Consider the following 72,089-nt stretch of genomic DNA (forward strand, 5'->3'; position numbering starts at 1 on the left):
CTGGCCTAACCATCGTTTCAAAGAATAGTACAACGGCGAGCGCGTCGAGTATAAACGCCTCGTCCGTTTGGGGAGGTGCGCGCGCAGTCTGCGGAGACTCGCGCTGCGGAGCCAGGCGAAAGTATAAACAAGGCTTGAAACGTCAGGTAAAGCGCACAGGCTCGCAACTTAAGGAATACATATGCCTACAAATCAAATGCTTTGGTAAAATCACACAAATTAAACATTGAAGTCCATGTTGCACAAAAATAAACACTGAAGTTTATAATTCTATGTTGTTGTTTTTTTACAGTGGGTCATAATATATCATATCTTTTAGTTTGTCAGTGCGTTTTGTGGTGTTAGGAATTGTTTTTCTGCGCATTCCCGCACTCAGAACGTGCGTACACCACCTCCTGAGCTGGCGTAGGATTTGAGCGTGCCGTACGCCAACGTCCATATTGATAAATCTCAAAGTCACCGTGGTTTTGGGTGTACGCCAGGTGTACGCTGGAAATTTGGTGTACGCACTTTTGATAAATGAGGGCCAATGGGTTAACACTTTAAGACCGTGACAATGGCCTTTAATTAAAGAGACACTTTCTTTAAATAATAAAATGGTTTTGGTTGATGCAATATGACACTGGAGGGTGTGGCTACATCTCAAGGAAGAACACCCTTATTGTTGAAGGTAGACATAACCTCTGACATAAGATTTTATTTTCTAAATGATAAGGTTTCTCACTAAATGTCAACATATGGGTACTGAGAGTATACTTCAAACTTGTAACAAGTATTAAAATAGTAAAATACTAGTACACCCATAAGTTCACTTGCAGTAGAAATGTAATTATGAACTAGTTGTGCACTTAGTTTACTACTGTTACACTTATAGTACACTTAAACATACTTTTATATACTAAAAGTGGGCCAATTTAGTCCCAAGCGGTATTAAAATAGTACACTTACAAGTTTACTACTAGTACATATTGACATTAGTATACTTACTACATAATGTATACTTAATCTACTTGAACATTACTTAAGTATACTTCATAAAATTAATTTGGTACACTTCTTTTTCATAAGGGTGAGAATGTTTAAATCCAGAGAAATAAGCAGTTTTAACCAGGACATGGGCCATGTCCGTGCGTCGCCAATTAATGACATTGAAAGATTGTGTATTTTCAGTTAACTTTAGTAAGATGCATTTACATGGTTACTGTGCATTAGATTTAATCAACTCTGTCTGTGTCTGCAAAGGTGTGTGCCAAATGGCCCATACAGATGAATGGCCCATAGAAACTGATTGGTGTGAATGAATAAAAAGAATCAGCATTGCTCAGAGTGGGTTAGCATGTTAGATCGATCTCCTGTGGGAGGTCCTAACAGTTTTCCTTTGTTTGTAGCCCTTTTGTCTTCATGTATAAAGTTCAGTCTCAAGACACAGAACTTTGGGTTAAGATTGTTGAAGGGCGACATGCTAGCATCGCTGCTGAAGGACTGCTACACTACAAACCTTCAATAAATTCTTCTCCCCACAAGAACTCTGGTCAAGCTTACTTATTTTATGTATTGAAGAAATCTAATACATTGGCGAGCCACCCAAACCACTGCTCTGCCAAATACACCAAAATCTAACAACATCATACGTCCATGTTACCCTCTATTTCTGGTTTTACTTTGTAGAAACCATGGAAACACCAAAGACGCTTTAATATATTTTGTGTTTTTGTACCATATTTAATATCGATCTAGCTCACTGCAGTGTGCAACAAGTGTCGCATATAGTAGCCGCACCTCTAGTGGCGAAAAATTATACAGTGTGCCTTTAAAGAGTTGTTTCAAGCCACCCTCAAATGTTGGTTGATGAAGTTCAGGCATTTTAAGGCATAAGCATGTTGTATAGTCTTAACAATACAACCGGCAAAACACGTAAATGCATCAAATTGCAATCACAGAAATACAATAACAGACACAAACTGACAATGTTACATAATTTTTACTATTTGTAATCTAATTCAGTTTCGAAGTACAACCATCAGCACTATTAACAGCAATTTCACATCTTTAAACATTTTCTGTGCATTGGGATGAATCTGTTGCAAAGCTAACTTCCCTTTGTAAGCCCAGAAGTGAAAGTGTGACTTAAAATAGCACACTGATAAAGTGAGACCTTCAGAAATGTACAGGATACACACAATGACCATGACGTTCTGAACTAGTTGGGTTTGGAGTCGAAAATCAATTCCGTTGTGTTCTCTTTCATGAGATGGTGTCAGAAGAATAAGTTTCACCCACGACCAAGTTCGTCTCGTCTTGAGTGGTATAATGTCCAAGTTCAATGCACCTGAGGCTTTCAACTTCGCACAGCCTGCGACCTGGCCTGCGTGCATCCAGCGGTTCTCCCGGTTTCGCATCGCAACGAAGCTGAACAAGGAAAATGGTGAAGTACAAGTCAGTTCCCTGCTTTATGCAATGGGTAAAGATGCCAAAGCAATATTCGGATCGTTCACATTTGCCGAAGCTTCGCATAATCAACTAAAGATGTAACAAATCTGCCTGGAAGAGGATGTATGTCTACAGGAGGAAAGATTGAGTGGCCAAAAACTCTCCCAAAGATCACAGATGGAGAATTGCAGAGATTAGTTGAGTGGTCAGAAAGCCTAAGAAAATCATAGCATCTATATCTCCACATCTTGTTTGGGAGGGTTTCAAGAAAACCCTTGCTCATCCAAAAACCAACTCTAGCATATTCAGTTGGACTTCAGTTCAGACTGAAACTTGTAAAGGGACTGGATTCTTGGGTCAGCTGAAACAAAAACAAAAAAAGAGCTTTTTGAAAAAACCCACTAGATGAGTTTAGTGGACACGGGGATAAAAAGTACTGTATGCCATGCCCACGGTTAAATAAACTGCATGATCTTTAATGCTGTGGGACTATTTTTTGCTGGAGGTCCTGGACATCTTGTTCAGATACATGGTATCATGGATTTTAGCAAATACCAACAGATAAAAAAACAAAAGCTGACAGCCTCTAATAGAAATCTTATAATGGGCTGTGGTTGGAAGATCCAAATGGAAGATTAGGACAACGATCCAAAACAAACATCAAAATTAACACAAAAATGAGTCACTGAGCACAAAATGGAGATTCTGCTATGGCCAACCCAGTCCCCTGACCTGAACCCTATAGAAAATGAGTGGGGTGAACTAAAGAGAAGAAGCACCAACATGAACTTGTGAATCTGAAGGATCTGGAGAGATTCTGTATGGAGGAATGGTCTATGATCTCTTGTCAGGTGTTCTCTAAACTCATCAGGCATTAAAGGAGAAAACTCTGAATCTTGGCAAAAGGAGGTTGCAAAAAGTATTTAATAAAAGGATGCCAATAATTATGGCCCATGTGTTTTGGAGAAAAGCATTTATTTCATAATGTGATTTTCCCCCCACTTTCAATTCTTTTACTTCAAAGAAAGGATCGATTTTTGCTGTTTTTTTAATGAAAGATCAAAGGGATAAACATCACAAATTTATTTTTACAGCCATCTTTTATCATATTTACCAGAGATGCCAATAATTCTGACCAAAACTGTAGTCGCAAATGCAAAAAAATAGTCACATCATTAGATATGAAATCTTAAGAAATATAGTCGCCTTGTGAGATATAAAGTTGCAGATACAAGAAATAGTCACTTTTTATCTTGGCTATTTACACGTCTTAAGAACAGAATAATATTTTACTGTTTACTGCATTCAGCACAGTATGCACTGTAACTGATGATTTTGCAATAGTGTAGAGGGGAAAGTTTAGGATGACATGCTCCTGTCTTCAAAAGGTTTTTAGAGTAATGCAGGCAGACAGGAATAATGCATTAACTTATTTTAATGTCAACAAATTTCAGTGTGTCTGTTTTGGATCTTATAATAATATGTGATATAGAACACATTATGCAATGACATACATTACACACAGCAAAAAGCTATGCTGTGGTATCCAATTATTATGACCGCCGCTAGCGTAGCTAGCGAAAGCGGTCATATAGGGATTGTCAAAGTTTTTTTTTTTTTTTTTTTTTCGTCACCTTACTGAATTTTTCGTCAACGATACCAGGGACACCGAAGCACCGGGGAACATGAAATTTGGTGGGCATGTAGCCCCACTAGACTTCTAAGGAAAAATTTCGTTTGGTCCCCGGGGGCCACTCCCCCCCCCGCGCTGGGCCCCCCCAAACCCCCAAAAATGCAGTTTTTCCTAAATAACTACCTGAACTGTGGCACCGAGGATGAAGAAATTTTTATGGTATGTTCGTCTACTAGACTTTTACGGAAAAATTTTGTTTGGTCCCCGGGGGCCACTTCCCCCCCCGCGCTGGGGCCCCCATAAATTTTTCGTCAACGATACCAGGGACACCGAAACACCGGGGAACATGAAATTTGGTGGGCATGTAGCCCCACTAGACTTCTAAGGAAAAATTTCGTTTGGTCCCCGGGGGCCACTCCCCCCCCCCGCGCTGGGCCCCCCCAAACCCCAAAAAATGCAGTTTTTCCTAAATAACTACCTGAACCGTGGCACAGAGGATGAAGAAATTTTTATGGTATGTTGGTCTACTAGACTTTTACGGAAAAATTTCGTTTGGTCCCCGGGGGCCACTCCCCCCCCCCCCCCCCCCCGCCCCGCCCCCCCCCCCGCGCTGGGGCCCCCTTAAATTTTTCGTCAACGATACCAGGGACACCGAAACACCGGGGAACATGAAATTTGATGGGCATGTAGCCCCACTAGACTTCTAAGGAAAAAATTCGTTTGGTCCCCGGGGGCCACTCCCCCCCCGCGCTGGGCCCCCCCAAACCCCCAAAAACGCAGTTTTTCCTAAATAACTACCTGAACCGTGGCACCGAGGATGAAGAAATTTTTATGGTATGTTGGTCTACTAGACTTTTACGGAAAAATTTCGTTTGGTCCCCGGAGGCTATTTCCCCCCCCCGCGCTGGGGCCCCCGTAAATTTTTCGTCAACGATACCAGGGACACCGAAACACCGGGGAACATGTTATTTGGTGGGCATGTAGCCCCACTAGACTTCTACGGAAAAATTTCGTTTGGTCCCCGGGGGCCACTCCCCCCCCCGCGCTGGGCCCCCCTTAACCCAAAAAAATGCAGTTTTTCCTAAATAACTACCTGAACCGTGGCACCGAGGATGAAGAAATTTTTATGGTATGTTCGTCTACTAGACTTTTACGGAAAAATTTCGTTTGGTCCCCGGGGGCCACTCCCCCCCCGCGCTGGGGCCCCCGTAAATTTTTCGTCAACGATACCAGGGACACCGAAGCACCGGGGAACATGAAATTTGGTGGGAAATTAGACTTCTACGGAAAAATTTCGTTTGGTCCCCGGGGGCCACTCCCCCCCCGCGCTGGGCCCCCCCAAAACCAAAAAAATGCAGTTTTTCCTAAATAACTACCTGAACCGTGGCACCGAGGATGAAGAAATTTTTATGGTATGTTGGTCAACTAGACTTTTACGGAAAATTTTTGTTTGGTCCCCGGGGGCCACTTCCCCCCCCCCCCCCCCCGCGCTGGGGCCCCCGTAAATTTTTCGTCAACGATACCAGGGACACCGAAGCACCGAGGAACATGAAATTTGGTGGGCATGTAGCCCCACTACACTTCTACGGAAAAATTTCGTTTGGTCCCCGGGGGCCACTCCCCCCCCGCGCCCCCCCAAACCCCAAAAAATGCAGTTTTTCCTAAATAACTACCTGAACCGTGGCACCGAGGATGAAGAAATTTTTATGGTATGTTGGTCTACTAGACTTTTATGGAAAAATTTCGTTTGGTCCCCGGGGGCCACTTCCCCCCCCCCCTGCGCTGGGGCCCCCGTAAATTTTTCGTCAACGATACCAGGGACACCGAAACACCGGGGAACATGAAATTTGGTGAGCATGTAGCCCCACTAGACTTCTACGGAAAATTTCGTTTGGTCCCCGGGGGCCACTAACCCCCCCCCCCGCGCTGGGCCCCCCAAACCCCAAAAAATGCATTTGTTATTGCTTTGTAATTTGTAATTGTAAACATTTGTAATTGTTATGGTATGTTGCTCTTAAGGGCTCACATCAACCTAGCCCATAATCACTCATTTGTGATTTGCGCCCCTCCCATAAAAAATGAAAATGCAATATTATTCAGCTTTAATCGCCCTTATCTTCAGTGGAGATTTTCAGAACTGCACCATATTTCATGTGTATGATTAACTTGACATCCTCTGGGGGTATCCTCTGCTAAGTTTTGTTGAATTTCATCCATGGGGGGGTATAAAATAAATTAATTTATGTGCAAATTTAGTGACTGTACACTCATCGGCCTGTAGATGGTGCTGTTGAGCGAAGGGTTGCTGGTTTAGGATGATACTGTCACACACACACATGCAGGAATACAAACAAACGCAAGCATGCACACACACTGACATCCACACGCACAGACACACACCCATACACACACATACAAATCCACATGCACAGACACACACACAAACACACACGCGCACACATGTACGCACACATACATACACGCACAGACACACACACACACACACACACACAGACACACACACACACACACACACACACACACACACACACACACACACACACACACACACACACACACACACACACACACACACAGACAGACATGCACATACTATTACTTTTTTTAGGTATATACATAAACACGCAATACAGCCAAATTACTCCACGTCATTTATTTTTGTGAAAAGCCAGTGCAGGCCTGAGCGGCGGTCATATTTTGTACCGCGATGCGGTACATCTAGTTATTTCAGAAATAAAAAAACAGGTTTCAGGTTCCTTCGCCACACTGTAAATAGAAAGTTACGTGCATTACATTCTGGGATATGGTTTCCCACACAGTGTACTCTGGTTGTATACTCACATTTTGGCACATTTGGGGTATTCTATGCATGCAGAAAATGAACATAGCACATTATCTAAAACTAACCCAGCGAGCAAAAAGTCGTCCAGAAGACGTCTAAAAGACGTCATTCTTAGACATCCAGAAGACGTCCTCACAGAAGCCAGAATGAAAGTTTTTTTGACGTCTTTTCTGGACATTGTATAGACGTCAATTAAAGACGTGCTAAAGACGTCATTCTTAGACATCCAGAAGACGTCCTCACAGGAGCCAGAATGAAAGTTTTTTTGACGTCTTTTCTGGACATTGTATAGACGTCAATTAAAGACGTGCTAAAGACGTCATTCTTAGACATCCAGAAGACGTCCTCACAGAAGCCAGAATGAAAGTTTTTTTGACGTCTTTTCGGGACATTGTATAGACGTCAATTAAAGACGTGCTAAAGACGTCATTCTTAGACATCCAGAAGACGTCCTCACAGGAGCCAGAATGAAAGTTTTTTTGACGTCTTTTCTGGACATTGTATAGACGTCAATTAAAGACGTGCTAAAGACGTCATTCTTAGACATCCAGAAGACGTCCTCACAGGAGCCAGAATGAAAGTTTTTTTGACGTCTTTTCTGGACATTGTATAGATGTAAATTAAAGACGTGCTACAGACGTCATTCTTAGACATCCAGAAGACGTCCTCACAGGAGCCAGAATGAAAGTTTTTTTTACGTCTTTTCTGGACATTGTATAGATGTCAAGTAAAGACGTGCTACAGACGTAATTGTTAGACATCTAAAGGCAGCCAGAATAAAAGTTGTATTAGACGTGTTTTCTGTAGTAGAAATGTCAAAGACTGTTAAAGACCCATACTGACATGGAAATCCCATATGTGCATTTTGCAAGGATCCAACTTTAAAAAATATTTACTTACAAATATTTATAAAACAGTGGTTGAACTTGTGAGTGAGCTAGTTCTCACTGAGAAAAACCCAGTTACTCATTGTTAATGGTTGTCGTGTCATGAAACTGCAGACACATAGACCATGGACCTAAATAAGATTTTAAAGAATATTGATAATATTGTATATTCAATTGAATAACTGTGGTGTATATACTTGCATTTGTATATCTTAACAATATAACTGTAATAAACTGCTTACCATTTTCCTGTAAACCAAACTAATCACTCCAAGAAATCAACTATTTAAATCTCAAGATATATTTTTATTACTATTTTAAATCTTAACAGCCGAAAGAGTAAAGTATAAATGAACACAATAAAACTTAAAAGCCAGAACAGTAAAGCTGTAAATTAACACAATTTCCCTTTAAATAATCTATAAAATGTTGTTAAAACAATATAACATAACAGTTAACAAAATATGGCTGCTATAAGGTTCACAAGCTTCATTTATAGCAGCAAGCAGTTCCAGATGATCGGCTACAGACTTTCTTTGGGCCTCTGTTGCAGCTGGGTCCCATTTCATGACAGCAGCTACAATCAAAGCAAAAAAATCCACATGTAAAATAAATAAATACAAATGCCACTGTTGTGGTTTAGCTTATAGCAGAGATACATAGTTGAAAATTTGAGTACTCGAATCAATTAAATGAAATAAATCACAAATCAAGTAAAATTACATCAAGCCTGATATAAGGCATTCCACACACACACACACACATAGGGGCCATTTACAACTTCATGCGATTTTAGTGATCGGATAGCTATATGATCTTGAAAAGACCAGGTGTAAATGCCCTCCGAAACGCATTCGTGACGCATTTGAATCTGAATGCTCAAACCACTTCAGGAGGTGGTCTGGGCCGCATTCCAGAAGAAACTGGACATGCATCTGGTTGTTGAAACCACATATGTAAATTTTACTCCTCCCAAAAACGCTCTAAAATAAAGGTGTGAGAGCGTGTTATAGGCTAAATGTCAAGTTATAGCCAGTTATGACTAGGGGTCGACCGATTAATCGGTCGGACGATTAATCGGCCGATTTTTTGCATTTTTGAACATAATCGGCATCGGCCAATATCCAGTATATCAAGCCGATTATTAGGCGGGCGCATCTGTGGGCAGCCTAGTGTTGTTGTTGTTGTGGAACACGTGTTCGACGGACGCTGCGCCTAGAGTCATTCTCCAGCAGAGTGAGCAGACCTCATCCAGTGCCTATGGAAGGAGCTAAGTTCCATGGAGAAAACTCCTTTATATTTAATTAAAACCTTTTGATATGTTACTGCCAACTTCGAGAAAAAATATGAATAGGCGACATGACGTTCGGCTACTTTGGATATTGAGAGCCTAGTTGAGGTTGCATTAGCACAGCAGAAGGGTTGTTATCATGTCACAATAAGTAAGAAAGAATTTTGCAATTACAGACAGAGAATCTGAGACTTTTATTTGTTCTGTTTTGTGTGTCTTATATTTGAGAGGGTTGTCACTCAATGCAGAGAAATAAGTAATAAAAAAGTGACCAACGCACTATAGGTTAGTGAAGGACTGGCTTTGCTTTGCTAGCGTCGTTGTTGCTAGGGTTGGGTAGCTACAGATAGACCCGGTGCTAATACGGCACTGGTGCCTTAACGACCGTTATTTACCGGACCGAATATCAATGCGGATTTCTGTGCTTCATTTCGGTGCTACTGTTATGCCTGTGCTTCTCTTGGATGCTCTGAAAACGGACGTTAGAAACGTGACGCTAGTCATCAGTTAACTTAAGCATACCGTTAGCAAGTAGCTGGATTAAACACGGTTAAAATGCTGGCCAAACAGTGTAATGTGTGACTGTATTTCACTGTAGACTAGGGGTGGAACGGTACATGTATTCATATTGAACCGAAACGGTACGGGCGTCACGGTTCGGTGTATAAATTTACACTGAGAATACATGGTATAAAAATAAATAAAACTTGCGTGCAAAATTAATTCACGTAATGCGTTCCGCATGTACTGTTCCATGTACTGTTAGATACGCGGGTTCTTTAGGGACACCTAATCTGTAGCTCCACCTTAGCTCTGAAGCAGGCAGCGATGTAAAGATTGCAATGCTGAAATCATATACTGTCTATGGCTGGAATATGGTGTGTGTGTGTGTGTGTGAGAGAGAGGGAGGGGCGCGGGCGCGATCGAAAAGTCGCGTGTGTTTAAAGTCGCAAAGTGTTTACTTATATTTGTGTGTGTGTGTGCGCGCATGAAGCGCGGATGCGATCGAACAGTGGAAACATAAAAACATACTCCATCATTTTGTTTATAGCCTACAAGACATACAGACAAACTGCAAATTGTTTAAGTTACTGTTAATTAAAATTGAGGAAATCAAATATATTAATCTGAAATGTAGCAAATTAATTTTCAATTCATTCAGGTACAATTACCAAATATACCTCAAGGTCTTTGTGTCTTTTGTACAAGTGCAGATTGGTCAAGTGTTCATTGTTCAATAAATGTTTTTGTTGAGAAATCTTGTCTATCTTAAGTAATTATTTGTGTTACATTTTATCTTTCAAATAGAGGTTAAAAACAAGCACATAATCGGCCAAATATCGGCCAAAATAAATCGGCAGCATTAATCGGCCATCGGCCGACCCGGATTTTAAAAGATCGGCATCGGCCTGAAAAAAACCATATCGGTCGACCTCTAGTTATGACTAGGGGTGTGACGATAATCGCATCACCGCAATATCGCGTTGATGAGATGCCTACCACGGTGTGAGGTCATCACCGCACGTTTTTTTTTTTTTTTGCTGAAAGTTACAGGAGTGCATATGGTGTGTGATATGAACTATGAACACATTAATATTTTGCTTATAATTTACTGTATTCTGCAAGTCCCATGTTCAAGGGCTTCTGGAGAAAAAAAAACGCTTCCTGTGCAAGGGAGGGAGTCGAGGGACAGTCCGTTAAACATAGCCTATGGGGGATTTATTTTTTTGTGTGTGTCTGATTATTATTAATTTAGTGCTAGGTTTTGTGATGTTTACAGATAATGTTCAATTAAATACAAACAAACACAGGAATAAAAGACAAGCATAACGTAAACAGTTGGAGTTAGATTTTAATTGCAAGTAGCGATCTCTCTTATATGGTATAGGAAATAATAGTTGACGGCGCTAGCCGAATGATTCAAAAAATAGCCACGAATCTAGTGTCTAAGCCAAATACTGTGTCGCCTTTGAGGCAGGTGACAATTAAGGGGAAGCCGGTGAATTTGGACAAGGCGCACAAAAGTATCCGTCTCGTGAGGAAATACCACTAACCAATAACTAGACCACATCTTAGAAAAATTAACCGTCCTGTGGCGTTTGCAGGACTAAAGTGCAGCACACCTACCTTAGGTCGGCGACACACTGGCTGCGTGGCGTGTCCGTTTTTATTTCGGCTCCCATGTTAACAGGTTAGAGCTTGAGAGCGTGAGACGCGCTTCTCAGTTGCGGCACTGAAAACGCGCTGAAAACGCGTGCATGCCAGAAATAGAACCAACGCCTATTTTTCACGTGACACGCAAGCCTGTTGGAAGCGTTTCCTGGCAAAATATAATAGGAAAAGATGTTTGTATGTCATTTTGACATGAATACATATTAATAAATTACATTTTGATGTTTGAAAGTTAAGGTTTTGACATAAATGTAGATATAAATGTAATTAAAAAAATATTATCGATTTTCAAATATTGCACCTGTCAATACAGAACGAAATTATTCTGTAGCCTATTTTGCCGTCAATACTGCCGAGTGCCGACGCTGTCTTTGCTGCTATATATTTATGTTTAACATTAAGTAGCCTAGGCCTTCCACAACTCTCTCCCCATATGTCGAATATATCACCAATGAGGCGTATGTCACCTAGCAGCAGCAGCGCTGTTTCTGGTGTGCAAAGACATAGAAAAAGACACGCAACTGACACGCAAAACGCCACACTCACACCACACAGCCAGTGTGTCGCCGGCCTTAAGACTACCTAATTAATAGTTAATTATTAATATTTACAATTTAATATAAATGTTAATTTGTTTATTTTTTTAATAAAGAATACTGCTTTATGATTATTCATTTCAATTGTCATTTACAAACTACATGCGGTCTTGATCGCGTCTGCAGTGTGTGATGCGGCTGCGGGTGATTTTTTTTTTTTGGGGGGGGGGGGGGGTGTCGGTTAACCGCCAAACCGCGATATTTGTTGCTTCTTCACCGCGGTAAGAAAAAATCCCATACCGTCACATAGGGCTGGGCGATATGGAGCAAAAAATATATCTCGATATATTTTGCTATATCTCGATATACGATATATATCTCGATATCTTTACAGGAAAAATAACCCCCCAAAAACTACTGCAAAAACAAATATGCCAAATACCACAGTCTTTTTTTATTGAAGTGCAAATTGGTAGGCTGTTCATGTAGGAACAAAGTGCTTCTGCAACATAAAAAAAAAATCCCTGTATACAAAAATAATAATTTAACTGTAAAATAAAGGAAGAAATAATACATATTGCACTATTTTTAATAAACCTGTATAGAAATATCATTACTAATTTTGGCAAATAAATAAAAAAAATGCCATATATCCCCCAAAAACTGCACAACTGTAGAGTAAAACATTAATTAAAAAAAAGTGATAAAAATGCATCTAAAAATTTACATGATTGTTACAAAATCACACTGTCTGGGGCCTCTGGGGAACTCAGAACAACTGCTAGCATAAAGTTTAAGGTAAAAATAACTGCCATTAAATTATAGTATCTGACTACTATGCAATTAGATAAACTGTTCATTCATTACATCACTTTACCTCTGTCTTTATCCACCTTTATCTTCTTCTCTTCTTTTCGGCAATGTATATAGCAGAATAGGTAACTTAGGCTAATGCTAATTTATAATGTGTCATGTAAATTCGGCCATCCGTCACAATCAGGAAACTTTGAACGTGTCTAGAGCTGGCGCGAGCTGCCAGGCCCGTTTCTAGGGGAGCATGTTAAGTGTGAGTGTGTTAAGCGCCCTCAAACAAAAGCAATGCGGCGAGAGGCGACGCTACACAAAAAAATACCAACAACAACTGATCGCGCGCGCGCGCTGTTTCTGACGCACTTCAAGCACTCGCTGGGCGGGGAAAGATTGATGTGCCTGACCGGACTCGGGGGACTTGAATGAGACAACACGTGAGGGCGGGGGCGAGCACAGCACAGAGAAGGCAAACAAGCAAATTGGCGAAATCAGAATTAAATATAAACAATATATCGATATATACGATATGTCAAAATCCATATCGAGTTTAAAAAATATCTCGATATATCGTAAATATCGAGATATCGCCCACCCCTACCGTCACAGCCCTAGTTATGACGACGCTACTGCCGCATCGCCGCTGACCATCTAACGTTATTCATCAAGCCAACGTGCAAACTATCGCAAATCAAAGTGAAAGTAAGTCCCAGATTCTTAACACACAGTTATCATCATTATAAGTAAAGAAACGGAATGATCTTACCAGGGCTGTTGCGCTCTCTCCTATTGCGGTCTTTGATTTAGAAATTTTAACGGATGATCAATAAAATGCAGCTCATATCTGTTGCTTTCGGTGACGTGAACGCCATTAAATTTGCATAGCGAGGGAATTATGTGACCAGGTGTAAATGGAATTGTTGTGATAAAACAGATAGCTATCCGATCTGAGAAAACGCATCAAGTGACCAGGTTTAAACAGCCCCATATACACACACACACACACACGCACATATTAGGGGTGTAAGTTAACGGTTCACAAAATCCATGGTTCGGTTCAATACGATACACTTGTGTCACGGTTTGGTACGTTTTCGATACAGGAAAAAGAAAGAAATACCAGAGAAATTTCCTTGTTTTAATATTTTTTACTTTTTTTTTTGTATTAAACCTAACATCATAAAGTATGATTTTTTTTTTTTTACTTTGAGGAATGATGAAGCTATAATTGACTCTTAGAAGCATGTAAAACAGCTCCTTGAAAAAAATGAAATGTAATATTGTAGTTATAAACAAAGGTTTATTTTAGTTCAGATTAACATTTGAGGGCAGTCATTTTATTTATGTAAAAAAAATAAAACCAACGTAATGTAACTTGAAAGCATTATAGCCTACTATTCCTGCCAAACTTCCATGGTTACAGTTAGTGTTACTACAGTAAATCCATGGTGAATGTTGCTGATCTGTGGACACTGGATTGTTCATTCATGGCACAATGTTTCCACAACAGCGCTGTTTGATCCGTTAATAACAGAGAAATATGAATGCTTCTCACTAGATCTCGCAGCGATGTTATTACTTCAGTGGGGATCTATTAGCGCCGTGTAGTAACAGTGTCGCTTGATCAAGATCGGCTCGCGCTGCACTGGTCCAAACTGATAAACGGCCCGTGAAGCACATAATAACAGCACCTGCTTTCTGGTCAGTTAGCCTACAGTACCTGCTTTTTTTGTGGAAACCAAATCTTTTGATTGTGAGAGAGCCATGTGTTAAAAGTCAGATGGCACTTAAGCTACTTTATGATTTGCCCTATGTCTGAACAAAATAAATAAAAGTTAACTATCTATACCATATTGAATTGCATAGCATCATATTTTTGCAATGCGTTGAATCGAAATCGAATCGCACCGGATCGTAATAATAGTGAATCGTATTGCATTGCATCGGTAGCTGGCAGCTGCTTATCTGTATCATTAATGTATTGTATCGTTGGCTATGCATCGAGATGCGCATCGTATCGGCCTCAGTTATGGAGATGCACATCCCTAATACATAGGAAAAGTAACTACATTTACATACTGTGAATCGTTTTTTTAATTTATCGAGAATCGTTTTTGAATCGAAAATTGCAATTGTATCGAATTATGACATTTTCTCAATCTTACACCCCTAATATAAACATACATATAGTACTTTGGAGACCAATTGTGTTGAAATAACATTGAGACAAAGGAGGTAGAGGACGAATACTCACTTCTCTTGGTAGCTGTTCCGATTAATGACGGATCCTGGCCACAGAAAGATAAAAGAGAGAGGTAAAAGGGGGGAATAAATTAGCATGGGTCACATTTCATTCGTTTTGTCTGGTATCTAAAACTTATGTCTGATAGAAAAATGTGCATCACCAAAAGAAGGAACATGTAGATTAACAGAGTGGATCTGTCCAAATGGTAATCGTTTTAATAACGTTGTCATCTGAACAAAGAAAGAACTCTTCCGTTTTTAGTACATTGTTGTTGTGTAAAAGTTCCTTAAGTTTGTGTGTTCTTGACGTCTTTTCTTTTAACCCTGCAGGTAGTTACATTAACGCATCTATTAATAAAAGTTTTACCTATGGAACTTCGGTATGATGAAAATGTGTGTAATATAGCAAACCCAAACAAACAACTCAATTATTCTATGTTAAATGGAACTCTTCCACCATATCTAGTTTTAAAATGAATCACATGAACTTGCCATCCTAGGTCACATTACCATAAATATAATATAAAATTACTATAAGATAAAATTACATCAGTTAATTTATCATCGCATGCATGTCCCCCTTTGCTAACCCTTTTGTGAAAGGGCTCGTTGTGAAGGGATTTAGATGTTTGCTTGGAACACCCCTTTAATTGTACATTTATTAAATCACATGTAAGGTTTATAAATAATACTAGGTAAAGGAGAGCAAACTGATTCCCCCTTCATTTTATCTACCTTATGCCGACCGAAAGGTATATGATTTTCTTTCTTCAGATGAAAACACATATTTTAGAAAAAATAAACTAGATTTTTAGAAATATTATCCATCTCTTGTGTTTGTGTGTCAAATAATGCAAGTGAATAGACACCAAAATGCTGAAGGTCGAAAAAGTCCAAGAGCATTGCTCACATGATAAGTGCAGAAAACATCTTGTGTGAACAACACAGCAAGCTGTGAGTAGGCTGTATGAAGTTTCTGGCATATGCACTTGCATTATATTGGCTTAGAATAATGGATAATTAAAAAATATATATTTGTGGAAAGAAAGTCAGATATACATCTGGAATGGCACGAGTGAAGAAAAAAAAGATATAATTTTTTTTAATTTCGGAGTGCATTGTGCCTTTAAAATTGACTGCGGATTTAGATACTGGGTAACACTTTATTTCGATAGTCCACTTTAGACATTCTACTAACTATAAGTAACTTTGCAACTACGTGTCAACTATCTGTCATTAGAGTATTAGTAGACTGTCTGCTTAATATTTGCTAACACTCGGTTTTGTTGGTCCCCTAACAGACATTCTACTGACTATAAGTTACTTGGCAACTACAAGTCAACTTATTCTCCTAACCCATTTCCTAACATCTAAACTTAACCTACCAGTCTATTGACTGTCTACTACAGCCTACTAATACTCTAATGAGAGTTAGTTGACATGTAGTTGAAAAGTTATAGTTAGTAAAATTTCTAAAGTGGACTATCGAAATAAAGTGTAACCAGATACTGCAGTGGATACTTACTAGTGATGGACTTGTTTCTCTGTTGGTGCCTATTCTGCTCCGTAAGTCCAATGCTTGATCTAAAAATTTTACAAATTTTACAAATTCATACAGATTTGAAACAACTTGAGGGTGAGTAAATGATGACACAATTTTTAACTTTGAGGTGAACTAATCCTTTAAAAGAACAGCTCATCCAAAAAAAAAAAAAAAATAGAGTTAGCTTACTCACCCTCATGTTGAAATTTTATGAGATTCTTGTGTAGAACCATAATTAAGATATCTTGAAAAATGCCTTTTATTTTTGTCATACAATGAATATAGGCCTAGTTGTTTTATTCCCAAAATTCTTGTGTTTCACAAAAGTAAGTTATAGAGGTTTGAAAAAAATACTTTCATTTTGAAAGACATTTATTTTTGGGTCAGCTAGGCCTGTAAACTCAAGAAGATAAAGCTTGTCTGGAGGGTTTGAACCAGTGCATTTGAGCAGAGTTTACATGTTCTGTCTCTATTTCACGTGTATTTTATGACAATACTCACCGCATCTGAACATCGTGTGGCTGGATAATATTTATTCCCAAAATGCCTGGATCATGAAGGAAACACACACATACACATCAATATTAGTTATTTGTTTTACTTACTAACGGAGACATTTGCAAAAGCTTGCAAAATTGACTCACCAGCTCCAAACCATATTATTACGACTCGTTAATTTAACTGATCGGTAGCCATCCCGCGATCAACAAATTCAAAAGCCTAGTTTGCAGATTCTTATAGTAAGACTGTGACAGTTCCTTTCTGTCTAAAGATACAATATATTCTCAGTTCACTCGTTGTAAAGCATTTATTTTTTTATCATAAAGTTAGACAAGTTAACGTTACACATCCTAGCAGCACATAACATTACTACATTGGGAATACCGTATGCACTAATAATATTGCTCTAATCGCGTTTAGATTCTCAATTTAATACACTATATCTTGATGTAGCAGAATTTGTATAAAATAAAGTTATTTACCTTCCGTAGATTGCATATATCCGTTGTTAAAATTCCTTGTCCATTTCCTTGTTTGTTCTTCATTTACACCCAGCAACACCCAGCAACTCGCTCAAAATAAACATTTAGCAGTCCGATGTAAAATAATCCATGTTTTAAACGATGTAAAACCCACAGAATAGGCTAATATTGAAGATCCCGCGCAGCAGCAAAGCAAACACCGACTCACTCAACTGACGTTTATTCAAACTTGACTCGTAAGGCGCGCTTAGTTGTCATTGGCTAGATTCCTGGATGACAGTCAGAATAAACAGAGAATAACCAATCATGCTCAAAACAGCTAGGAGAGACAGCCAATAGTGTGGCAACATTGCAATTACAGGAATGTGCTATTTATTTGGTTGTATTTGTAGGCTGGCTGTATTTAATCAATTGGTTAAATTGTTTTTGATTAAATTAATTAATTGATTAATTGTGCATGATTAAAAATTAAACATTAAAAATGAAAGATTAAAAATACTGTAAGAACTTACAGTAACTGACCATATATAATATGTATTTACCACTGTTCTTATAAAGCACAATTTAATAGAGCAAACAGTGTATTAAACAGAGCAAACACTGCATATATTCATATACAATTCTGTATGTAGATCTATATGAAAATCTAATGAATTGGTATCATGGTGGTGACAGTTACATTCATGTGACCCATAATGACCCTTTTACATTTTCACAAATTCTTGACCTTTCCTTTAGAAACACTCTTATGCCTAATAATGTCAACATCCTTTTTCACCCTGAGTGGCACTGGTGCACAACCTGTTGGTTTAGAATTAATCCTCTGTCCAATGCAACACTCTGGTAACATTGGCATAATTATATACAAGTTACAACATAATACCCTGGGTTTCACACTTTCACAGGCAAGACTTAAACCTGTAGTCCCAGACTAAAATGCATGTTTGAGCAGTATTACCTGAAAGCAACTGACATATCTTATGGCAGTGCCATTGTTTTGTCTCAAGATGCACGCCAGTAATGTTTTTTTTTTTCTAAGGCACATTTTTAAAAGCTATAATTAAATACCCAAATTGAACTAAGGACAAATCCTGGCTTTATCTAAACCATGTCTGTGAAACTGGGTCTGGGTTAGAAATTAAGGGTTAAGGTTAACCCTAACCCTAACCTTAAGACTTGCCTACAGACTTTTATTTAACAGCATGGTGTTAACTGCAGTGGTTAGGCCTTTAGCATTGCTAAAGGACAAAAATCTTCTCACTGTGACAGTCTGTTTAGTAAAGATTGTTTGTATGGATTGTCCCTAAACTAGAGCTATTGATGCATTCAAAACATACCTGTATCATAAAGATCGTATTTACAAATTGAACATACATGAACGCCGCCACAATGATGAAAATATGAGTAGGAAGCTTGGGATTTTCTTTAAGCCCGATCTTGAAGAGTTATGAGTGTGTCAGAAACATGTAATACTTTGGTATTTAGCAGTTACATTGTCAGGCTTTTCTATTTACGATGAAGTAAGCTAATGCCTGCACAAAATATGACAGTATTATAGTATTACAATATAACATGTAATGATACATTTTACAGTGGCTTCATAAATTAATTTAAAACATAAATAGTAAAATAGTAAAACCTCATGAATACAAACTTCCCAGGAGGACTTAAAAGCATCATGTGTGCATCATGAACCCTGTTGGTGTCTGATCAGCAAGATCAATTTAACAGTTAATGATATAGTCCGTAAATTAACAGTCAGTTAATTAATTTACAGATATTGTTTGTCATTTTGTTCTGAACTAGTTCTGGCTGTCAGTGGACGTTTAGATTATGGCTGGATTGGACATCTTTATTCACGTCATTTATGGACTGTTTCTGGATGTCAACGGACGTTCAGATTATAGCCAGTATGAACGTCTTTTCTGAACTAGTTCTGGCTGTCAGTGGACGATTAGATTATGGCTGGATTGGACATCTTTATTCACGTCATTTATGGACTGTTTCTGGATGTCAACGGACGTTCAGATTATAGCCAGTATGAACGTCTTTTCTGAACTAGTTCTGGCTGTCAGTGGACGTTCAGATTATGGCTGGATTGGACATCTTTATTCACGTCATTTATGGACTGTTTCTGGATGTCAACGGACGTCCAGATTATAGCCAGTATGAACGTCTTTTCTGAACTAGTTCTGGCTGTCAGTGGACGTTCAGATTATGGCCGGATTGGACATCTTTATTCACGTCATTTATGGACTGTTTCTGGATGTCAACGGACGTCCAGATTATAGCCAGTATGAACGTCTTTTCTGAACTAGTTCCGGCTGTCTGTGGACGTTTAGATTATGGCCGGATTTGGACATCTTTATTCACGTCATTTATGGACTGTTTCTGGATGTCAACGGACGTTCAGATTATAGCCAGTATGAACGTCTTTTCTGAACTAGTTCTGGCTGTCTGTGGACGTTTAGATTATGGCCGGATTGGACATCTTTATTCACGTCATTTATGGACTGTTTCTGGATGTCAACGGATGTCCAGATTATAGCCAGTATGAACGTCTTTTCTGAACTAGTTCTGGCTGTCTGTGGACGTTTAGATTATGGCCGGATTGAACATCTTTATTCACGTCATTTATGGACTGTTTCTGGATGTCAACGGACGTTCAGATTATAGCCAGTATGAATGTCTTTTCTGAACTAGTTCTGGCTGTCAGTGGACGTTTAGATTATGGCCGGATTGAACATCTTTATTCACGTCATTTATGGACTGTTTCTGGATGTCAACGGACGTCCAGATTATAGCCAGTATGAACGTCTTTTCTGAACTAGTTCTGGCTGTCAGTGGACGTTTAGATTATGGCCGGATTGGACATAATTACTCCGTGTCATTAATCGACTAATTCTGGCTGTCAATGGACGTTCAGATCATGGCCTGGACGGGCGGACTTGATATCAACCTGTTTTGTACGTCCACAGACGTCGCTTGCTCAGTGGGAAAAGGTGAATTTCGAGGGGTCCTTCTCATTTTTTATTTCTAAAGCTGTCCTTAGTTAAACTCTGAAAATTATTTATTTTAGTGAAAAGTCTATTTAAAAATCTATTTTCCAGGATAATACTTTTTTAAAGGGGGGGGGGGGGGGAATGCTCATTTTCACTCAATCTCCTGTTAATCTTGAGTATCTATAGAGTAGTATTGCATCCTTCATATATCCAAAAAGTCTTTAGTTTTTTTATATTATATTAAGAAAGATTGGATGTACCGAGTCTTTCCGGAAAAAAAACGAGCGGCTGGAGGCCGGCCCTGTGAGCTAAGCTAAAGCTGTGCTAACGCGCCGAGCTAGTAACGACACACAGAGACAATAGATTAGAAGCAGTTTTACTCACCGAACCTTTATCATTGTGACTGCTCGATCCTTAAGCATTAGATGATCTGCAAATCTGGGCTTTGTTTATAAAACAATCATCGTCGAAATGCAGGGAACAAACAGTCTACACAACTCCATTTATGCTCAGGAAAAACAAACTCCATCCACTGGGGCTTTAACGCCGGGTTCTTTGGGAATCTGTGCAGGGTTGTCTTGCCCTGGCAACCAAAAACACACTTCTTTGGTGACATTGGCTTCCCAAAAGCCGGGCAGGGCGCTTTGATGGCGAACTGCTTTCGCTCTCTTTCTCTGGTCTACGGTTGCGCGCGCGCCCGCGATCTTACTGGCGAAGTGCACTTAGGACCCATATTAGGAAATTCCGTTACATCTGACGTCACACATACCCATACTCGAAAAAAACTTCCGAAACTTGTGACAAACCGGAAGGACAATTTTTGGCATAGGAATACTCATTCAAACGTGCAATTAAATTTTTGAATCTTTCTCCATGTTTAGCATGGGAATCCAACTCTTTAACAGTGTAAAAAACTCAGTATGCATGAAATAGCATTTCACCCCCCCCCCCCCCTTTAAGGATCATTTGCTTCCTTGAGGAGTGTAAATGAGGTGTTGTTGCTGAGCAATGTTAAAACTTGAATAACAGGAAAGCAAAGGTAAAAAGTGAAAGTGGTATTCATTATTTAATGCCTCCTTATCTTCCAAGAAGGCATAATGAGGAATTGAAGAGCACTTTGTGGAAACACTTAGGTGCAAAACAAAACTGTTTTATTATAATGGATAATTATACAGTTATATTTATTATATGCTTATTTCAACTGCTTTTTACAATATAAAATGTTTTAATATAAAGTGCAGTTATGTATAGACTGTAAAAAGTGGTGGCCTGCAGTTACCTTAAATAGCTACCTTCTACCTGATTAAGCGATGTTAAATATTATTTTGACATGATTAGTTAATTTAGATATTACCCCTTTTCCACTGTAGAATAGATTAAAAAATAGCAATGGCCAAAGAACTGACTAAAAAACAAATACTAAGAGCAAAAATTATCATTATTTTTTCTTGCTACAAGTGTGTTTATATTGTATAAAAATGCATTTAAAGGAAGTTAATTGTTTAGCAAAACCTTCCATAGAGCAGCTCTTAACATTATAGAAAAGAAAATTGCTGCCACCTAGTGGTGACTCAAGAACATTAATAAAATAGCCTACTATATAATTTAATATGCATAGTAATGTGTAAAATATAATTGTCAGCTAAGTGATCCACATTTGCATCCATGTTCAGAATAAGGAGTTCAAATTTCAACCTGAAATATTAATTGAAAGACAATAGTTAGAATCACGTGTTGACAAATCATGCTTTTGGACATTTTTAAAATACTCCCATATGCAATATAAGTGTACTTACATGACATCCAGAAAACTACCATTTATTTACTGTGTTCAAAGAACATGAAGTCCTACAAGAGAAAAACAATATCAGATTATTCACTATGCTGAAACACACAGAGCCGATAGAGGAAGTTTAGAAAACGTCTCAGGTTACGACTGTAACCCTTGTTCCCTGAGAAGGGAACGAGACACTGCGTTGACTACGACACTTTGGGGAACATCCTTGGCGTAATGCATCTGAAGTATGAATGAAACTAATCCAATCCTGATTGGACATAAATCTTGAGAGCTCTGACAGAGCAGAGCAAATGAAGTATTTCTTCATCCGCCATCAGGTGAAGCAGAGGATGAAAAGCCTGCAGAACCATATGCCGTGCCACATTAGATGGCACTTTAGGCACATAGCCTGGCCTAGGATGCAAGATAGTCTTAATGTCACCTGGAGCAAACTCCAGGCACCCATGAGATATAGAGAGCACCTGCAGGTCTCCTACTCTCCTCAGAGAAGTAATGGCTAATAAAAAAAGCTACCTTGAGGGAAGGTTCTTGGCCTCAGCTGACTCCAGAGGTTCGAAGGGGGCCTTGACCAGCCCTTCGAGAACCACTGCCAGGTCCCATGTAGGAACTCTGGTACGAGCCACAGGTCTCAACCTCTGAGCCCCACGGAGGAAACTTACGACCAGCTGATGTCTCCCCAGGGGCCCATCACCCAGAGGAGCATGGAAAGCCGTAATGACAGCCACGTACAGCTTGAGTGTGGGTAGGGCAAGACCAGCTGAGAGGCGATCTTGGAGGAGCTCCAGCACTGAAGCCAACCAGGCAGTTAACTGGGTCCACCTCACGCTCTCTACACTCACCAATGGAAAAACATTCCACTTTAGACCGTACAATCTCCTCGTGGAAGGAGCTCTGGAACTGAGTATGGTCTCAACCACTCCAGCCGACAGGCCAGCCTCTAGGTACCGAGCCCCTCAGGGGCCAGGCCCAAAGTTTCCACAGGTCTGGTCGAGGGTGAATATTGAGCCCCCGGCCAGTGGAAGCAGGTCCCTCCTCAGAGGGATCTGCCAAGTCTGGCCTGCCAGGAGTAAAACGATGTCTGAAAACCATACCCGGGCCGGCCAGTATGGGGCAACTAGAAGTAGGCTGATCCCGTCTTAACAACGGACCCTCTCCAGAACTCCCGGGAGCAGAGCAATAGGGGGAAAAGCGTCAGCTGAATGGTTGAGATCACATCTGTACCATGGCATCCAAACCCAATGGAGCTGGATGGATGAGAGAACACCACAGTGGACAGTGGGACGTCCCTCAAGACACAAACAAATCCACTTCCACTGGGCCGAACCTCTTGCATTTCGACTTCACCACCTCGGTGTGAAGTCTCCATTCCCCGGGCCTCAGCCCCTGCCTCGACAGGATGTCTGCTCTCTGATTTTGTTCCCCTGGGACGTGATTTGCTCTGAGAGATAACAGTTTCCCCTGGGACCATGGGATGATCTGATGTGCCAATCTGAATAGAGGGCGCAATCTCAGAACCCCCTGATGAATCGACGACACATTGTCTGCGTGGTGACCCCTGAGGTCTGGGAGGAAGCTCCTCAGAACACTGCCATCCATGACTCGCCCCAGCCATGAGGGAGACATCTGTTGAAGCGGCTTTCCAACGACATGACGCTCCCAGCACGGGGCCTTGGGACAGAAACCAAGCTTTTTTCCACATAGATAGGGAACGCAGGCTTCTGCATGTAACCCTGATCATGCGGAATTGGATACCCCTCAGGGAAAACCACCACCACTGCAGGGCCCTCATGTGCAGCAGGCCGAATGGAATGATGTTGGACGCTGCTGCCATTTTTTTACAGTAATGGCTTGGCCTAGCTTTATACTGTTTACCATGGCAAGGATGGACTCGATTCGTGCAGGAGACAATTGTGCCAGCATTGTGACCGATTCCCACACCACTCCCAGGAACGTGGTTCTCTGGGCTGGTGCCAACACGCTTTATTTCGACTCCCTGACGAAGGCTTGTATGCCGAAACGCGTCTGAGTTTTTAAAGGTTTATGATGACCAAGCCATAAAATAAAGGCTTTTTAATTTTTCTTAAAGAGAGTGCATTGGAGTTTCCTAATTTGTTCTATATTATGATTATCCCATCCAAAGAACATTTTGAGTCCTGGAAGCGCTCCTCTACAGACATTTGATGACGCTTTATTTCGTGTTGAGTCTCAACCCCAGGCTCTGAATGTGGGCAAGGACGACATCTCGATGCCGAACTGCCAGCTCTTGTGACTGGGCAATAATAAGCCAGTCGTCGATATAATTTTGCACCCTGATACCCTGAAGCCTCAGCGGAGCTAGACCTGCATCCATGCATTTGGTAAACGTGCGAGGGGAGAGAGCTATACCCCAAAAGCGAACCTCAGGAACTTCCTGTGAGATGGAAGGATGGATATGTGGAAGTATGCGTCCCTTAGATCTATCGTGATAAACCAATCCTCAGATTTGATCTGACTCATGATGATGGGAATAGTGAGCATCTTGAACCTGCATCTCCTCAGAGTGATGCAACCCTCCATCCTTTTTGGAAACTATGAAGTAGCGGCTGTAGAGCCTGGACTCCCTGTCCGGCGGAGGAACACACTTTGTGGCCTCCTTTACCAGCAGGGAGTTTACTTCCTGTTCCAATACCCAACCCTGCACTGGGTCGACTGCAGTCCACACCAAACCGTTGAATTTCGGTGGGCGGAATCGAACTGCAGCCTGTAACCCTTCTCTATTGTGCGCAGGACCCATGGAGAAATATTTGGCAGGTCTTGCCATGCTTTGAAATATTCTACTAAGGGAACCAGCCTCTCGAGACTGATTTAAGGTATTATTCAAGATTCGTTCTCGATTCCCTGAAGTGGCTCTCTGACAGGGTTTGGTCGAAACGATTCTCAATGTGCGGACGCGAGCACTGCCTGGCCGCAAGCCTGTGGGGCAGACAGAGCAGCGTGCGTTCACTGGAAACGTCTCGGTTACATATGTTACGTCGGATGACGACGAATGGGGTTTAGCTTAGAAAGCCTGTCATCTTCGAGTATATAAAATGAGCCAATGGCAATAAAAATGCCATGGGTCTGCGGAATTTGCATAGCGTATCTCCGCCCCACCCTGGGGGTATATAAGGAAGTGCGCTGGCAACATGCAGATATGTCTTCGCTAAGGAGCCGAGACTGAACTCAGGCGTTTCCAGCGGTACAGCGGAAGTGGCAGGGAGACATAACGTCTCCGTTCCCTACTCAGGGAACGAGGGTTACGTACGTAACCGAGACGTTCCCTTTCGTTGTCACTCCAAGTTACGTCGGATGATGACGAATGGGGTTCCCAGTGTAATCACGCCACCTCTCAACTGTCTTCCAGTGCCCTGCGTAAGTCTGAGCTCCCTGTCGTGAGACTGGCACGGACGAAGGACTCCTACTTAACACAGGAATACCAAGGTACACTGGGAAGCATATCTCAGTGGAAATATGCAATTATGCCCAACCCGAAGGGGGGGACTTGGAATACACATATGACCCAAAGGAACTGCATATGGAGAATCACTGGGGTGTCCAGCCGCAGGTGGAATATTTCAACCCCAGGGGTGGCAAGGTGGCTTGCCAAGGGAAAGACACATGCTCAAAGAGGCTTACAGTGGAAATACACATGTGGGGGTCGCCCAGAGGGGAACCATGCACATGGAGGCACCTAGCCAAGCGCGAAAGCTGCCAGTGGCATAACTCTGACGTCAACAGTGCTGGAGGAGACTCAGGGCTTATGAGGCTCACCTGAGGAAATATCGCACGTATCCCGTCCGTGGAGAGGAATGGCGAGCAAGCGAAGACACCTGAGCAGAATCTAGCACCGGCTAGTTGAAGCGAGTACATGAGAAGAAACTGGCTCTACTTGGGCAGCGCTTGCAGGTTCACCTCCTGATCTCGAAAGGGTGTGGTGGGAACCTTGGGCACATATCCAGGCCGGGGTCTCAGGATCACGTGAGAGTTAGCCAGCCCGAACTCCAGGCACGCTTCGTCAGCTGAAAATGCCTGCAGGTCCCCTACCCTCTTGATGGAGGCCAATGCAACCAGGAGCGCTGTCTTCATTGACAGGAACTTAAGCTCCACTGATTGCAGAGGCTCAAAGGGAGCACTCTGCAGGGCAGTTAAAACCACTGAGAGGTCCCAAGAGGGTACGAGGGGAGGACGAGGAGGATTCAGTCTCCTGGCTCCCCTCAGGAACCTGACGATCAGGTCGTGCTTTCCCAAGGACTTACCATCAACTGCGTCGTGATGTGCGGCAATGGCGGCAACGTACACTTTCAGGGTGGAGGAAGACAGCCTTCACTCCAACCCTTCTTGAGGGAAGGAAAGCACGACACTGATGGGGCATTTCGTGGGTTCTAGATTTTTAGAGGAACACCAGTTGACGAAGAGGTTCCACTTCAACGCATAGAGATGTCTCGTGGACGATGCTCTAGCGGAAGTGATGGTAGCCACCACCGCTGGTGGTAGGGTACTCAAACCTACCTCGTCCCGTCCAGGAGCCACACGTGGAGGTTCCAAGATCGGGACGAGGGTGCCATAAGGTGCCCCGTCCCTGAGAAAGCAGGTCCTTCCTCAGGGGAATTGGCCAGGGAGGTGCTGTCGCGAGGAGTACTAGTTCTGGGAACCAGGTGCGGTTGTGCCAATACGGGGCAACCAAAATTACCTGCTCCTAGTCCTCCCTGATCTTGCGCAAGGTCTGCGCAAGAAGGCTCACTGGGGGAAATGCATACTTGTGAAGGCCCCGCGGCCAGCTGTGCACCAGTGCATCCGTGCCGAGCGTGCCCTCAGTCAGGGAATAAAACAGGTCGCAATGGGACGAGTCGTGGGAGGCAAACAGATCTACCTGTGCGTCCCCGAACTGATCCCAAATCAGCTGGACCGTCTGGGGATGGAGTCTCCATTCTCCAGCGAGAGGCCGAAGCCGAGACAGCTCGTCGGCCTCCTGGTTCAGGTCTCCCGGGATATAAATGGCTCGAAGCGACCTCAGATGCTTCTGACTCCATATGAGGAGGTGGCGGGCGAGTTGCGACATACAGCAGGAGCGTAGACCACCTTGACGGTTGATGTACGCTACTGTGGCGGTATTGTCTGATCGGACTAGTACGTGTTGACCCCTGAGCAACGCACAAAAGCGGTGCCAGGCAAGGCGTACAGCCAGCAACTCGAGGCAATTGACATGCCAAAGGCGCTGGGGTCCTGTCCAGGAGCCCGCGGCAGCATGTCCATTGCACATGGCACCCCAACCCGTGGCGGAGGCATCTGTTGATACAACAACATGCCTTGAAACCTCGTTCTAAGGGAACTACGGCCCGTAGAAAATTGAGGTTCGACCACAGGGAGAAGGTCTGGCGGCAGGTCGGAGTCACTGGGACTCGGAGCGTGCCGTTTTGCCATGCCCACCTTGGGACTCCATCGCAAAGCCAAAGCTGAAGCGGTCTTATATAAAGCAAACCAAGCGGCGTTACTGCGGCTGCGGATGCCATATGCCCCAGGAGCCTCTGAAAACTTTTCAGTGGGACCGCACTCCTGCCCTCGAACTGACGAAGGCAAGTCAGCAGTGCGCACGCTCGCTCGTAAGCTGCGCGCACATGGCGATCGAGTCGATCTCCATACCGAGAAAAGAGATCCTCTGCACGGGGCAGAGTTTGCTCTTCTCCCAGTTGACCCGAAGGCCCAGACGAGCTAGGTGCCGGAGCACAAGGTCCCTGTGTTCGCAAACCTGGTCTCGAGAGTGAGCTAGGATCAGCCAGTCGTCAAGATGCAAACCCCGTGTTCGCATAGGGGAATAAGGGCTGCCTCGACGACCTTCGTGAAGACGCGAGGAGACAGGGCTAGCCCGAAAGGGAGAACCGCGTACTGTATGCCTGTCCCTCGAAAGCAAACCGTAGAAACAGTCTGTGTCGAGGAAAAATACTTATCAAACTTATCGAAAATGCGTTAATCCGTGAGCATCTTGAACGGCATCCTCTTTTTTTTGAAGGGAGCGGTTCAAGACACGCAGGTCCAGGATTTGTCGTAACCCACCGGATTTCTTCGGTACAATAAAGTAGGGGCTGTAAAACCCAGACTTCATTTCGGCTGGAGGGACCGTCTCGATTGCACCCTTCGCCAGTAGGTTAGCGACCTCCGCTCTCATGACAGGGGCACTGCCACCGGCCATAGTGAGCGGATTCCCCTGAGACGAAGAGGAGACCACGCAAACTGAATCACGTAGCCGAGCCTGATGGTTCTCGCGACCCGGCAGGACAGTCCGGAAAGCTCTAGCCAGGCCTCCAGAAACTGCGCCAGCGGGGTTATTCGAACCACAGACGTACCGTTGGGGGTGCAGCGAGGCGGAATGACCAGCCCAGGCGAGGGTGGCATAGTGGCCCTGTGTGGGACATTAACCGCGTCCTGCCAGAGGAGGCCAGGGGAGGACCAGCGTCCCACGGGGGCGTGCTCTGGCAGGGGTCTGGCGACAGAGGGGGATGAGAGGAGCGTGGCCCGAGGGTGGCGCATGCTGTCATCCACAGCCTCTTGGGGCTCAGAGAAAGAGCATTAGTTCTTTTGTAGAGATCTTCCCCCAGCCCTCCAGCGGGGGAAGGAGTGTTCCTGCTACCAGCTCCTGAAGAACTGAGCCCTAACTCCAAGCTGCCTGTCTCAGGTTTGTGCTGCTCAGCTAGGTGTTAGCCGGCTAAGGGGCAGAGACAGGCGGTGCCAGCCTCCAGCGACCTCCTTGTGCTCAGGCCAGTGAAGGCTCGAGGGGAGGAGCCGCAAGGAGGCGGCATCGGCGGGAAGCAGACTAAGCAGACCACACCGATGGATGACCGTCAGTGCAGAAGCCTCAGTCTGCTTCTGGATTGATTGAAGACTGTTGGGCGCAGTCCTCAACCACCCCGCCGACCAGGCTGCCCGCCTCAAGGGTGCTGCTTAGGCTGGTGTGGCAGTCTAAGGGGCGGAGACGGGCAGCGCCACCCTCCTGCGGCTTCCTCCTGCTCAGGTCAGGTGCAGGCCCGAGGGGAGCAGCCGCATGGAGGAGGGCTTGGCAGGAAGCAGACTGAGGAGGCCGCACGGATGGATGACCATAGGTGCCAGACCCGAGTCTGCTTCAGGTGGTCGAAGCCACACTGCCAAAGAGCCCAGCCCGGGACATGGGGAAGTTGAGAAAATTAATTCTCAGACCGCCCCACATCAACCTGGCTAAGCCCATGTCTGGACCACATTAGTAGGCATCACCTGACCCAGGATCACGCAGGTACCGATATCGCCTGAGCGAAGTCAGTAGTGTGCGTGGCGGAACAACCAGGCCTGGCATGGGAGGCCTAGTGTCCCAGGAAGGGGCCGTGGTTAGAGTTTCCGCGTTCTGTCAGGGTTGGCCAGGGAAGGACTAGCATTCCACTGCGGCCGGTTCAGACAGAACTCCCGGGACAGCACTGCATTGAAGGTGCAGGCGACACACAGCACTGCACGACTGTGTCACGATAGTGACAGAGAACATACAGACCATGATCGCTGCACGATCGAAGCAGCGAAGGCCGAGAACGCTCGCGGGCCGCAAAAAGTCACGTGGACTCTCGCGGAGCGGAGGCGTCCTAATGCACATCCGGACGAAGCCTACAGCACTCGGGGGAGGGCAGCGCCACTCCAACCGATGCTTTCAGCTGTCCGGGAAAGCATGGCTGACAGCTCTGAATCAGTCCTGGCAACGATGGCACTCCCGTGGGAGGCAACGCAGCCGAACTTCATTTCCAGAGGAAACAAGCCCGCCTTGTGATGCTGTGAGTGACATGAGATCATCTGCCGGAGCCCCGAATAAAACACTGGGTCCCCGAAGGAAACCAGGCATATACAGAAGCTCTACGGTTTGCAATGTGGAGTGGGGTGTGGCCCGAGGAATGACTCGTCGGTTGTTGTGCCACACCGTAACCCTCAGACCACCCTGGCCACCAGCCAAAGTATCCCCTCTCGAGGAAGAGATAAATTGGGGTGTGGCAGAGGGGACTCTACTCACAGACAGATCATTGAGTCTCGATCTATAAACATCGCGATGGTCATGTTCCCGCAAAGAAAACATGACTCATCCATGAGCTCTGCCAAGCGTGATTAAGCCCAACACGCGAAACAGCGCTCGCGACCGTTAGGCAGATGTGCACACACATCCAGGAAACAGAAATACACAGGCGAACCGTCTTTAAAAAGACGTGCCGCGTGCAGCTCTTTTAGAGATTGGAAAAGCTCAACAGAGTGCCGAAACGCCCAGGGAGAAAACACACTCACTGTCGGCAGATCACTGCACAGACCAGCAGCAGGAAATGCGATCTCGCTGGAATCCGCTGTCACACCAACACTCTGAAGAGCCGCTCGTCTCGAAGAGATTTGAGATGACATTCAAAAGGCTTGTGGAGTGAAGTACTGAACTTGGCTCCGAAGCGAAAACATATCTGCATGTTGCCAGCGCACTTCCTTATATACCCCCAGGGTGGGGCGGAGATACGCTATGCAAATTCCGCAGACCCATGGCATTTTTATTGCCATTGGCTCGTTTTATATACTCGAAGATGATAGGCTTTCTAAGCGAAACCCCATTCGTCTTCATCCGACGTAACTCAGAGTGACAACGAAAGGGAACCAATGTGTCCCGGAGCACACTTAACGGCGGGATACAGACATCGATTTCCTCTTTCGGATTCGTTCTCGACACCCTGAAGCGGAGGACCGGCAGGGAATAATCGCACTCAAACAGTTTTATTTCACAGATCACGTGTGTCCCTTTTATTGCAGACCCGTAATCTACACACTGCCCTGGCAAACGCGAGTTTCTAGTTGTTAAAAATATATTTGGCTTTCATCTCTCGAGAAGAAATTCAACGGCCGCGAGGCTGAAACACCCGAAAACGCACGGCTGTGTGCTTCGAGATATTTCTCAATGAACACAGCCAGCACACTCAGGAGCTGACTGTGCATGCCTCACACCCACAGAGAATCTTTATTGCAGATTAGACCCGTAATCTACGTGCTGCCTCTGCAAACACGAGATCCGGACCACTAGATTCTGTATTGCAATGCAGAACTTATGGGACAAACAATACCAAATAGGACAGACAGTTTGACACAGAGCGCTTGCTAACTGTTGTGTGCCGATGTCCCTTTGTAGCTTCTGTGTATGCAGTCACATGTTACATCATGACACAGCACCAACCAGGATTGGATTAGTTTCATTCATACTTCAGATGTGTTATGCTAAGGGCGTTCCCCAAAGTGTCGTAGTCGACGCAGTTCGAGTTCCCTCAAAAGGCACCCTCAAAAGGCAAAACAAGAAACATGGTGATATGCGATAATGCCTTATTTTTGCTTACTATGAGAAAACATGCTCCAAAAAGAACAGCTTTAATCTTCACATCCAGATCCATAGGAAAGGAGATTCCAAAATTGTCTGCGTCAGTGAAAGCTTCTCTCACCATACCGGCCCACTGTTTAGAGATTCTGCCCACCGTTGCTGACTCATCCATTGACAAAACCTATTTAGATGCAAATAAATAACTATTTATAATCATGCAAAATGGTGCAAGAGAATGTTAAGTCAAATGATCAAACTATTATCAATATTTCAGTCTTATATAGTTCATACCTCAAAGTTCACATCAGAGCAGCATTTGACGAGGCAGAACGGCCCCACGATCTTCAGAACTGCTTCTCTTTTCTCATTCTGTACGGTAAACTTGGGAATAAAAGGATGCCAATTCTGGATCACGTATCCAATCGGGTTGCCTGGTGGAGATTGGATTTCAAGCTATGAGGCAGACAAAAGACACATCAGCAGCAATTGGAGCAGTTTAGGCATAACTATACTTAAAATATAGTAGATCTTATTATTCACAACTAATAGGTGGCGTTTAAGCTGTTAATTCAATCACAGACATGACAGTTGATGGTGGCATTGCTGTGTACCCATCATGCAACACATCGGTCCTGCAATAGTCAAGGTGATTTAAACATTTAACAGATAACTTCCTCACAGTTAAACATGACATGCACAGGCTGGCTGTTGATTCAGCAATGTTGTGATAACAATTTAAGAGTGTCCATGAGTGTTCAAAAATGTTAAGTGAGAAATATATTTTACACATATAATAAATCATTAATATCATAAAATCATGATATTAATTTTTTTTGGTAAGTCCCACATGATATTTTACAACTCAACCAGAACTAACCTTGCCTTTTTCATAAAAAGGTTGAATTGTCTGATTTTTTATTAAATTTTTTTCCTGCACATTGGTCTCACCACATAACTTTGATTTGTTGGACTCTGTTTTCAATATTTCAATCATTTAATTTTAATGAGGCTTTTTTTCTTCTTCTTCAGTTGCATCCCCTTTATACAGGGAAAATAGATATTAAAGATGAAATACAATAGACTATTTAAAAAATAAATAAAAATCACAATTACCAAGTGCATCGGTTCCCCTTCGTTACGGGGAACTCCCGCTGCGTCGAAACGCTACGGGGAATGCCTTCGGCATGCGCTATCTGAAGTCACTATACAACTATCCCAATCTGGATTGGTGCGCGTCATCGTGCGTCATGACGTCACATGTGACGGTGACCCGGACGCTATATAAGGGTCACAGGAACAAGGAAAGACAGCTTCTGTTCTTCAGCAGCGCTCTGTGTTACTGTTTGTTCTATTTGGTGTTGTCTGTCTATTTGAAAGAGTTTATTATGGCGGAAAAGAGATTTCAACAGTGTGTACCTCCTTGCCCACGTTTTCTTTGTGAAGGAGATACTCATGCTCTTTGTGTGGTTTGTTTGGGAATGGAGCATGCTCGGGCAGCACTTGAGGGTGCTGCCTGTGAGCATTGTGAAAAGTTGCCCCTAAGAAAGCTCCGTTCCCGCCTGGCTCTATTCGATAAAGAGTCAGGTCAACCACGTGCTCCCTGTGGATCAGGACCCGCGTCTGCTGAGGCAGCGCGGCGACTGCATTCATGGGGATCACAAAAGGATTTAGCAATGGATGTTGAGACGACTGAGGTCCTTTCTCAACATCCCAATGCTGAATCCATCTGTCCCGCTCAGGGTTCGGGAGCCCGCGCTGCGGCTTCTCCCGTCCCCGAAACGGACCCGATGCTTCACTTATCTAGCTCTGAGGAGTTAGATATTGTGGGTGTTGAGGCAGAGGAATGTGTGACACCGCCATCCCATTCCCCTGCTTTTGAGGAGCTGCTGGATGTTGTGACTAGAGCGGTGGCCAAGTTAAATATCGAATGGCCACCGCAGGTGCAGGAAACGGCCGTTAAAAGCAAGATGGATGAACGTTTCCTGCAGACCTGGTCACAACCTCCACGCCGTAGTCTGCCATTTTTCCATGATCTTCACACCGAGGTGTCGAGGACATGGAATAAACCCTTCTCCTCCCGTATTTCCGGTCCCAATACGCACATATATTCTGATATAATGGGAGCGAGGGAGATGGGTTATGGGACGATGCCGCGGGTGGAGGAGACTTTCGCCTCTCATCTCTCTCCCGACGCGGCATCGTCTCTGCAGGCTCCGGCGCTCCCCACCAAGCCCTGCCGTACAACATCAGCTTTGGTGGGGAAGGCATATATGGCGGCGGGTCAGGCTGGTAGCTGCCTGCACACTATGGGGCTGCTTCAGGCATACCAGGCTGACCTGCTAAAGGAAGTGGATGAGAGAGGGGAAGTCTCCTACGACGATGTTCGAGAACTTCGTCGTGCGGTAGACGTGTCTCTCCGTGCCACCAAGGAGACGGCCCGTGCTATCGGCCGCTCTATGGCAGCACTGGTGGCTACGGAGAGGCACCTGTGGCTGACGCTAGCGGGTATCGGCGACAAGGACAGGGCTTGTCTGCTCGATGCCCCCCTCTCTCCTCGTGGCCTCTTCGGCGACGGCGTTAATAATGTCGTCGAGAGGTTTCAGGAGACGAGGAGGCAGTCAGCCGCATTCAAACAGCTGATTCCCCGCCGTCATCCCAAACCTCGCGAGCCTGCCGCCAGGGGGCAGTCTCGCGAGGGCGCCGCCTCCAGCTCCTCTCACATCCAGCAGCAGAAGGAGAGTGTTGCCTCCAGGGTACCCCCGCAAAAGGCCTGGTTCCGGAGGCAACTCGCTCGGTCGAAAGCCCCGGCTCAGAAGGCGGATCTGAGGACCGTCATTCAGGGCAGGAAGGCTTCGGCCAAGAGGCCATGACGGGATCCGCAGGCCTCAGAGGGTGTCCCCCTCCGTGTGACAATTTTAAAACTTCGCTCCACGGAGCCCTCAGGAAATCGATGTAACCAGACTCTGGTTACACCCATTTCTAACGAATGTACGGCACTATCAAAAACCCTGTCTCATTCGACCCTCTTGAGGTCTGCTGAAAAAGAGAAGAAAAAGATTCAGTTACGTCCTGCCAGTAAACTGCTTCAGGTCACTGTAAAATCTGCTTTATCACCTGAGACTAGCCCAGAAAGACTCATCCCGCTTTCAGATTATTTAGACGCCTGGAAAGGCCTTCCGAATATATCGAAATGGGTTCTGGATATAGTTAAGAAGGGTTATAGGATCCAATTTAAAATTCAACCACCTCATTTTCAGGGGGTGTTGCCCACTTTGGTTCCTGCCGATCAAAGCCAGGTGATGGAAGATGAAGTTAATTCCCTTTTAGCAAAGGAGGCGATAGAGGTTGTCCCCGTTCGGGAGAGGGAATTCGGTTTTTATAGCCGGTACTTCATTGTTCCTAAAAAGGATGGTGGACTTCGTCCTATAATAGATCTTAGGGTTCTGAACAAATCTCTGAGGAGATTTAAGTTCAAGATGCTTACTATACCTAATATCGTTCAACAAATTAGATCCGAGGACTGGTTTGTGACGATAGATCTTAAGGATGCTTATTTTCATATTTCCATCATTCCTTATCATAGGAAGTTCCTTAGATTTGCTTTTGGGGGAAAAGCTTATCAATATAGGGTTCTTCCTTTCGGCCTAGCCTTATCTCCTCGCACGTTCACGAAACGTATGGATGCAGCCCTTGCTCCATTGAGACTTCAGGGGATTCGCATTCTTAATTATATAGATGATTGGCTAATTCTTGCAGAGTCAGAGAGCCTGGCAATCCAACATCGAGATGTTGTTTTGCGTCATCTTCAGTGCTTGGGATTAAGACTCAATGTTAAGAAGAGTTCCTTGTGTCCCCAGCAAAGAACAACATTCCTGGGGACAGAAAGGGATTCGCAAGCCATGCGAGTCCAACTAACTCAAACTCGTATCGAGAGTATCTTAACTGAGGTCAAGACGATTAGGATAGGTCAGGCCATCACTGTAAAACGATTCCAAAGAGTTTTGGGCCTTATGGCAGCCGCTTCAGTGGTAATTCCCTTCGGCTTGCTCCATATGAGGGCCCTGCAGTGGTGGCTCAGGACCAGGGGGTTTTCCCCGAGGGGTAACCCCTTCCGCACGATTAGAGTTACGTCCAGGTGCCTACGTGCACTAGTCAGTTGGAAAGATGTTCGGTTCCTGTCTCAAGGCCAGGTGTTGGGAACTTCGGGTCACAGAAAAATTCTGACCACGGATGCTTCCCGCACTGGCTGGGGTGCGGTTATGGAGGGCCGTTTCACCCGGGGCGTCTGGGAAGACCGCCATCTTTCTCGACATATTAATTTCCTCGAGATGATGGCAGTGTTTTTCGCCTTTAGGCATTTTCTCCCAGATCTCAGAGGCCATCATGTCCTGGTTAGGTCTGATAATGTATCTGTGGTCTCTTATATCAACCATCAGGGGGGCTTGAGGTCTCGACCTCTGTGTAAGTTAGCCCATCATATATTACTGTGGTCTAAGGACAAATTTCTCTCTGTGAGATCCATGTATATACCTGGGGTTGAGAATGTGGGAGCGGACACCCTGTCGAGGCAGGGGCCGGGGCCCGGGGAATGGAGGCTTCACCCTGAGGTGGTGAAGCTCATTTGGGAGAGATTTGGCCAGGCGGAGGTGGATTTATTCGCTTCTCATGAGAATTCTCATTGCCCGCTCTGGTTCTCTCTTTTGCACCCTGCGCCTTTGGGCCTGGATGCTATGGTACAGACGTGGCCGAGGCGACGTCTGTACGCCTTTCCCCCGGTGTCTTTGCTCCCTGGAGTTCTGGAAAGAGTAAGGAGGTATGGAGTAGATATTATTCTTGTAGCTCCATTCTGGCCGACTCGGATTTGGTTTTCCGACCTGGTTAGTCTCCTGGCAGGCTCCCCATGGCAGTTACCAATTAGGGGAGATCTGTTGACTCAGGCGGCGGGCTCTTTATTTCACCCGCGTCCTGAAGATTGGAATCTTTGGGTCTGGCCCTTGAGGGGGTTTAGATCGCTTTAGTTCTAATTTCTTCTGGAACTCCTGGCTATGCAGGATAATTTAAGGGAGGGTGAACCCAGTGTTTACTGCCCATTGGCTTCAGTACGGGAATTTCTACACCCTTCCGGGACCTCTCATCCATGTTCAGAGCCTCTATGGCGCATTCTGCCTCCGTATGCTCTGGGGGTGGGCACGTGGGACCGTCCCATAACCTCCATTTGATCCTGTAGCTTCTTAGATGAATCCTGTTGTTGCAGGCTGACAGGTGACCCCTGGCCCCTGTCGGCACTGCAGGGTATTTTGGAATTATAAGCTTTCTCTCATCCCCGGTCTCTATAAGACCGGAGGCTTTTAATTTGTGACAGGTATTTATCCTCTGTTGCATGGACGGTGCAAGAGAGCCTGGTTTTTGGGCTTCCAAAGAAAGGAGTTTTCCCTTTAGACGGGTTAGGAGTTGAAGGAGGGACCTGCTTAGGTTATACAGGTCATATTTCAATTTTGAAGTTGCTGAGGCATCTTTCCCTTACCACACCAAATAAGGATTATGATTCTTAGTCTAATGGGATTTTGTCAACTCCTGGCGTAGCGCCTCTGAGTGTGCCAGATGTTTCACACCAGGGGCGCCTGTTCTCGGTGGGGGCTAGCTGGTACTCGTTCCCCGTAGCGTTTCGACGCAGCGGGAGTTCCCCGTAACGAAGGGGAACATCTCGGGTTACTGGATGTAACCCTGGTTCCCCGAGAGAGGGGAACGAGACGCTGCGTCCCTTCTCCCCACCTTCGGGGCGCCCCGAGAGCAGCTGCTTTGAACCTTGTCGAAGCTGTCATTTCCTTGTTCCTGTGACCCTTATATAGCGTCCGGGTCACCGTCACATGTGACGTCATGACGCACGATGACGCGCACCAATCCAGATTGGGATAGTTGTATAGTGACTTCATATTTCCATCATTCCTTATCATAGGAAGTTCCTTAGATTTGCTTTTGGGGGAAAAGCTTATCAATATAGGGTTCTTCCTTTCAGCCTAGCCTTATCTCCTCGCACGTTCACGAAATGTATGGATGCAGCCCTTGCTCCATTGAGACTTCAGGGGATTCGCATTCTTAATTATATAGATGATTGGCTAATTCTTGCAGAGTCAGAGAGCCTGGCAATCCAACATCGAGATGTTGTTTTGCGTCATCTTCAGTGCTTGGGATTAAGACTCAATGTTAAGAAGAGTTCCTTGTGTCCCCAGCAAAGAACAACATTCCTGGGGACAGAGTGGGATTCGCAAGCCATGCGAGTCCAACTAACTCAAACTCGTATCGAGAGTATCTTAACTGAGGTCAAGACGATTAGGATAGGTCAGGCCATCACTGTAAAACGATTCCAAAGAGTTTTGGGCCTTATGGCAGCCGCTTCAGTGGTAATTCCCTTCGGCTTGCTCCATATGAGGGCCCTGCAGTGGTGGCTCAGGACCAGGGGGTTTTCCCCGAGGGGTAACCCCTTCCGCACGATTAGAGTTACGTCCAGGTGCCTACGTGCACTAGTCAGTTGGAAAGATGTTCAGTTCCTGTCTCAAGGCCAGGTGTTGGGAACTTCGGGTCACAGAAAAATTCTGACCACGGATGCTTCCCGCACTGGCTGGGGTGCGGTTATGGAGGGCCGTTTCACCCGGGGCGTCTGGGAAGACCGCCATCTTTCTCGACATATTAATTTCCTCGAGATGATGGCAGTGTTTTTCGCCTTTAGGCATTTTCTCCCAGATCTCAGAGGCCATCATGTCCTGGTTAGGTCTGATAATGTATCTGTGGTCTCTTATATCAACCATCAGGGGGGCTTGAGGTCTCGACCTCTGTGTAAGTTAGCCCATCATATATTACTGTGGTCTAAGGACAAATTTCTCTCTGTGAGATCCATGTATATACCTGGGGTTGAGAATGTGGGAGCGGACACCCTGTCGAGGCAGGGGCCGGGGCCCGGGGAATGGAGGCTTCACCCTGAGGTGGTGAAGCTCATTTGGGAGAGATTTGGCCAGGCGGAGGTGGATTTATTCGCTTCTCATGAGAATTCTCATTGCCCGCTCTGGTTCTCTCTTTTGCACCCTGCGCCTTTGGGCCTGGATGCTATGGTACAGACGTGGCCGAGGCGACGTCTGTACGCCTTTCCCCCGGTGTCTTTGCTCCCTGGAGTTCTGGAAAGAGTAAGGAGGTATGGAGTAGATATTATTCTTGTAGCTCCATTCTGGCCGACTCGGATTTGGTTTTCCGACCTGGTTAGTCTCCTGGCAGGCTCCCCATGGCAGTTACCAATTAGGGGAGATCTGTTGACTCAGGCGGCGGGCTCTTTATTTCACCCGCGTCCTGAAGATTGGAATCTTTGGGTCTGGCCCTTGAGGGGGTTTAGATCGCTTTAGTTCTAATTTCTTCTGGAACTCCTGGCTATGCAGGATAATTTAAGGGAGGGTGAACCCAGTGTTTACTGCCCATTGGCTTCAGTACGGGAATTTCTACACCCTTCCGGGACCTCTCATCCATGTTCAGAGCCTCTATGGCGCATTCTGCCTCCGTATGCTCTGGGGGTGGGCACGTACGACCGTCCCATAACCTCCATTTGATCCTTTAGCTTCTTAGATGAATCCTGTTGTTGCAGGCTGACAGGTGACCCCTGGCCCCTGTCGGCACTGCAGGGTATTTTGGAATTATAAGCTTTCTCTCATCCCCGGTCTCTATAAGACCGGAGGCTTTTAATTTGTGACAGGTATTTATCCTCTGTTGCATGGACGGTGCAAGAGAGCCTGGTTTTTGGGCTTCCAAAGAAAGGAGTTTTCCCTTTAGACGGGTTAGGAGTTGAAGGAGGGACCTGCTTAGGTTATACAGGTCATATTTCAATTTTGAAGTTGCTGAGGCATCTTTCCCTTACCACACCAAATAAGGATTATGATTCTTAGTCTAATGGGATTTTGTCAACTCCTGGCGTAGCGCCTCTGAGTGTGCCAGATGTTTCACACCAGGGGCGCCTGTTCTCGGTGGGGGCTAGCTGGTACTCGTTCCCCGTAGCGTTTCGACGCAGCGGGAGTTCCCCGTAACGAAGGGGAACGTCTCGGGTTACTGGATGTAACCCTGGTTCCCCGAGAGAGGGGAACGAGACGCTGCGTCCCTTCTCCCCACCTTCGGGGCGCCCCGAGAGCAGCTGCTTTGAACCTTGTCGAAGCTGTCATTTCCTTGTTCCTGTGACCCTTATATAGCGTCCGGGTCACCGTCACATGTGACGTCATGACGCACGATGACGCGCACCAATCCAGATTGGGATAGTTGTATAGTGACTTCAGATAGCGCATGCCGAAGGCATTCCCCGTAGCGTTTCGACGCAGCGTCTCGTTCCCCTCTCTCGGGGAACCAGGGTTACATCCAGTAACCCGAGACGTTTTCTTGCTTTAATATTAAGCTACTATAGCAACATTTTAGTTAAGGACAGTCTGAGACACAAAGTCACATTGTGATTGGCCCATTTGACACACAAGCTTCCCGTGCCCGAAGGATGCAGCTCTACTGAGTAGGCTAAAGGTATGATAAAATATTTTTAGGTATGATAATATATTAAGAGGGCGAGAAAATTGGTCATAGTTAGTTGATTATTTCACTTTATAATTTTTCACCACTTGCAGTTCAGGCTGATCTAACTTATCATAAAATTATGCATCTGTTAAATGGATCACATATCACAATGTTTTCACAATAGATCACAATAGTAAAGCAGACGCAATTAATTACTTTTATTTTGAATATTTTGGCCTAGGCAATTTTCCTTTTTGTTTTATGTAATATTTGTCAATGCTCTGCCATCTGTATTCTCTCAGTAGCTTTTAGTTTAATAGCTGTAGTAGCGACAGGTTTGTTTACGGTCCAACAAAATACTTGAATGGGCCACATCTGTTTTTGTTCTAGCTGGAGATACTCCACGTTACATCAACCCCTTTTGTTACTTCAGATACCCCCTCTTCAGTGCTCCACTGGAGCTAGCTCTGCTCTGCCCTGATTTTATTTTATTTATTTTTCAAATCAATTTTGAAAGATTAATTTCATTCAGCAAGGATTCATTTAATCATTCAATTGATATATAGTGACAGTAAATACATTTATAATATTACAGAAAAAAAATATCTGAAAAAATATAGTCTTCTGAACTTTGAATCACAGTTTCCACAAAAAGTAAGCCGTTTTTAATTTGACATTGATAATAAATAATTAATAATAAATGTTTATTGAGCAGCAAATCAGCATATTATAATGATTTCTGAAGGATCATGTGACACTGAAGACTGGAGTAATGATGCTGAAATTATGCTTTTGACATCACAGGAATAAATTACATTTTACAATATATTAAAATTAAAAGTTATTTTCAATTATAATAATATTTGACACTATTGCTGTTTACAATATCTTTTTTTTAAATTAATATAGCCTTGTTGAGCATAAAAGACTTTAAAAAATTTGAACTGTAGATTGTAAAAGTGTTTACAGGAACTTAAGCTCAAATGATTGTAAAGGCTCAAAGAGAGCTCTCTGCAGGGCAGATAGAACCACTGCGAGGTCCCAAGAGGGTAAGAGAGGAGAGCAAGGAGGATTTAGTCTCCTTGTTCCTCTAAGGAACCTGATGACCTGGTAATGTTTCCCCAGAGACTTACCTTCAAATGTGTCGTGATGTGCGGCGATAGCAGAAACATACATTTTAAGGGTGAAGGGAGACAGCCTTCGCTCCAACCCATCTTGCAGGAAGGAAAGCACGACACTGAACGGGCATTTTCTGCCGTCTTCTCGGCAAGAAGAGCACCAGGTGACGAATAGGTTCCACTTCAACGCATAGGCATGTCGAGTAGACACAGCCCTAGTGGAAGTGATGGTAGCCATCACCTGTGGTGGTAGGGTACTCAAACCTGCCTCGGTCTGTCCAGAAGCCACACATGTAGGTTCCATAGATCGGGTCGAGGTTGCCAGAGGGTGCCCCATCTCTGAGAAAGGAGGTCCTTCCTCAGAGGAATTGGCCATGGAGGTGCTGTCGTGAGGAGTTCTAGTTCAGAGAACCAGGTCCGGGTGGACCAATGAGGCGCAACCAATATGACCTGCTCCTCGTCCTCCCTGATCTTGCACAAAGTTCATGCAAGAAGGCTCACTGGGGGAAATATATACCTGCGGAGGCCCCGTGGCCACCAGTGCATCCATGCCGAGCGTGCCCTCGTCAGGGAGTAAAACAGGCTGCAATGGGAAGAGTCGTGGGAGGCAAACACATCTACCTGTGCATCGCCAAACTGTTCCCAAATCAGCTAAACCGTCTGGGGATGGAGTCTCCATTCATTCAGTGGCTGAAACCGTGAGAGCACGTCGGCTGCATGGTTCAGGTCTCTCGGGATAAAAATGGCTCAAAGTGACCTCAGATGCTTCTGATTCCATAGAAAACCGTAGAAACAGTCTGACGAGGAAGGATGGAGACATGAAAGTAGGCGTCCTTCAGGTCGATCGCTGCAAACCAATACACCGGACGAACACATTCGGAGATGCGTTTCGCTGTCAACATCTTGAACGGAAGCCTGTGAAGGGATCAAGATGCACAGGTCCAGGATTGGCCGAACCCACCGGTTTTCTTGGGTACAATGAAGTAGGGGCTGTAGAAGCCAGACTACATTTTGGCTGAAGGGACAATCTTGATTAGTAGCCAGTAGGGTGGCCACCGATCATGGTATAGCAGACTCCACAGAATCGGGGAGGAGACTGTGCAAACTGAATCACATACAAACTGGGTCATGGGAACCACAGACGTACACTCGATGGGGCAACGAGGTGGAATGACCAGCCTAGACGTGGGAGGCGTAGCGTGTGGGGGCACGGTCATAAGCTGCGTCATGACAGAGTAGGCCCGGGAAGGACCAGCGTTCCACGGAGGCCTGCTCTGACAGGGGTCTGGCGACAGAGGGGGACGACTGGAGAGGCAGAGCGTCGCACACTGCCATCCACAGCCTCTTGGGGCTCAGAGGAAGGGGCATCAGTTCTTTGAAAACAAAAGATTCTCCCCGGCCATCCACTGGCTCCTGAAAAGAACTGAGCCCTAACTCCAAAATGCCCATCTCAGGAATGCTGCTTAGCCTGGCGTTTGGCCGACTTAGGGGCGGAGATGGGAGGAGTACGTCAGAGTATGTCGCCCGGAAGCAGACTAAGGAAATCGCACGGACGGATAACCGCTGGAGCAGAAGGGCGTTAGTCTGCTATTGGGTGGTTTAAAACTGTTGGGCACAGTCCTCAACCACACCGCCGAAGAGCCCAGCCTGGAACATGGGGGAGGTGAGAAAATCACATCAACCTGGTTGAGCTCTAATGGTGATCCTGGACCACACATGTGGACATCACCTGGCCCAGGGATCATGCAGTGACTAACGTCACCCGTAGAGCGAGGTCGGTATAGTCCGCAGCAGAACAACCTGCCCGGAGCTGGGAGACATAGCGTCCCGACGTGGGATCGTGGTCAAGTTCCCGCGGCCTGCTCTGACAGAAGTCTCAGGTCAGCACTGCCCTCATGCATGTCCACGCCATCGAGGGCAGTGAAGTCGGAGGCTGGATCTGACCCGGCTAACACTGGCACTCCCAAGGGAGGCAACGCAGTCGAATCCCCAGTTCCAGAGGAATCAAGCCCGCCTTGTGATGCTATGAGAGACATGACATCAGGTAGACAGATATGAGCTTGGTAGACAGATAACAATTATATGTGTAGACATTAAAAATTATAATTAATGTTTTTTTTATTAGGGTGTAACGATATGGCTTACTTGATTTTGTCAAGTAAGACATATTCCTGGATCAACATATTTTGTTGATCCTGGAATAACATTCCTGTCCCAAAATTTATTCCTTACCCTATCCCTACCCCTAAACCTAACCCCACCCATAACTTTTCCCTAAAATCAGAAGGAAATGATAGGCGAATAACACTGATGTTGAACCATCTCACCCTGGTTCTAAGCCTAAACTTGACATAAACTGTAAACTTGTCCCTCAAATCTGATTGGTTGATTGGAAAGTTGTTCCAGGATCAACAAAGATGTTGATCCAGAAACATGTGGTACTTGGTGAAATCACATTCACCGTAACGATCTATCGCAATCTATCCTTGTCCCTCTTCTTTGCAATTTGTTCATCGGAACGTCGTCTCTTTGGTCGTGTGTCGGCCATAATTCAAACTTCCCTCTTCATGTGTACGCGCAATAACCCCCCAAACTCCACCCTCAAATACTGCTTGCCAGTTATTGGCTGGAACACTGTTTGTTGTGTTTTGTGGTACGGATGAGTAAACGCGTTTCTCTTCCTCAGTTAACAGTACAGATTAAACATGGACACGTTATGTTAAAAGACAGTATACTTACTGAAAGGCATCATAACTTGTGTAATCAATCGATCAGTGTTTCAGCAGCGGAAAGACGCTAAGAAAACGTCTTAGTTTTTCTTAGTTTGTCACATAGCCTTATATTTACCTCAGGCAAGTCATTCAGTGCCCACAGCTTGTTGGTTCCTAAATGAACTCTTGCACTAAATAAATGCACTATACTAGCCTATATAATATATTTTACTTAACATGTTAATGATTGATATCTTGATTATTTAATGTAGCCTATGTTTTAAATATCTGTCATGAAAATGACAGCAACTGTGTAAATATTTATATTTCAATAACAAATTAGAGTAGAAAACATAAGTTAATGAGAAAACTGCCTTATGTGCAGTTTACATGTTTTCATACAATGTGTTAAGTGTTGATTATTATATCTAAAAATAAATAGTATCTGAAATTAGGCTAAAAGTCTAGGCTCTGTTGTTAACCTTTAAGGTTATAGTAGCCTAACGTGTGGGCTCCCTATAGTTTACAGCATTAGCAGATCTTTTTTTTTTTATCCTTGTGAAAAGTTTAATTGTAATTTAATTAAAGACAAAGACAGAATTTGTTCATTAAACCACTGTAAAAAAAGAAAAAAGAAGCAATTTTAGCTTTCTAAACCCCCCACCCCACCGAACCGAACCGAACCGAGATGTCAAAACCATGGGGCGTACCGAACCGTCAGTTTTGTGTATCGTTACACCCCTAGTATTTTGGTAACCAAATGTTGACAGGTATGGCTGCCTCTGCTTGTCCTGAGTCTGAGGCTTCCTACGCAGTAAACTAAACACATTAACCAACAATGACATTGATTTTACCATATCAATCCGAGCACGGATGCGATGATGAAACATTGAAAGAACTAGTTTTTCAACCCGAACCTCCATCGCAAGGACGACTCGAGCAGGACATTTCTCTGAGATACACTATATTTATCAGTTTGAGGTACATAACAGTTTCATTATGAGATGTTGCAGCTGTAATTCCTCACCATCAGCATTAACAAGTGTATTTCCATCAACAAAACAATTATTTTACTTGTACTTATTTACTTACCGAGTATTTTACTAATTTATTGCAGTGAACATGTGGAAACTGTTTCAATAACAGTGCATTCATTAGCCGAGCTCTAGCGTGAATGACTGGTGTAACATAAACGTTGGTAAAACAAATCTTGCTCCATGCTTAAATCTTTACTCAAAGTAGTGAGAACGACAGACAATCTGCATTAATAGACACAGTTTTAGGTAATAGTGACCCACAACTGATTAGCAGAAGTATTTCAGTAAGACAGTAATAATGGAAACTCACCTAAAGGATTTTTAGGAACATCATACTAATACTGTGTTTGACCCCCTTTCGCCTTCAGAACTGCCTTAATTCTACGTGGCATTGATTCAATAAGGTGTTGAAAGCATTCTTTAGAAATGTTGGCCTATATTGATAGGATAGCATCTTGCAGTTGATGGAGATTTGTGGGATGCACATCCAGGGCACGAAGCTCCCGTTCTACCACATCCCAAAGATGCTCTATTGGGTTGAGATCTGGTGACTGTGGGGGCCATTTTAGTACAGTGAACTCATTGTCATGTTCAAGAAACCAATTTGAAATGATTCCAGCTTTGTGACATGGTGCATTATACTGCTGGAAGTACCCATTCGAGGATGGGTACATGGTGGTCATAAAGGGATGGACATGGTCAGAAACAATGCTCAGGTAGGCCGTGGCATTTAAACGATGCCCAATTGGCACTAAGGGGCCTAAAGTGTGCCAAGAAAACATCCCCCACACCATTACACCACCACCACGAGCCTGCACAGTGGTAACAAGGCATGATGGATCCATGCTCTCATTCTGTTTACGCCAAATTCTGACTCTACCATCTGAATGTCTCAACAGAAATCGAGACTCATCAGACCAGGCAACATTTTTCCAGTCTTCAACTGTCCAATTTTGGTGAGCTCGTGCAAACTGTAGCCTCTTTTTCCTATTTGTAGTGGAGATAAGTGGTACCCGGTGGGGTCTTCTGCTGTTGTAGGGGTCTTCTGCTGTTGTAGCCCATCCGCCTCAAGGTTGTGCGTGTTGTGGCTTCACAAATGCTTTGCTGCATACCTCGGTTGTAACGAGTGGTTATTTCAGTCAAAGTTGCTCTTCTATCAGCTTGAATCAGTCGGCCCATTCTCCTCTGACCTCTAGCATCAACAAGGCATTTTCGCCCACAGGACTGCCGCATACTGGATGTTTTTCCCTTTTCACACCATTCTTTGTAAACCCTAGAAATGGTTGTGCGTGAAAATCCCAGTAACTGAGCAGATTGTGAAATACTCAGACCGGCCCGTCTGGCACGAACAACCATGCCACGCTCAAAATTGCTTAAATCACCTTTCTTTCCCATTCTGACATTCAGTTTGGAGTTCATGAGATTGTCTTGACCAGGACCACACCCCTAAATGCATTGAAGCAACTGCCATGTGATTGGTTGATTAGATAATTGCATTAATGAGAAATTGAACAGGTGTTCCTAATAATCCTTTAGGTGAGTGTAAGTTAACCAGTTAGCAGGAGACCTACATAATATAAAACTCAAAACTATATTTTGAACACCATCTTTCAAGAGCAAGCGGTTTGTGAATCCTACATTAAACTCTGAGATTTGAGAAGTCGAATGTTTACATTCACTTAGAGCTATGTTACACACTAAATGAAAGGTCATTTTCAAAAATCAATAATAGGGGCCCTTTAATGAACAGAAACATGTTTTACCTCTTGCAGGCAACAGGGGCAGCAGCAGCATCCACATTTCAAAGGGCGTGTGAGCGTCATCACTTCCTGTCCCAAGTTATCCTGAACATGGATGACGAATGAGCGCATTGGCCCACAGAACTGTCTGTTACAGCAGTCGTTTTCCTCAGCCGCATAGAACACCTGTTGCCCCAAGTTGTTCTTCACCATGTACTTGTTATTGGTCTCCCAGCCCAATATAACTGTGATATGAATCAATAACACAATAAAAACAAAACATACCTGTGAATATCAAGTTGAGTGCACTGCATTACTGACCTATCTGTAAGCCCTGCCTTAAAAAGCTTACTACCAATACTACCTCGGCAACTGTTGCCATATGCCATATTATTAGAAAAGCTTTTTTCAAATAGAATTCTATGGAAGTCCTGTGTTTAATATTACAGAGTGCTGTAATATTAATAATACAGATTCATATTACAGAATTGTTATAAGCAAAAATAATATAAAACATTGTGACTGGGCCTTTTTTCACCTTCTATAAAATAGAATGAATAAATAAATATAAATCATAAATAAATAAAATAAAATACAAACTAGATAGTACATTTTATGAAAAAAAAAAAAAAAAAAACTCTGAGTGGTGCTTGCCATGGCAATACTCGGCACTGTGGTTGCTAGTAAGTAGCTAGGTTGTTGCTAGGCAGCTCCTAAGGTGTTCTAGGTGGTTGATATGGCATTTCTAAGCTTTGCAATGGTGTTCAGGTTTTTGTCGGGGTGTTGCTTGGTAGTTGCTATTGTGTTTTGAGTATTTACTAGGGAACTGCTATGTGGTTGCAAAGATATAACCATACGGTCGCTAGGGTGCTGTAAATTGTTGCTAGAGTGTGACTAGATAGTTTCCAGGGAGATTTTTAAAGACTATTTGCCAGTCTGAATCCAAAAACAAACAAATAAACGAACAAACCAACACTGTGATTCAACAATGTTCTGGTGCCGAGATATGGCTGGCTCATTTAACTATACGGTTGCTAGGGTGCTCTAAATCAGAGTTTCTCAATTGATGGGTCGCGACCCAAAAGTGGGTCTGCTGTGACTGGTGAGTGGGTTAACTAAAAAGTTAAGTCATGCAGCTTGATGACCATGGAACCATTTAAATACTACTTGAGATATTTAAAAACTACTTGGGATATTTAAAAATGCTTGCCAGTCTGATTCCAAACATTCCACCCCGTTATCTATATTATGTTCTAATTCAAAGATATCCTTCTCATCTTTTTTTTTTTTTTTTTTTTTTTTTTTTGTGGAAGTCTATGAGGTGGTTGCTAGGGTGTTGCTGTAACTGGTTGCTATGGCATGGCTATAAAGTTGTCATGTCACTACTTCTTGGCTGCTTGATAGGCCGAGTCAATATTCTATGAAAACATTAATTTAACGGAAAATCATATTGTTCATGTAAATTTCCAGTTCATTCCTATGGGATGTTGTGTAAAGCTTATATGATCAAGCAGAAGTAACCAAAGGGTTACTGTGAAGGCTTATAGAGAGGTAATATGCCTTACATTTAAACACATTCAAAATATTCAGTAATTAAAAAGTTTTACAAAAAACTAATTAATATCACTGGAAAAACTACAACAAACATCACAATATTACCTTCAATTAACTCAACTTTCTGCTTTACAAGAAGTTGATCAATCTGTGTTGTAAAAAGGGAACAAATGTTGAAAACCATCTTCAGGATTATCTTTAGGTGTACTTTGGATGGCATGGATGGCAGTGTTTCTCTAGTAATATACAGTTATTCCAAGAAGTGGAGCAGAACTTCTTGTAATCATTTCAAAGCCACAAAACTAATGCAAGCTTAGTCACCACTTCCTGAGAAGATACCATCTCATGCAAGAAAACAAAAAACATCAGTGTATTCAGTGTCATACAGAACTGTTCAATCACAGCAGTGAAGCTCTACCTGGGTCAGGTACTCCAGTCCTGGTGGACAGCCTTCGGGTCTCTGTGGAACTGGCATCATTGGCACTTGACCTAGCAAAAGAAAGAAAATTACACCTTAAACATCAGGATCTGAAAAAGTGAGATACGATTTTGAAAAATCACATTTTCCATAGATTCCCTTACCATTGCCTGGTATGGCTGGTCCCTGGCTATAAGGAGGGGCGGAATCAGTTGCATTTTTCTGTGGTTGGAGGTCAATGGGGTAACCTAGTTTAAAGAGTTTCAAAGAGCAGGTTGTTCTTTTAGTTGTGTACTGTATAACAGCAATTTAACACATTGCTGTCAGGATCAGGTTACTGATGATAAGGTTTTGACAAACTTACCATTATTTGTTGCCATGGTGGGCAGCTGCAAATTACTCTCTGCAAACATGCAAACCAGAAAAGCAAGTTTAGCAAATATTTCCCTGTAAGTTTTTTCCATGCATTGTAAGGAATGGAATTTTGGAAGCCCAACAGAGTTTTTAATAGCCAATTAATCCGCAAAACAGGAGGGCATTAATATGCATAATTTAGGCTGAGAAACCTGGGAATTGACTAGGAATTACCCGGGAAGTTGAATGACAGGTGCAGAATCCAAACTAGATATAGTCAGATTTTGTGATAATTCACTCACCCTCAAGCCATCCCAGGTGTATATGACTTTCTTATTTCACACAATCAGAGAATATATTTAACAAATGTCCTGGCTCTTCCAAGCTTTATAATGGCAGCGAACGGAGGAAGAGATTTTGAAGCCCAAAAAAGTGCCTTAAAAAATGGAAAAAGAGGAAAACAAAATAAAATAAAAATGAGGCCTTAAAAAGTATGTTATCTTGTAACTATCTTTAACCTTTCATTGAAGTAAAAGAATTGAAAGTGGGGGTAAATCACATTATAAAATAAATGTTTTTCTCCAAAACACGTGGGCCATAATTATTGGCACCCTTTTATTAAATACTTTTTGCAACCTCCTTTTACCAAGATAACAGCTCAGAGTTTTCTCCTTTAATGCCTGATGAGTTTGGAGAACACCTGACAAGAGCTCAGAGACCATTCCTCCATACAGAATCTCTCCAGATCATTCAGAATCACAAGTGCATGTTGGTGCTTCTTCTCTTCAGTTCACCCCACTCATTTAGACTGGGACGGTCATCGCAGAAGCTTAATTTTGTGCTTAGTGACACATTTTTTTGTTGATTTTGATGTTTGTTTTGGACCGTTGTCATGATGGAAGATCCAACCTTGGCCCATTATAAGATTTCTAGCAGAGGCAGTCAGGTTTTTATTTTTTTTCTGTTGGTATTTGCTAGAATCCATGATACCATGTATCTGAACAAGAAGTCCAGGACCTCCAGCAAATAAATAGGCCCACAACATATAAGATCCAGCAGTATATTTAACCGTAGGCATGGGGTACTCTTCATCCCTGTTTGCACCAAACACATCTGCTGGGTTTGCTGGCAAAAAGCCCTTTTTTTGTTTCATCTGACCACAGAATCCGGTCACTTTTGAAGTTCCAGTCGTGTCTGACAACTGAATATGCTGGAGTTTGTTTTTGGAGGAGCGAGGAGGATTTTTCTTGAAACCCTCAAGTCAAGTCAAGTCAACTTTATTTATATAGCGCTTTTCACAATACAGATTGTATCAAAGCAGCTTCACAGTATTAAATAAATACCCTCCCAAACAACATGTGGGGATGTAAGGGTTGTTTGATCATTTTTTTAGTCTTTCTGACCCCAAGATTCAAGTAATCTCTGCAATTCTCCATTTATGATCCTTGGAGAGTGTTTGGCCACTCAAACTTTCCTCCTCACCATCCATTCAGACAATATAGACACACGTCCTCTTCCTGGCAGATTCGTAACATCTTTATCTTTAGTTGATTATAACTTCTTAATTATTGCCCTGATGGTCAAAATGGGGATTTTCAATTCTTTAGCTATTTTCTTACAGCCACTTTCTGTTTTGTGATGCTCAACAATCTCTTGCTGCACATCAGAACTATATTCTTTGGTTTTACTCATTGTGATGGATGTTTCAGGGAATTTGGCCTTTGTGTTTCCTCATATTTAAACTCCTGTGAAACAAGAAGTCATAGCTGGACAATTTCATGTTCCTAGTCACCCTGGTGTGCTAAATAAAGGTAAATATTAATGAGAATATACTTCAGAGATATTTTTCTCATAAAAAATTCTAGGGGTGCCAATAATTGTGGCCGACGTGTTTTGGAGAAAAACATTTATTTCATAATGTGATTAACCCCCCAAATTCAATTCTTTTAATTCAAGGAAAGGTTAGATTTTTAAGATTTTTTTTAAGGAAAGATCAAACGGATAAACAATGCAGATTTATTTTTTTACAACCATTTTTGTTCATATTTACCAGGGGTGCCATCAATTCCGACAACCACTGCAGTTGTAGTGAAGAAAAGGCATAATTGCGTAGGCTACATAACAATGACATGACAATTCTATATTTCCAGAGGAAAGGAAACTATATGCTACTGTGTAACCTAGTCCGATTGATTCAGTCTTAAATATGTTTTTACAGTGTAGCCTATGCTGCATGAATTTTCATATGCCAACTCTGTTGTTCAAAGAGAAGTAGCCTACTGTGGATGTTGATGCTGTAGATTTCTTGTTTTGTTCCTTAACTTGATTTCTTTTCCCGAAAACCCACTCTAAGAGAGGTAGAATATATATACTTTTTAAATATATGTATTTTAATGAGCGACAATCTCTTTTCTCTTCGATCTTTATCTTGCACACTGCCTATGAGTTTCCTTTCCGGGAAACAGAGCTTCTGATCGCAAAACAGACAAACGAAACAGACTGTCAAAAAAAATCTCTTCATGACCATTTTACCTTGACAACTCTTGCCGTTTCTCAGGTCCTCTTATGTTACGTCGAATTATTTGTCTGGCTTTATGATGGAAGCGTCTCCATGGATATAGAGAGTTATTTATATCTATAGAAATTATCAGCATTACACCGTTACACGATTTCGAAACATACTACATTTTCCAGGTGTTCTAAGGTGTGTCTGCTTCTGCTTTTTTTTTTTCAAATTCCCCTATTGACAAATCTCTGTTTCCTTCACGTTTCACTTCCTTAGGAAAAAAAACTTTCCTTGTGACTTGCAATCTCAGTCCACTCCATCCATAATTGACAGGAAACCCCTTACTAAAACATATTTAAAAATGTCCTGGCTCTTCCAAGCTTTTGAAGCCCAAAAAAGTGCATAGATCCATCATAAAAGTAATCAACACGGCTAGTTATTATTATTATTTTTTTTAGTTTTGAATATATGTATATTTTTTATGTATATAATATGTATATATTTTTCTTCCACAAACTTTTATGATGTTAGTGGGAAGTGCTTAGACAAAGCACCTGGGTGACGACCTTAAACAAAGCATTCAAATTAACTATCCAGGTAATAGCCCCTTTCTCTAGTGTGTTGCCACCCCTAATCCAATCAACATAACTTTTCAAAGAATAGGACAGAGACTCCAAGGTGATAGTATCAGTCCGACTCAATTACTCACAATAAAAAGAACAGGACTGGCAGCAACCTCTTGCTAAAATCTTTGCTTAATAGGATCATTCATGTGATGTCATCATCTTTACCTAAAATTCTAAATACAGTGTACTTCTCTTTAGTTTTTTATGCGAAATTCAGCAGCAGAGCGATGACATCTCCGATCATTATCTAGACACAACTTGATCCTACAGAATTAGTCAATTACATGCCGATCTCAAATCTACCATTTTTGTCAAAGATACTAGAAAAGGCAGTATCTTCACAACTGTGTTCCTTTTTAGAAAGAAATGATATCTGTGAGGATTTTCAGTCCGGATTTAGACCGTACCATAGCGAAACAGCTCTCGTTAGAGTCACAAATGATTTGCTATTATCATCTGATCGTGGTTGTGTCTCTCTATTAGTGTTACTCGATCTTAGTGCTGAATTTGACACTATCGACCACAACATTCTTTTAAATAGACTCGAAAATTATGCTGGCATTAGTGAAATTGCATTAGCATGGTTTAAATCATACTTATCTGACCGTTATCAGTTTGTAGCAGTAAATGAAGAGATGTCTTATCGATCAAAAGTTCAGTATGGCGTACCACGAGGCTCAGTACTAGGACCGCTGCTGTTCACTCTGTATATGCTACTCTTAGGAGATATCATTAGGAAGCATGGCATTAGCTTTCATTGTCATGTTGATGATAGCTCTATATTTCTTCACGCCTTGACGAAACCAATTCACAAAATTTACAATGCATAGCTCGCTGATATAAAAAACTGGATGACTAGTAATTTCCTATCACTTAATTCTGAATTATTGTTCTAATTCTAATTATTGGACAAAAAACTTCCACACGTAATAATCTAGAATACTGTCTAACACTTGATGGCTGCTCTGTCAAGTATTCGTCGTCAGTCAGGAACCTGGGTGTGCTCTTCGATACCAATCTTTCATTTGAAAGTCACGTGTCTAGTATCTGTAAAACCGAATTTTTCCGTCTTAAAAACATATCTAAATTAATGCAGAACAAATAGTCCATGCGTTTATGACATCAAGGCTAGATTATTGTAATGCTATTATGGGTGGTTGCCCTGCACACTTAAAAAATAAACTACAGCTGGTCCAAAACGCAGCAGCTCAAGGTCTTACCAGAACCAGGAAGTATGACCATAGCCCGATTCTGTCAAAACTGCACTGGCTGCCTATTAAACATTGTATAGATTTTTAAATATTGCTGGTTACTTACAAAGAACTAAATAGTTTAGCTCCCCAGTACTTGAGCGAGCTCTTAATGCATTATAGTCCTTCACGTCTATTGCGATCTCAAAATTCCGGCCAGTTGATAATACCTAGAATATCAAAATTTCCTATTTAGCACCAACAATTTGGAACAGTCTTACTAACATTGTCCGGGAAGCAGACACACTCTGTCAGTTCAAATTTAGAAAACTTTGGCCTAGTATACACATAACACATTATAGTCTTCTATGCTGCATAGTTTATGTCAGCCGAGAACACTTCCCATAAATCCTGATGTACTAGTTACAGTACATCATTAGAAGGATGGAGTCTTGCTAATATTAGTCTCTCTGTTTATCCCGAGGTTTAGCGTAGTCCGCCGGATCCAGACTGTTTCCAGATCTGATGAAAGACCTGCGCCTGGACACGGCGACAACGCAGTCCTGAAGTGTCAACTAGGCTCTCTACCTTCCCTTTACCTCTGTACAGATAAGACGTTGTCGTTTATCTGTACAGAGTCACCACGTGGCTGCGCGGACGTGATAAATAATTATGTATTATACATTTTTAAGGCCAGACAAGTAGTTTGTTGAGGGTTGATTTACAAATACACATGTATATTTAAGCGTGCATACCTATGGACTGAACACGTGATGCGTCTGTGTTTGCGCAGAGGTTTGCGCAGAGGTTGCGTAGGTTTGCGCAGAGCTAACTGATAATCGTTTGCACCTTGGAACCAATTTCCGGGAGGGCGTTCTCGAGCCACCAGGCACTGTTTTGTGCAGATGGGCAGCCGGAGTGCGTTGAGGGTTTTCTGTTATAACGGTGTCGTGTTAGCGGCCCCTAAGTTAATAACTAATGATCTTCAAAACGGAAGTGAATCAGTCAGTCAAAACTAACTTTAGCTGGACCATAACTTTATCCTGGAGCTGCTGTAAAGCCAAAACAATCTCTGCTACTGTAATTTCCTATTATCACTGTAAAGCTGCTTTAAAACAATTAATTATGTTAAAAGCGCTATATAAATGAAGGTGACTTGACCTGTTATGTAAGGATGTAGGATCCGCAGATCTTAAACAGATTCTTAAATTTGTAATCCCACAGATGGCTTGAGGGTGAGTAAATCATGAGGTCATTTTCATTTTTGGGTGAACTAACCTTAAAGTATGTTGATCGTTCGCCAGTTTCCGCCTTCTTCCCTTATCAACAAACTTGTTGTTACTTGTTGTAACTTCTTGTTACACTGGTGCCGAAATCCAAGAGGAACGAGAAACGCGCTGTCAAAGAGCCCTCGCTGCAGTGGGAAATCAGCAGTGTTAATTTTTATATTAAATTACTGTATGTTGATTGTTTGCTGGTTCCCTCATCCTTCCCTTATCAACAAACCTCATTACAGTTAACATTTAAGGACACAAAATATTACCAAATAATCAATCAGTTATTTACATAATTAATCACTGGATTGCTAAATGATCTAAATCATCATCTAATCGTTTTAAAATATCTTAATTCATATTTAATAGTATTTTCATTATGTGATTAATAGAAAGGTAATGATCATTTATGCGGTTTATAATACGTTTTAAATTTTTGACATTAGTTGGCTACATGAACTAATAATGAACAATAACAATTCATCTAAGGCATTTATTAACCTTAGTTAATGTTAATCGCAACTTAAATAAATTTCCAAGATCAAAATTGTTTGTTAGCAAGTTAATGAACTGAGAACCAACATGAATATTTTTATTAACTAACATTAACAAAGGTTAATAAATGTTGCAAAAATATACATTTTTCATTGTTCATTTATGTTACTCAATGAATTGTAGGCCTAATGTTAAAATTTTGTTGTAAAGTATTACCATTTATGTTACTATCTTTTTTTCTAGTCAGTGCTGCCTTTTAATAGCCAGCTTCAGTATTCTGGCTGAATATAGGCTAGTTGTAGTGAAGAAAAGGCATAATTGCGTACGGCATGACAATTCTATATATCCAGAGGAAAGGGAACTATATACTGTGTAACCTAGTCCGATTGATTCAGTCTTAAATACGTTTTTACAGTGTAGCCTATGCTGCGTGAATTTCATATGCCAACTCACCTGTTGTTCAAAGAGAAGTAGCCTACTGTGGATGTTGATGCCTTAGATTTCTTGTTTTGTTCCTTAACTCGAATTTTTTTCCCGAAAACCCACTCTAAGAGAGGTAGAATATGTTATGTTATGTTGTATTTTAAGGAGCGACAATCGCACTCTTTTCTCTCCGATCTTTATCTTGCACACTTCCTATGAGTTTCCTTTCCGGGAAACAGTGCTTCTGATCGCGAACACCCCTTATAGACAAACGAAACAGATTGACAAAAAAAAAAAAAATCTCTTCTTGACCATTTTACCTTGACAACTCTTTGCACTTCTCAGGTCCTCTTATGTTACGTCGAATTATTTGTCTGGCTTTATGACGGAAGTGTCTCCATGGATATAGAGAGTTATTTATAGAAATTATCGACACGATTTCGAAACATACTAGACTACATTTTTTTCCAGGTGTTTTAAGGTGTGTATGCTGTCAAATTCCCCTTTAGACAAAATCTCTCATCTCTCAGTTTCCTTCACTTTTCAGCCCTTGTGACTTGCAATCTCAGTCCACTCCATCCATAATTGACAGGAAACCTCTTATTAAAACAGTGCAATTCAAAGTTAAAGGAAAAATTGTATATTGTAAAAAGAAAGAACTAAATGTTTTGTTGTTGTTGTTGTTGCTGTTGTTGTTGCTGCTGTTGTTGTTGTTGTTTTTTGCCATTCACATTTTCTATTCGCATTAACACTTTATTTAGAGAAAAAAGAAGAAGCATTTGGCTATTTACCTCATCATAACTTCCGTTCCCTTTCGTGGTCACTCCGAGTTACGTCGGATGACGACGATTGGGGTTTCGCTTAGAAAGCCTATTACCTTCGAGTATATAAAACGAGCCAATGGCAATGAAATGCTATGGGTCTGTGGAATTTGCATAGCGTATCTCCGCCCACCGCAGGGGGTATATAAGGAAGTACGCTGGAAACATGCAGATATGTTTTCGCTTCGGAGCCAAGAGTTTTCCTCACTCCCACAAGCCATTCTGTATCACCTTCACTCTACGAGACGGGCGGCTCTTCGGTGTGTTTGTGTGACGGCGTGTTCCAGTGAGATTGCATTGCCTGCTGCTGATCTGTGCAGTGATCTGCCGGCAGTGAGTGTGTTTCTCCCTGGGCGCTTCAGCACACTGTTGAGCTTTTCCTCTCTCTAAAAGAGCTGCACGTGGCACGTCTTTTTCAAGATGGTTCGCCCGTGTATTACTGGATGTGGGCGCGTGACTCATCTGTTTAACGGTCGCGAGCGCTGTTTTGCGTGTTGGGCTTAATCACGCTCGGCAGCGCTCTTGGATGAGTCATGTTTTCATTGCGGGAACATGAACATCGCGATGTTTATAGATCGAGACTCAATGATCTTTGTGTGAGAGTCCCCTCTGCCACACCCCAATCTATCTTTTCCTAAAAAGAAATACGAGAGGGATACTTTGGCAGGTGGCCAGGGTGATCTGAGGGTTATGGTGTGGCATAATTCCGACGAGCTTTCCTCGGGCCACGCCCCCCTCCACATCGCAAACCGCGGAGCTTCCGTGTGTGCCTGGTTCCTCTCGGGGACCCAGTGTTTTCATTCGGGACTCCAGCAGATGGTGTCATGTCACTCACAGCATCATAAGGAGGGCTTGATTCCTCTGGAAATGAGGATTCGACTGCATTGCCTCCCTCAGGAGTGTCAGCGTTAGTCGAGTCAGATCCAGAGCTGATGGCCATGCTTTCCCGGGCAGCTGAAAGCATCGGTTGGAGTGACGTCCTCCCCCCGAGCGCTGTAGGCTTCCCGGATGTGCATCAGGACCCTTGGACTCCCGAAAGTCACGTGGACTCCCGGCCCGCGGGAGTCCACGTGACTTTCGCGGCCTGCGGGCGTCCTCCGCCTTCGCTGCCCTTGATCGTGAGGCGATCTTGGTCTGTATGTTCTCTGTCACTATTGTGACACAGGCATGCAGTCCTGTATGTCGCCTTCGCCTTCGAGGCAGTGCTGACTCTGGAGTTCTGTCAGAACCGGCCGCAGTGGAACGCTGGTCCTTCCCTGGCCAACACTGACAGAATGCGGAAACTCGACCACGCCCCCTTGCTGGGACGTTATGCCTCCCATGCCCGGCCTGGTCGTTCCGCCGCGCACACTACTGACCTCGCTCTCGGGCAACATCGGTACCTGCGTGATCCTGGGTCAGGTGGTGTCCACTAGAGTGGTCCAGATATGGGCTTAGCCAGGTTGATCTGAGGGGGTCTGGGAATTCATTTTCTCAGCTCCCCCATGTCCCAGGCTGGGCTCTTCGGCGGGATGGCTTCGGCCACCAAAAGCAGACTCAGGTCCGTCTGCACTGATGGTCATCCATCCGTGTGGTCTCCTTAGTTTGCTTCCCGCCAAGGCCACCTCCATGCGGCTCCTTCCCTCGGGCCTTCACCGGCCCTGAGCAGGAGGATGTCACAGGAGGGTGGCGCTGCCAGTCTCCGCCCCTTGGACTACCTCGCCAGTCTAAGCAGCACTTTTGAGACAGGCAGCTTGGTCGGCGGGGTGGTTGAGGACTGCGCCCAACAATTTTCGATCTCTCCAGAAGCGGACTGAGGCTTCTGCACTGACGGTTATCTGTCCGTGTGGTCTCCTTAGTCTGTTTCCCACCGACGCCACCTCCATGCGGCTCCTCCCTCGAGCCTTCACCGGCCCGAGCATGAGGAGGTCGCTGGAGGCTGGCACCGCCTGTCTCTGCCCCTTAGGCGACTAACACCTGGTTAAGCAGCACTCCTGAGACGGGCGGCTTAGAGTTAGGGCTCAGTTCTTTCTGGAGCTGGTAGCAGGACCACTCCTTCCCCTGGTGGAGGGCTGGAGGAGAATCTCATTCAAAAAGAACTGATGCTCTTTCTCTGAGCCCCAAGAGGCTGTGGATGACAGCACGCGCCGCCCACGGGCCACGCTCCTCTCATCCCCCTCTGTCGCCAGACCCCTGCCAGAGCACGCCCCCGTGGGATGCGCGCCCTCCCCTGGCCTCCTCTGGCAGGACGCGGTTATGACCGTGCCCCCGCTCAGGGCCACTATGCCACCCTCGCCGGTGCCGGTCATTCCGCCTCGCTGCCCCACCGACGGTACGTCTGTGGTTCGTATGACCCCGCTGGTGCACTTTCTGGAGGCCTGGCTAGAGCTTCCCAGACTGTCCCGCTGGGTCGCGAGAACCATCAGATTCGGCTACGCGATTCAGTTCGCGATATCTCCTCCCCGCTTCAGGGGAGTCCGCTTCACTATGGTCGGTGGCAATGCCCCTGTCATGAGAGCGGAGGTCGCCACCCTACTGGCGAAGGGTGCGATCGAGATTGTCCCTCCAGCCGAGATGAAGTCCGGCTTCTACAGTCCTTACTTCATTGTACCCAAGAAGTCCGGTGGGTTACGGCCAATCCTCGACCTGCGCGTCTTGAACCGCTCCCTTCACAGGCTGCAGTTCAAGATGCTAACGGCCAAACACATCCTCCAGTGTGTGCGGCCGCAGGATTGGTTTGCAGCGATCGACCTGAAGGACGCCTACTTCCATGTCTCCATTTTACCTCGACACAGACCGTTTCTTCGGTTTGCTTTCGAGGGGCGGGCATACCAGTACGCGGTTCTCCCTTTCGGGCTAGCCCTGTCTCCTCGCGTCTTTACGAAGGTCGTCGAGGCAGCCCTTGTTCCCCTCCGGGAACACGGGGTTCGCATCCTGAACTATCTCGACGACTGGCTGATCCTAGCTCACTCTCGAGACCGGGTTTGCGAACACAGGGACCTAGTGCTCCGGCACCGAGCTCGTCTGGGCCTTCGGGTCAACTGGGAGAAGAGCAAACTCTGTCCCGTGCAGAGGATCTCTTTTCTCAGTATGGAGATCGACTCGGTCGCCATGTGCGCGCAGCTTACGAGCGAGCGCGCGCAGTCACTGCTGACTTGTCTTCGTCAGTTCGAGGGCAAGAGTGCGGTTCCACTGAAACTTTTTCAGAGGCTCCTGGGGCATATGGCATCCGCAGCCGCAGTAACGCTGCTGGGATTGCTTCATATGAGACCGCTTCAGCTTTGGCTTCGCGATCGAGTCCCGAGGTGGGCATGGCTACATGGCACGCTCAGAGTCCCAGTGACTCCAGCCTGCCGTCAGACCTTCACCCCGTGGACGAACCTCAGGTTTCTACGGGCCGGAGTGCCCCTAGAACGAGTTTCCCGGCATGTTGTTGTATCAACAGATGTCTCCACCACGGGCTGGGGCGCCATGTGCAATGGACATGCTGCCGCGGGCTCCTGGACAGGACCCCAGCGCCTTTGGCATGTCAATTGCCTCGAGTTGCTGGCTGTACGTCTCGCCCTGCACCGCTTCCGGGCGTTGCTCAAGGGTCAGCACGTACTAGTCCGATCAGACAATACCGCGACAGTAGCGTACATCAACCGTCAAGGTGGTCTACGCCGTAGACCACCTTGCCGGTTTGTCGCAACTCGCCCGCCACCTCCTCATATGGAGTCAGAAGCATCTGAGGTCGCTTCGAGTCATTTATATCCTGGGAGACCTGAACCAGGCGGCCGACGAACTGTCTCGGCTTCGGCCTCTCGCTGGAGAATGGAGACTCCATCCCCAGTCGGTCCAGCTGATTTGGGATCAGTTTGGCGACGCACAGGTAGACCTGTTTGCCTCCCGCGAGTCGTCCCATTGCGACCTGTTTTATTCCCTGACTGAGGGCACGCTCGGCACGGGTGCACTGGCGCACAGCTGGCCGCGGGGCCTACGCAAGTATGCGTTTCCCCCAGTGAGCCTTCTTGCGCAGACCTTGCGCAAGATCAGGGAGGACGAGGAGCAGGTCATTTTGGTTGCCCCGTATTGGCACAACCGGACCTGGTTCTCCGAACTAGTACTCCTCGCGACAGCACCTCCCTGGCCAATTCCTCTGAGGAAGGACCTCCTTTCTCAGGGACGGGGCACCCTTTGGCACCCGAAGGCACGACCTGATCATCAGGCTCCTGAGGGGAGCGAGGAGACTGTATCCTCCTCGTCCTCCCCTCGTACCCTCTTGGGACCTCTCAGTGGTTCTAACTGCCCTGCAGAGTGCTCCATTTGAGCCTTATGTAATCAGTAGAGCTTAAGTTCCTGTCAATGAAGACAGCGCTCCTGGTTGCATTGGCCTCCATCAAGAGGGTAGGGGACCTGCAGGCATTTTCAGTTGACGAAGCGTGCCTGGAATTCGGGCCGGCTAACTCTCACGTGATCCTGAGACCCCGGCCTGGATACGTGCCCAAGGTTCCTACCACACCCTTTCGAGACCAAGTAGTGAACCTGCAAGCGCTGCCCTTGGAGGAGGCAGACCCAGCCTTGGGACTGCTCTGCCCAGTACACGCCCTTCGTGCTTACGTAGACAGAACGCTGTGTTTCAGGTCCTCAGACCAGCTCTTTGTCTGTTATGGTGGGAAGCTGAAGGGAAAGGCTCTCTCAAAGCAAGGGTTATCTCACTGGATAGTGGATACCATTGCTTTGGCATACCAGCAGCAAGGTCGTCAATGCCCCCTTGGTGTGAAAGCCCACTCGACTCGTAGTGTGGCTTCCTCTTGGGCTCTAGCGCATGGCGCCTCGCTAACAGACATTTGTAGAGCTGCAGGCTGGGCGACACCCAACACATTCGCGAGATTCTATAATCTCCGAGTAGAGCCAGTTTCTTCCCATGTACTCGCTTCAACCAGCCGGTACTAGATTCTGCTCAGGTGTCTTCGCTTGCTCGCCATTCCTCTCCACGGACGGGATACGTGCGATTATCTTCTCAGGTGAGTCTGATAAGCTCTGAGTTTCCTCCAGCACTGGTTACGTCAACGCCTGAGTTATGCCAATCTGCCATAACGCAGCTTTTGCGCTTGACTAGGTGCCTCCATGTGCATGGTCCCCCCTCTGGGCGACCCCCACATGTGTATTCCGCGGTAAGTCTCTTTTGAGCGTGTGTCTTTCCCTTGGCAAGCCACCTTGCCACCCCTGGGGTTTAAATATTCCACCTGCGGCTGGACACCCCAGTGATACCCCATATGCATCCCTCTGGCTCATATGTGTCTCTCAAGTCCCCCCCTTAATGGTTGGGCGTAATTGCAAATTTCTCCTGAGATATGCTTCCCAGTGTACCTTGGTATTCCTGTGTTAGGTAGGACTCCTTCGTTCAAGCTAGTCTCACAACAGGGAGCTCAGACTTACGCAGGGCACTGGATGACAGCCGAGGTGGCGTGATTAGACTGGAACCCCTATCGTCGTCATCCGACGTAACTCGGAGTGACCACGAAAGGGAACGTCTCGGTTACGTATGTAACCCTCGTTCCCTGAGTAGGGAACGGAGACGTTACGTCTTCCTGCCACTTCCGCTGTACCGCTGGGAACACCTGAGTTCAGTCTCGGCTCCTCAGCGAAGACATATCTGCATGTTGCCAGCGTACTTCCTTATATACCCCCTGCGGTGGGCGGAGATACGCTATGCAAATTCCGCAGACCCATGGCATTTCATTGCCATTGGCTCGTTTTATATACTCGAAGGTGATAGGCTTTCTAAGCGAAACCCCAATCGTCATCATCCGACGTAACGTCTCCGTTCCCTACTCAGGGAACGAGGGTTACATACGTAACCGAGACGTTTTCAAACCACAATGGGCATTTTCAACCGCTTTACCCGATTTGCTCTAATCCCCTGGGGGCTTGGTTTTGGCATTCTTTACAGAAGTGTTGTTTGTTGAAGCACCTGACATACATGACTTCTCTAGCACAGTTTCAAATGGTGCATCTACCTTATTTCTCTCTTCCTTTGTTTTGCGTGCTTATTTGCGTTTGATTTGTGTTGTTACTCACTGTCATTAGATAGCCTACATTAAAAAGTTATTACCTGTTCGAAGAAAGCATATAGGCCTATTTTTCTTCATTCTTAAAAAATGCATCTTGCTTTAGTAAAGATTATTGGTAATTTCCTGACTAAAGTTCTAACGTAATTTAACAGATTTCTTGAAGTGCAGGAGACATGAACATGAGCGTTACATGTTAATGTTAGCCCATGTCTTGCATCAGTCAGTGCTTGCATGCAGAGCACATTGCTCCTTTAGTAGTGAATATGAAGATGGACAATTAAAAAAAGAGAGAAGCACCCTTCTGATAATGCTGACATTGATTAACACTGAGATGTTGTCGAAAGCATAATCACCTGGGACTTATCACTGCTTAATCAGGTAATCATTCATATTCCTGAGTCTGTATTCAATTTGAGAAATGTAATTGATTTCCGTTCAGTTTAGCTTGTTTCCACTGAAACACAATAACAAAAAACATCTTGTGTTTATTAAGAAAGTAACTGACATGGATATTTTGTGATATTTAAAGAGATTAAGGTCTACATAAGGTGAATATGCAGCTTCAAAGGGATAGTTCAGCCTTAAATGAAAATTATGCCATTATTTATTCACCCTCAAGTTGTTCAAACCTGTATGAATTTCTTTTTCTGCTGAACACAAAAGATGATAGAGAGAAGAATGTTGGTAACCAGACAGGTTATCAACGGCCACCGTCAAACTTTCTGGTTACCAACATTCTTTAAAATATCTTATTTTGTGTTCAACAGAAGAAAGAAACTCATACAGGTTTGGAACAACTTGAGGGTGAGTAAATGACAACAGAAATTTCATTTCGAGCTGAACTATCCCTTTAAAGAAATTTTGATCTTAATTTGTTAACAAAGAAAATCTTAAAATAGTTATTAGAGATGCACCAATACTAATTTCTCAGCTGATAGCCGTGATATCGGCCGATACCGATACTGATAGTTTGGTGACTTTTATGCCTTCTTTTAAATTAATAGTAATTAATTCCACAATTCTGAAAGAAATTCAAACAAAAACTTTATTCTCTCCATTTAGTCAAGTCCCAAAATAGATAAATAGCCCTGGATAAGATGCAGTAGGCATTTTTGAGGAAAAGTACTTCAAGTGTTGTTTCTATATGATTTTTAGGTGCTGAATCCATTTCTGCCGTATAACAAGTTGTAAACATCACTGTTTTGGCATAAACAATAAAAACAAAATGGCTGCCAAAATTAACTGCAAAAATGTATTGCAGTTTAAACATTAAACATTAGAACTAAACTATGCATTCTCAGAATATTTAAACATGTAAACAATGAAAAAACAACATTAACAGTTTTTAATGGCTGCTGGAATTATGCCAAGGTACCAAGGTACACTGGGAAGCATATATCAGTGGAAATATGCAGTTATGCCCAGCCCGAAGGGGGGGACTTGGAATACACATGACCCCAGGGGGCTGCATATTGAGAATCACTGGGGTGTCCAGCCGCAGGTGGAATATTTCAAACCCAGGGGTGGCAAGGTGGCTTGCCAAGGGAAAGACACATGCTCAGAGAGGCTTAACAGTGAAGGTCGCACAGAGGCCATGTTAGGTGTCGCCTAGCCTGCAGCTCTACAGATGTCTGTTAGCGAGGTGCCATGCGCTAGAGCCCAAGAGGATGCCACACTCCGGGTGGAGTGGACCATCACACCAAAGGGGCATGGTCGACCATGCTGCTGGTAAGCCAAAGCAATGGCATCCACTATCCAGTGAGACAACCTTTGTTTGGAGAGAGCCTTTCCCTTCAGCTTCCCACCATGACAGACAAAGAGCTGGTCTGAAGTCCTGAAACACTGCTTTCTGTCTACGTAAGCACGGAGGGTGCGTACTGGGCAGAGCAGTGCCAAGGCTGGGTCTGCGTCCTCCAAGGGCAGCGCTTGCAGGTTCACCACCTGATCTCGAAAGGGTGTGGTGGGAACCTTGGGCACATATCCAGGCCAGGGTCTCAGGATCACGTGAGAGTTAACCGGTCCAAATTCCAGGCACGCTCTGTCAACCGAAAATGCCTGCAGGTCCCCTACCCTCTTGATGGAGGCCAATGCAACCAGGAGCGCTGTCTTCATTGACAGGAACTTAAGCTCCACTGATTGCAGAGGCTCAAAGGGAGCACTCTGAAGGGCAGTTAGAACCACTGAGAGGTCCTAAGAGGGAACGAGAGGAGGGCGAGGAGGATTCAGTCTCCTCGCTCCCCTCAGGAACCTGGTGATCAGGTCGTGCTTTCCCAGAGACTTACCATCAACTGCGTCGTGATGTGCGGCAATGGCGGCACTATACACTTTCAGGGTGGAGGGAGACAGCGTTCGCTCCAACCCTTCTTGCAGGAAGGAAAGCACGACACTGATCGGGCATTTCGTGGGTTCTTGAAGTTTAGAAGAACACCAGTTCACGAAGAGGTTCCACTTCAACGCATAGAGATGTCTCGTGGACGATGCTCTAGCGGAAGTGATGGTAGCCACCACCGCAGGTGGTAGGGTACTCAAACCTGCCTTGTCCCGTCCAGGAGCCACACGTGGAGTTTTCAAAGATCGGGACGAGGGTGCCATAAGGTGAGCAGGTCCTTCCTCAGGGGATTTGGCCAGGGAGGTGCTGTCGCGAGGAGTACTAGTTCTGGGAACCAGGTGCAGTTGTGCCAATACGGGGCAACCAAAATTACCTGCTCCTCGTCCTCCCTGATCTTGCGCAAAGTCTGCGCAAGAAGGCTCACTGGGGGAAACGCATACTTGCAGAGGCCCCGCGGCCAGCTGTGCACCAGTGCATCCGTGCCGAGCGTGTCCTTGGTCAGAGAATGACTCCATATGAGGAGGTGGCGGGCAAGTTGCGACATACAGCGGGAGCACAGACCACCTTGTCGGTTGATGTACGCTACTGTCGTGGTATTGTCTGATCGGACTAATACGTGCTGACCCGTGAGCAACGCACAGAAGCGGTGCAGGGCGAGACGTACGGCCTGCAACTCAAGGCAATTGACATGCCAAAGGCGCTGGGAAAACTGAGGTTCGTCCACGGGGTGAAGGTCTCACGGCAGGTCGAAGTCACTGGGACTCGGAGCGTGCCGTGTTGCCATGCCCTCGCTCGTAAGCTGCGCACACATGGCGACCGAGTCAATTTCCATACCATGCACGGAGCAGAGTTTGCTCTTCTCCCAGTCGACCCGAAGGCCCAGACAAGCTAGGTGCCGGAGCACTAGGTCCCTGTGTTCACAAACCTTGTCTCGAGAGTGAGCTAGGATCAGCCAGTCGTCGAGAGGAACAAGGGCTGCTTCGACAACCCTCGTGAAGACGCGAGGAGACAGGGCTAGCCCGAAAGGGAGAACTGCGTACTAGTATGCCTGCCCCTCAAATTATATATTTATATATATATATATATATATATATATATATTTAAATATATATATATATATATATATATATATATATATATATATATATATATATATATATATATATATATATATATATACATACTGGTATGCCTCATTTGCATATGTAAACATGACATTTTAGAAAACTTGTAATACAAAAAATGTCTGTCTCTATGTAAGTGAAAAACTGGAAAGGTTTTATGGTGATATCTATAACTTAAAAAATTTACCCTATCCACCTGTAGTGTTTCGGCTGTGAATAATGCACCTATTGTTTCGATAACAATTACAAGAAAATGGGACCCTTATTTCAATGTTATACGGTGGATCCTTATTCAGGAGACATTGAACTTTCTAAAAATGTGGTATAACAACTTTTCCTCAAAAATGCCTACAGGGTTACACAATCTTGAAGATTCGGACCTGACTAATTTCAACAAGTTGTTTCACAGTAACTGGTCTCATAAACAGAAAACCCTTTACTCAAATTAACATTAACATTAACATTAAAATCTGAAGTTAAATTAAGATTGAATGTTATTAATTCATTGTAACATTGAGTGAAAAAAACAAACAAAAAAAAACTCACATTCACTCACCACAAACAAAAGCATTGAACATCAAACTGATAATAATGTAAACTTTTTGATAATATTTACTCATATTAACATTAACAGGATTTCATGAGTTCACACTTACATATAATTAGATCAAGTAAAGGATATGCGTATTTGGCGTACTGTCCGAACCCAGATAACTCCCCCCATCCCAGGTTTGGGATAGGACTAGTAAGTGAGGAGATGGAGTGGTGAAGGGATGCTGGAAAATATACTGCTATATATTACTGCTGTATATATACCTCCTGAGTCCTGATGTTAATTGAGTTGCCTGGATGAGCTCCTCCCATGACAATTAGATTAATTATCTGAACATGCTTTTCATGATTTTTGTTAATAAAACATATAATAAAGCATCATATTCTGCTAACACAAAGCATTTTCCTCAAATAAGTGTGTAAGGGAAAACCTTTCCTCACAGACAAGCATTTCTGCTTTATCATTGAACATCAAACTGGTAATTTATAATATAAATGTTTTTGATGATATTAACTCATATTAACATTAACTGGATATGAAAAGCATCATGTTCGGCTCACAATCAATCAGGATTTCCCTCAAATAAATAAGTGTGTGTGGGGTAAATCTTTCACAAACAAAAGCATTTCTGCCTCATCATTGAGCATTAAAGAGAGGCGCTTTTAACATTAAGTGAAATGGCACCTGACACAGAAGCCAGTGGCTATGCTTTGTGCTGCCTCAACCTGTCCGTCTGCTCGTCGCCTGCGGCGTCCTCCGCTCCCGTTAAGTCATCGCAGCAGCCATCATCCAGGCCTCAGCGTGGAGCAAGCCGCAGGAAGTAGGCCCCGCCTGTCCAGGCCGCTGCCAAACCAGGAGGCAAGCAGAGGTGCAAACGACCCAGAGGCGGGCGACCCAGATGTGGATCAGATTGCTCTTCAGGAGATGGTGAACGCGCCGCTCCTTCCACTGGTGGGAGAATCTTTTGTTTCCTTTTCTTTTTGTTCTGTTTGTACTAGTGATGTCCGGTTCGTGAACGAATCGTTCTTTTGAACCGTTTCTTTTTAGTGAACTGGTCGAACCAGTACACTAAATCGGACTGAATCGTTCGAACCAGTTCACGTCTTGCGTCAGCACTGATCCACAACAAGTTACTAAAGTTACTCACTTTCGGACATGCCTGAGTCCCAGGGCCGTTTGAAGGAATTTGGGGGCCCCAAGCAAAATGGACATGGAGGCCCCCCCAATAAAAAAACATATAATTCCGTCCGTTCGAAAAAAAAGTTGCACTAACTGTTTGTTACAAGCAGCATTTGCCGTCAGGCAGGTAGCTAACATAAACATATTTTTTCTAGCCTACCTGCTGCAAAATTACACCATTTGTACAAGACAAGTGGAGCTATTTTATCCAGTGTAATTTATCACTTACCACTAGGGGTGTAACAAAATTCATGGTTCGGTTCAATACGATACACACGGTTTGGTATGTTTTCGATACAGCAAAAAGAAAGAAATGCCAATTTCCTTGATTTATTTATTTTTCTTCTTTTTTTAATTAAAACTAGCATCATAAAATATGATTTCTTTTTACTTTGAGCAATTCTGGAGCTATTATTGACTCTTCTTAGGAGCATATAAAACAAAACAGCTCCTTGGAAAAAAATTAATGGAATATTGTAGAAGTTATAAACAAATGTTTATTTTAGTTAAGATTAACATTTGAGGGCATTGTATTCATAATGTCAAAATAAAACCGACGTAATGTTACTTGAAGGCATTATTGCCTACTATTCCTGCCAAACTATGTGAATGTTTCTCACTAGATCTCGCAGCGATGTTATTACTTCTGTGGCGAATTCAAATGCTTTCTTTACTGGATCTCTTATTAACGCTGTGTAGTAACAGTGTCGCGTGATCACGATCGGCTCGCGCTGCACTGGTCCAAAGTGATAAACAACGGTCCGTCAACCACACAATAACGAGTAGCCCAGTTTCGTTCCGCTTGCATTACGTTTGCACATTTGATGTTGGGCAATGTTTTGGTCGCGCCGGCGTCTCTACATTATGAGCGCGCTTGCCACGCGCAACGCGCCTACATTTGAAATAACGAAATTTTGGTCGGCAGGAAAAATGATCCAACGAACCGTTCGGTTTGAAAATGCGTACCGAACACTGAAGCGAAAGCCTCGTACCGAACGGTTCAATACGAATACGTGTATCGTTACACCCCTACTTACCACTATCTTGTTTTTTCTTATCCTCCTCTTCCTTTCTCTTCATTCTTTTCTGGCTTCCTGAAGCATAATTCCGCTTCATGATGACTGCCGAGGAGGTTTTGTATTTTGCCGGCAGCAGAGATCGCGTGGTTGGCTAGTTGGCTGGCTGCTGTCAGCGACTACTGAGAGGGGCCCCCTTGAGGGGGATCCCGATAACAGTGTCACTGCACTTTACTGCATTGACTATCAAAGGGGCGCTCACACAGTTTGTCGTTGCATTTTATTCTTAACCAGTCGTTGTCTTGACCAAGCAATTGCTTGGTTTGCCTGCCTTGTCGCGACGGGCCTGCTGAGTCCTGACAGTCCCTTCGACTCAAAATAAACCAATATCCTGGAGTAGGCATATATGTTACTCCAACAGTTCCAACAGTTCACTGAACTGAGACATGTTGTGCTGAGAGAAGTGATGAGCACGAGCAGTTGATATGAGCATGCACGCACTACTGAACGTACAGGTACAGCGGTTCTCGGACCACCAGTACAGAACCGAGAACTGTTTCTTTCGGACGCGTTCAATACGGAGAACCGATGAGCTGATGCGCTGAGCATGCGTGCAATTCTTTCAGAGGGACGAAATGCATGTTTCTTAAGTACTTTATTGAACATCAATAAGTGTAACAAAATAAAACATGTTAGAAACATGTTTATCACATCGGCTACTGCCTTTTCACTGTATTATTTTAAAGATTGGAAACACAATGAATGGATTGTAAAACTAAACATTTATTATTATAGCCTACTAAAACATTATTTTCTGGAACAGATCATTTAATTTCTAAGTAAGTTGATATACATTTTTGACGTAAACTCTTCCCAAGGTTTTAAAGGGTGCAAAGTAAATGTTTATAATGTGTTAATCAAAACATAACGTATTAAACATACTGAAGACATGCATCAAGTTTTTAGTTTTGTCGACTGAAGGCTATAGCCTAGTAAGGTTTCAGTAGTTCTCAGCTCACACACAGGCATATGCTACGGTTCTCGAGTCAAGAACTGGTTGTTGCAGCAGTTCTCGGATCACCAGTACAGAACCGAGAACTGTTTCTTTCGGACGCGTTCAATACAGAACCGACGAGCTGGAGAGACTGCGCATGCGTCTCTAAACCGAACTTTCTTTTGGCCAACTGATGCTGTGTTTATACTGTCTATGTGCTGTGCTGATACATGAGCACAGGTGAACCAAGGACTTGAATGAGGGGCCGAATTCGGCGAAATGTAAGTTTATTTAATTACAAATAAAAAAAAAAATGATGAAGACCAGTTTATTTACTTCAAGACATGTAAAACAGCCGCGTTTGCGCATCGCCTTAGGCCTACTACAGGGTTCATTTTCAAAACGTAAATGTAAGAAACCTATCCAAGATGATTATGACGATGAGTACTATTATTTAACTGAAGTTATGATTACAAATGCCTTTATTTGAATGTATTTTTATCCGCCGGGATGATAGAATTGATGTCATTACGTGATGACGTAAAAGAACTGGTGAACGGGTTTTTTGAACCGGTTCATTGAAACGAACTGTCCGAAAGAACCGGTTCGCGGAAAAGAACCAGACTTCCCATCATTAGTTTGTACCCACAATTTCTATATAAGAGCAGTTTCTAAAACCTCTGGATCCCAAGAGGGCGAGCTTGGCAGTTGACGACGATATGCCTTGTCACCCTCAGGCCCCTCTTTCATCACAAGCGAGCAGCAGTGGCCTCCGCACACTCACTCTGCCCTTCGACGGAAGCAGGTAAGTGTTGCACCACACATTCAGACCTCACTCCGGGCTGCTATGCCGTCCGAGTCGGGTCTTTGCATTCTGCCGCGCTGCCCCACCGCGGGTACGTCTGTGGTGCCGTTGGTCCCGCTTGCACAGTGTCTGGGAGCCTGGCTAGCATTTCGCAGCCCGTCTCGCTGGCTCATCCGTACTATCAGACTCGGCTATGCAATTCATTTCGTCTGGCGCCCCCCACGGGGTGCTCAGGGCAGAGATCGCAGTCCTACTGGCAAAGGACGCGATCGAGCCGGTCCTTCCAGCCGTTATGAAGACTGGCTTCTACAGCCCGTACTTCATTGTACCCAAGAAAGGCAGTGGGTTATGACCAATCTTGGACCTGCGTGTCTTGAACCGGTCCCTTCACAGGCTCCCGTTCAAGATGCTAACGCAGAAATGCATTTTCAAGTGCATTCGTCCCCAAGATTGGTTTGAAGTGATCAACCTGAAGGACGCGTACTTTCATGTCTAAATTCTCCCTCGACACAGACCATTTCTTCGCTTTGTGTTTAAGGGATGAGCATATCAGTACAAAGTCTTACTCTTCGAGCTGGCCCTGTCGCCCCACGTCTTCACGAAAGTTGCTGAGACGGCTATTGCTCCCATGTGCGAGCGTGGTGTTCGCATTCTCAACTACCTTGACGACTGGCTCTTTCTGGCTCAGTCGAGAGAGCAGTTGTTGCCTTTGGCTTGCTCAGTTGGGGATATTTTGGGGATATTGAATTTTAATTTTATCAATCAATAAATTCAATTAGAAACAAACCTTGTTGTATTATTTTAATTTAATACTGTGAAGCTGCTTTGATACAATCTGTATTGTGAAAAGCGCTATACAAATACACTTGACTTGACTTGACTTGATTTGACTTGTGTTCTCACAGGGACATGGTGCTCAGTCACCTCAGCCTCCTAGGGCTTCAGGTCAACTGGGAAAGACAGAAGAACAGCAGCACCACTGAAACTTTTTCAGAGGCTCCTGAGGCATATGGCATCTGCAGCCTCAGTAATGCCGCTCGGATACCACTGCATACCCAGGTGGTCTAGCTGATATGGAGGCGCTTCGGGACCGCACAGGTAGATCTGTTTGCTCCCCTGGACACGTCTCACTGCTAGTTGTTTTTCTCCCTGACCGAGGGCACCCTTGGCTCAGGCGGACTGGCACACAGCTGGCCCCGGGGCCTAAGCAAGTATGTGTTTCCCCCAGTGAGCCTTCTTGCACAGACCCTGTGCAAAGTCAGGGAGGACAAGGAGCAGGTATTGCTCATTGTGCCGTATTGGCCCAACCGGACCTGGTTCGCTGAACTAGTGCTCCTCGCGACAGCCCCTCCCTGGCCCATTCCTCTGAGAGAGGACCTGCTGCTCTGAGGGCACCCTATGGCACCTATGTCCAGACCTCTGGAAACTCCATGTCTGGTCCCTGGACGGGATGCGGAGGTTCTAGGTGACCTACCCCAGGTGGTAGTTGACACCATCACTTCCGTTAGAGCCCCCTCTATGAGGCACCTCTATGCGTTGAAGTGGAACCTGTTCGTTGAGTGGTGTTCTTCTCACAAGGAGAACCCCCGAACTTGCTCGATATGTGCAGAGCTGTGCTCATCAAAGCACAAGCTGATCATCAGGTTCCTGAGGGGGGCGAGGAGACTAAATCCGCCTCGTCCGCTCTATATACCCTCTTGGGATAT

General features: G+C 44.3%; 1 protein-coding gene across 1 annotated transcript; it reads right to left on the reverse strand.

Annotated features, from left to right (window-relative positions):
* Window positions 1–21,512: 21,512 nt before the first annotated feature.
* LOC308696085 (phospholipid scramblase 1-like) lies at window positions 21,513–55,735 on the reverse strand. The gene is made up of 11 exons (XM_081374458.1): window positions 55,558–55,735; window positions 54,614–54,749; window positions 49,024–49,062; window positions 48,824–48,907; window positions 48,660–48,730; window positions 48,347–48,389; window positions 46,712–46,932; window positions 31,842–32,003; window positions 31,570–31,731; window positions 22,188–22,239; window positions 21,513–22,086 (listed from the first exon to the last, which is right to left on the reverse strand). Exons 3-10 carry the CDS (start codon window positions 49,037–49,039, stop codon window positions 22,210–22,212), a joined length of 789 nt encoding a protein of 262 aa, XP_081230584.1. The 5' UTR covers window positions 49,040–49,062; window positions 54,614–54,749; window positions 55,558–55,735; the 3' UTR covers window positions 21,513–22,086; window positions 22,188–22,209.
* Between the last annotated feature and the right edge of the window lie 16,354 nt (window positions 55,736–72,089).

Source organism: Scardinius erythrophthalmus (genome assembly GCF_964197995.2).
Source record: "Scardinius erythrophthalmus genome assembly, chromosome: 9".
Lineage (NCBI taxonomy): Eukaryota > Metazoa > Chordata > Actinopteri > Cypriniformes > Leuciscidae > Scardinius > Scardinius erythrophthalmus.

Coding starts and splice junctions, on each gene's coding strand:
- LOC308696085 (XM_081374458.1), bottom strand. Junction 48,731..48,823: donor ACCAGCCATACCAGGCAATG/GTAAGGGAATCT, acceptor TTCTTTTGCTAG/GTCAAGTGCCAATGATGCCA. Junction 46,933..48,346: donor GAAAGTTGAGTTAATTGAAG/GTAATATTGTGA, acceptor TTCATATCACAG/TTATATTGGGCTGGGAGACC.